Source organism: Prionailurus viverrinus, chromosome C1 (genome assembly GCF_022837055.1).
Source record: "Prionailurus viverrinus isolate Anna chromosome C1, UM_Priviv_1.0, whole genome shotgun sequence".
NCBI classification, from domain to species: Eukaryota; Metazoa; Chordata; class Mammalia; order Carnivora; family Felidae; genus Prionailurus; species Prionailurus viverrinus.
The window spans coordinates 97,891,572-97,962,734 of record NC_062568.1 but is presented as its reverse complement, the minus strand read 5'-3'; the positions used below and the strand labels follow the sequence as shown (position 1 = coordinate 97,962,734).

The 71,163-nt window shown below is 49.7% G+C and overlaps 1 protein-coding gene across 1 annotated transcript; it reads right to left on the bottom strand.

Annotated features, from left to right (window-relative positions):
• Positions 1-17,790: 17,790 nt before the first annotated feature.
• MARCO (macrophage receptor with collagenous structure) lies at positions 17,791-57,654 on the bottom strand. Its single transcript, XM_047868695.1, has 16 exons — positions 57,506-57,654; positions 43,848-43,949; positions 42,530-42,751; positions 41,167-41,202; positions 36,099-36,143; positions 35,733-35,777; positions 35,333-35,440; positions 31,831-31,929; positions 31,698-31,733; positions 31,114-31,212; positions 30,959-31,021; positions 22,592-22,636; positions 21,511-21,609; positions 20,878-20,922; positions 20,201-20,377; positions 17,791-18,051 (listed from the first exon to the last, which is right to left on the bottom strand). Exons 1-16 carry the CDS (start codon positions 57,612-57,614, stop codon positions 17,921-17,923), a joined length of 1,461 nt encoding a protein of 486 aa, XP_047724651.1. The 5' UTR covers positions 57,615-57,654; the 3' UTR covers positions 17,791-17,920.
• Between the last annotated feature and the right edge of the window lie 13,509 nt (positions 57,655-71,163).

Sequence of the window (71,163 nt, the reverse complement as noted above, 5' to 3'; positions counted from 1 at the left end):
TAATGGATGCCGCCATAAACAACGGGGTGAATGTATCTTTTCAAATTAGTATTTTTGCACGCTTTGGGTAAATACCTAGTAGTCCATTTCCTGGATCCTAGGGTAGTTCTATTTTTAACTTCTTGAGGGAACTGCATTCTGCTTTCCAGAGTGGCTGCACCAGTTTGCGTTCCCACCAGCAGTGTGAACGTGGACGGAGCTAGAGTGTATTATGCTAAGTGAAATAAATCAGTCAGAGAAAGACGAAGACCATGTGATTTCGCTCATATGTGGAATTTAAGAAACAAGACAAATGATCACGGGGCAGGGTAGGGGGAGAGAGAGGAAAACCAAGGAACAGTCTCCTAACTACAGAGGACAAACCGCTGGTTCCCAGAAGGGAGGTGGGTGGCCGGGTGGGTGCATTAGGTGATGGGGATTAGGAGGGTGCTTGCTGTGATGAGCACTGGGTATTGTATGGAAGTGATGAAACGCTAAATTCTACCCCTGAAACTAATATTACTCTGTATGCTAACTAAGTGGAATTTAAATAAAAACTTAAAAAACAAGAAGCCCTACAGTCAAGGAATGCATCTTTTTGCCTTGTCCGGCTTCTAGAGGCCCTTGTGCTCCTTCTCTGATGGCCCCCTCACCTTTATCCTGACTTTGACCTTCCTGCCTTCCTTTAACAAGGACACCGTGGTTACATTTAGGTCCCACCCGGATAATGCAGAATGCTCTCCCCAGCTCCAGATCTTTAATGTAACCGTATGTGCAGAGTCCCTTTGGTCACCTAAGGTAACATATTCACGGGTCCTGGGGAATCGGATGCGGACGTCTTTGGGGATCTTTTTTCTGCCAAACACACAGCCTCCTGGAGTTAATATTCTGGTGCTTAAACACAAAGATATTCACGGCAGCATTACTTGTAACAGCAGAGAACTTGAAAAGCTTAACCGACCATTAATAGCAGACTAGTTAAATTGGTTATGATGCCTCCATTTAGTGGAGTCCCAGGCTGTCAAAGATGTGAGCAAGGTGGGGGCTGTTTGTAGTCACAGGGATCCATCCCGCAGATGCTTCGCTGAGTGAAAAAGTGACTGCAGGGCAGGATGAAAAGTGAGCTGACAGCTGAGTGGAAAGAAAAGTGCATATGCTTTGATATGCATAGAATGTATTTGGAAAGATACACAAGAAACTGTTAATGAGACCAGAACTGGATTGAGGGTTTGAGTCAGGGCGAGACTCTTCATAATATGTCCTGTGGTATTGTTTTCCTTTTTCACCATTTGTAAAAACAACTTTTCAATTAAAAAGAAATCGAGCTAGGGAAAGGATGGAAATGAGACCGTCAGTATCTTAGCGGCAACACCTATCACTTCCCAAAAGATCTGCCCCAATTCTCCTCTGACTGATCTGCCCTCGAGGGCATCCTAGAGCAGCTCCGGTCCTGGGAGGGCTGGCTGGAGGGCCCAGGCAGCTGGCAGAACACAGAGGTGGGACCTGAAGGCAAGAGGGCAGGCAGGAGAACAGCCAGGTATGGTTCCTTCCTTCCTTCCTTCTGCATTTCCTTCCTTCCTTCCTTCCTTCCTTCCTTCCTCCCTCCCTTCCTTCCTTCCATATTTCTTCCTCCATCCCTCCCTTCCTTCCTTCCTTCTTTCCTCCCTCCCTCTTTTCTTCCCTTCCTCCCTCCCTCCCTCCCTCCCTCCCTTCCTCTCTTCCTTCCTCCCTCCCTTCCTTCCTTCTTTCCTCCCTCCCTCCCTCTCTTCCTTCCTTCCTTCCTCCCTTCCTTCTTTCCTTCCTTCCTCCTCCCTCTCTCCCTCTCTTCCCTCCTTCCTTCCATCTTCCTTCCTTCCTTCCTTCCTTCCTTCCTTCCACAAATATGTACAGAAAGCCAGTGTGCAGGGCCTGAGTCAGCATTGGGAGGGGGAGCTGGGGGGTGAGGGGCACTCCCTGGAGCCTAATCTCTTAAAGTCCCCTCTCACTTCAGACCCACGAACACTTGACAGGCGCCCTGGGTCTGGGAAGTCTGGGTACCTGGGTACTCTGCCTCACCCTTGATGAAGTCAGATGTGAATTTTAGAAAACCCCTTGGGCTGGGAGGGGGAGCGGGGCACAGAGACCAAAAGGGGCAAGAGACGAGGCAGGGCAGAAGCTGGAGGCTGGTTCGGGGGAAGCGGGACAAAGATCTGGATTAAGACAGTGGCTGCTGGGAAGAGGGAAAGGGTCTGAGGATGACCTGGTGACAGATGGAAAAGGCTGGGGGAGCTGGAGGGACCCCTTGTCTCCTTCCTGAGAAGGGGCGTGAGGGGGACAATGGTCCTACTGTGAGAACGTGCAGGCGAAGGCACTTGTGGGGAGTCCAGAGGATGGTGACGCTGCAGGGGTGGACGAGGGGCCGGCAGCAGGGTCCTCACCAGAGGGACAGAGCGGTGGCGGTGCAGGGAGGGGAGGGGCCACAGCGACCGGGCTGCATGTGCATGCGTAGCACCCCGCTCCTGCTCACCTCACTACCATAGAAATAGCAAAGTCCTCTAAGATGATTCAAGCTTTACTGAAGAATGACAACACACACACGTCACTGACTCGCATTTTCCCTCTTCCTCTTCCCCCTCCTCTTCTTCATCTGCTTTGGAGGTGGCTTTGGGAGGAAGCAGATAGAGTTGGGGTGACCACCCCCAGCCACCACGTGGCACCATTCCTACCAAAGAACGTATGGACAGTGAAGCAAGAGGGAATGAATATCAGTTTTTCAGGGCCAAACAGAAGAGAAAGAAGCTGGGGAGGAAGGCTGAAGGGGGGGCAGGGGTCAGGGAGACAGCGGGGTAAAGCTCCAAAAAAGTTTGAGAAAATGAAGGAGAGACAATGTTTTGAAAAACACATAATGCATTTTGAATTTAAAACACATTTTTTTTTGAAAGGAGGCAATGGTTAACAGTGTCAGCTATCTCCTCTCTCTCTCTCTCTCTCTCTCTCTCTCTCTCTCTCTCACCTATCTATCCATTGATCCATCTGTCTAATCCGTAGATACCTAAGGCATGTCTACCAAGCACAAGGCATTATGGAAGAATCTTTAGGCAATGCTGTTAAAGTACCTATACTCTCGTTGGGTGACAATTGAAAACTAGCCATAAAATATTGAAGTGGCAGCTTACCCCTGAAGCCACAAAGGAAAAGATGGATAAATCTGACTACACACAAAAAATGAAAAGCTTTAGTCCAAAAAAAACCCAAAAAAACAAAAAACCAAACCCTTCAGTACACACTGCAGAGGTATTTGGAATGCATGTGACGGTCGGCCCATTTCTCTAATTTACATTGAAAGAATCATTGAAAGACCCCAAATGAGCAGATGTGAACAGGAAGCTCTTGAAAACGAAAGCCAATAGGAAAAGTAGTCTCGACTTAACTCATAATTAAAAGAACGTGATTTAAAACAGCAAGGAGACTTCAATAATCGCACCTCCAGCTTGGCAAATCTTAAAATGCTCATTACTATCAAGTGTTGTCCAGGGTTGGGGGAAATAGGTACCCTCTCACTCCCGGTGGCAAGTCAACTGGGAAACCGTTTTTGGAAGCGCCTTTAGGACTATGTCAGCATTTAGAACACATACCCCATTCGACTCAGCAATTTCACCACCACGTACGCAAGGTATACCAGTAGGAACACTCAGGGCAGCACCGTTTGAAGACCGCAAACTACCTAATATCCATCGACTGGGGATGGGAGGGATGAGTCATTTTGCATTTCTATTGTGGAATATTGTGTTAGCCCTTAGGAAGGATGGGGTATAATAGAGAATAGTGTGTCTAGAATTATGCCATTATGTTGATAAAAAGCTTAGGCAGTAAGCTGTATGTGGATTACACTCAATTTGTTTTGGAAAGATACATGTGAAACTGGTAACCGTTTCTGTCTTAAAACACTGTATGAATGGTTACTCCATCAGGCCAGATGAGAAATGCAGGAGCAGGTCTTTGGATGGAAATCATGAGTCTGGCTTTTGACTGTTGAGTTTAAGGCATATTTAGGGGGAAGACAGAGAGGGGCTCAGTGCAGACAGAAAGTCACTGCTATTATCTACTTTATGTTTTCAAGTACTATTTCAACTTTCTACTGTGTGCGTGTATTACTGCTGTCTTGTAACAGATTTTAGGTACAATTACATAGTAAGGCAATTATGGAGTAGTTGGCCCAAGGCCGCATGTGAGAAACATTCAATTGCTCAGCCAACAGGGGCTGGGATGGGAGGGCTGTCTGGTCACCCCTATGTACCATGTTGTTTTTCTGTTTTGTGAAGTCCTTATGTTACTGCATATTGTTCATGGAGGCCCTCAGGAAAAGCCTCCGCAAGATGCCCGAGATGTTCCCCAACCACCATTAGCAGCCCCCGCCATCTTGCCCCAAGATACAGACATGGCAGGTTTGTTCTGAGCCACTTCCGTTGCATGGTGATCCTTACATGTCCAAGTATTGTCTTGGCCAAAGACAAAATGAGTCACTAACTTGGGTAACTGTGTGTGTGTGTGTGTATGTGTGTGTGTGTGTGTGTCCCAAGGTGGCACAGCTCGGTGAGTGGATGGAGCCCTGAACTGGGGACGAGGAAACTTGGGTTCTAATCCAACTCAGCAGTTAACCCAGCTGTGTCTCAGTGCCGATCTCCTTGCCTCTCTGGATCTCCCTCACTTGCCTATAAAATGAAAGAATCCAATTCAAGTCACGCCCTACAAAGATCCTCGTAGACCAGACATTCTGGTTTTGCCACATTTCTTTCTAGACCCCATTGCAAGCCTTGGTCATATTTTCCTCCATTTCTCTACTTTCCCATAGAGCCTCCTGTAGAGCTGAGCCAACAGAGGGCTGGAGTGGTTGGCATCCTAGGGTGGAGAGTTTGCGCCTCGAGTCAGTCACATGTCCTCGGATTGGGACTCCGTTTCTGCTTCTTACCAGCTGTGTGGCCTGGAATAAGCTGATGATCTTTTCTGAGACTTGGTTTCTCCCTGTATAGCGTACCCTCAAGGTGGTCATGGAGATTAGAGATGCTTCGTCTCGGGGGCCTGGCACACAGTAGGTGCCCAATAAAAAGGGAAATTCTTATCACCGCACCAGAAAGTAATGACAGGAGAGCACAGAATGTCTACCCCCTCACTTCCTTCAAGGCTTCTCAAATGCCCTTCCTTCAGGCATCTGTGTTGCCTCACCGTTGGCTCTATGAGTCATGCCCTATTGGAATTGTCTCTGGATACCCCCATCTTCCTCATTAGACTCTGAACTCCTGGATCACGACGTTCGCCCCCCTATCTCTAGTACTTGGCACGGTGGCTAGCACCAAGAACTGCTCTACAAACATTTGTCGAGCTAGTGTAGCCACGTGCAGGCCTGTGGGGCCTGCAGGCTTTGGACGGTGGTTTTGCCCCTGGCCCATTCTTTGGTCTGGACCACCTGTCCCAGCTCTGATTGAGCTAACCCAGGAGGGTTCCTGTACAGATGGGGGTGAGGAGGGCAAACTGATGGAAGCTAACCCAGGGAGGAGGCTCATTTTTAATTAATCGCAGCCTCTTTTGTCAATGACAGGAGGGGCCACAATCGGCATCACAGAATTGCTCTAATTACCTCTGAAAACTCCCCACACTTCGGATGCTCTGGGAGGGCTTCCGCAGCGGGCCCAGGCAGCCCTGATGACTCCCTCCTCTCTTCCCCAGTTAGTCAGCTCGTCTGGGGGGGGGGGGGGGTCCCATAGGTCAAACTCAAGCTTCTCTTTTCCACGACCTGCCCTGTTCCCGAATTCTCCATGTTGGTGACTGGCACAGCCACACCCCTGGGCACCCCAGCCAGGAATCAGCCTGGAGTCCACCTTCCATTCTGGGCATTGAGGGCCCATCCTGTGCCCAGACCCCTGTCCCAGCCCTGGTCCTCTCTTGGCTCGGCTGCTGAGCCAGGCCCCTCGCCGGCCTTGCCTGTTGAATGTCCAGCCCCTACACCCTCCTCACCCATCTCTCCCTTTCTAGAACACCTTTGCCCCGGCCTCACTCCTGCGGCCAACCTCGATCAGCCTCCCATGAGCTCCGTCACCTCGGGTTCACCATCCTGCTCCGTCCCTGGACCCCATATTGGATCATCTAGTTGTGTGTTGATGGTTCCTCTCCCCGGCTGGACCAAGAGCTCTCTGGGGTCCTGGCTGTGATGGGGCCTCTCTTTCTCCCCGCCCAGCCCCTGCTACAGGGCTCCTGGTGCTTAGAATGTGCCTGGGCAACTTTTGTTGAAATGGAATTAAATCCAACACCCTCAGAGAGAAAGAGGCTGAAGAGAGAGCTGTCTTCAAGGGAAGGGAGGACGGCTGTCAAGTGCCGGGGGCACCTCCTGATGCCAGAGAGCTCGAGACGTAACCAGCGGCTGCAGACCGGCTGAGACCATGCATGAGCACCTGCTTGGGAGCGCATTTGTTCCCCTGCCCACTTCCCAGATGGCACACCCGTGAGATTGTTGGCATGAAGGCCCCTCCTGGTTCTTTGCTGTCCTCGCTGGCCAGTCCTTGGATGAAGCCCCTACTTGGGGAGTCCTGCATGCACAGACTATTGGAGATGGTAGGGGGCTTTGCAGTGACCTAGTCTCACCCTTCCTTGTCCGCTAGAGAACCCAAGCTCTTCAGAAGCCCCTCCATCAAACCTGCTGGAGGACCCACTGCCTGCCCAAATTCTTTACCCGGGAGTGTGGGTATGAGAAGAGGATTGCCAGTGCAGGAGAAGAACATGAACTTCTAGGTCAGCTTGTGTTTAGACCATTAGCTCTGCTGCATAGCTGCTTGCTGTGTGGCCCTGGGCAAATAAGGTAACCTCTCTGAGCTTCGGTCTGTCTCCTCAGTAAAGTGGGAGTTATAGACGCTCATGGGATTGTTCCGAAGAATTAATGCATATGAAGGACTTCATGGGGCGCCTGGGTTGAGTGCCCAACTTCGGCTCAGGTCACCATCTCACGGTTGGTGAATTCGAGCCCTGCGTCCGACTCTGTGCTGACAGCTCAGGGCCTGGAGCCTGTTTCCCCCGCTCGTGTTCTGTCTCTCTCTCAAAAATAAATAAAGATTAAAAAAAAAAAAAAAGAACCTCATATGGTACCAGCACACAGTCAGTGCTTAATAAATGGAAGTTTCTCTACATCCTAAGGGAAACGTATCCAAGTACGTGCCTTTTTGAAAGCATTCTGTCCAGGGCCAGCTGTAGATTGGTTATTCCCGGGGAAGGTGAGGAAGGAAGGAGGAAGGACTTTAGTGGAGGCCCGGGCCGGGCACAGATGAAAGGCGTGTGTTTCTTCCGAGGCAGGTGGGTTGAGACCCTCCGGCCAGCCGACCTTGGCCGACCGACCGCAGCGTCTGGAGGTCTGTACACGGGCAGAACCGCGGAGACCGAGGCAGCTGCCTGGCGGGCTGGGCATGGCCTGCAGCGCCCCCTCGTGCCCACAGCGAGAAGGCAACCTCCCAAACCACCACCACCGGATCTGCTTGTCCCCAGGCCTTGTGCCCTGAAGGGAGAGCAGGGTCCCGTCAGCAGGCCCTGAAATCGGAGGCAGGATATGTTTAGAGGAAAGGAGAGGCCTGAAACCCACCCTTTTCCAGACTGCTCCTCAACAGCAGCTCTGCCATCACCTGCAATGGTCAGTCATTGCCCAGCATATACCAGATTCTTGCTCCAGGGACGGACAGCCTGTGTGCATTAAGCCCCTGTTATTCCCCTTCTTGTATTCTTCCCAGTCCCGGCCATAAGGCGCAGAGGGCCAAAGAAGAGCTTTCATCAGCTTATCAAAGGACTGCAATAAGAAATCCAGATAAAAAATGCCATTTAATGTGAACCTTAAACACATTCTTGGAAAGTTCTTGTTATCTTTTGCATGATTTTGACATGCACTTACTGGGGAGACACCATAAGTGTCTTGCATGTGTTATGAAGACTTTACTATAGAGGGGCACCTAGGGACTCAGCTGGTTAAGCGTCAGGACTCCTGGTTTTGGCTCAGGTCATGATCTTTTCGTGGGTTCGAGCCCTGCGCCCGGCTCTGCGCTGACGGTGGAGCTTGCTTGGGATCCTCTCTCTCTCCATCTGCCTCTCTCTCTGCTCCTCCCTGCCTCAATGCACACACACTCTGTCTCAAAAATAAATAGGGGCACCTGGGTGGCTCAGTCGGTTAAGCATCTGACTTCAGTTCAGGTCGTGATTTTACGGCTAATGATTTTGAGCCCCGCATCAGGCTCTGTGCTGACAACTCAGAGCCTGTAACCTGCTTCGGATTCTGTGTCTCCCTCTCTCTCTGCCCCTCCCCCACTTGTGCTCTGTCTCTCTCTCTCTCCCTCCAAAAATAAATAGACATTAATAATAAATAAATAAATAAATAAAAGATTTTACTATGTAGATTTGGGAAGCAGGGCTGAAGGAAGGAATTCCAATTGGGCCCTGGGTCTGGCTGGGGTTCAGAGCAAAGACCCCCCACATTCCTGGGCTGGCCCAGGCCATTGTTCTGTCCTGAGAATGTATTCACTTGTGGTTTCCCCCATGGGCCCTGACTGCAGGGGACAGGAACTGGGCCGTTTATCTTTGTGTCAGTGACTCCCTCGTAGAAGGCACAGGTGAATGAATGTCTGACACATTGCAGGGGAACGTGCAAATGCGAGATGGTGAGATTGGGAACAGGGTGGCTCCCAGTGGAAAGGGAAACAGAGGTGCAGCACGGTGTTAAGAGGGGCCCTCGCCAAAAACGCCTTTGAATTCTCATTAAGGCGTCGGCAGCCATCAATACATGAGACCCCCCCCCCAAATCTGTTGGGTTCCCGGGCAACAGGACTTGACCGGAAGGTGAGCAGTGGCGTGGGGTGAGGCCCAGAGGGGCAGAAAAGGAGGCCGGGGTGCGAGGCTCAGCAAAGGCATCTTCAGCAGAGTGCACGGAGGGCCACTTGACCCTGGCATCAGACATGCCTGGGTTCAATTCTGGCCTCAATTCTGTGCACGTTGTGTGTGACCTTGAACACAGACCTCCTCAGCTCTAGAACGGTTTCAGGAATCTTCACCCTGTAGGGTTTTTTTTTTTTTTTTTTTAAGTGAAGGCTAGTTGACACACAATGTCACATCATTTCGGGACGTACAGCGTAGTGATTCGACAAGTCTATTAACGTGGTGCTATGTTCACAAGTGTAACTGCCATCGGTCGCCATACAACAGAATCCCCGTTCCATCGACCATATTCCCTAGGCTGTGCCGTTCACCCCCACGACTTATTCATTCCACACCCGGAAGCCTGCGCCTCCTACTCCCTTTCACCCATTTTGCCCATCCCCCACCCCCCACCAATTATCAATTTGTTTTCTGTACTTAGGGTCTGTCTCTCGCAGGTTGTTTTGAAGATCAAATGAGAGGATGAGTGTCTGGCCCAAGGTAAGCCTCGGTGGATGGCAGCATTTCCAGTAAAGGCAGAAGTGGGCAGCACGTCCCCCCACCCCCCCGCCCCCTGCCCAAACCCCAGAGTCAGATCCTTCTCCCTTGACACTTCCAGCACCCGTCCCTCCCCACGTTCAGCCGCTGACCTTGGTTCATGCCCTTTGAGAACGCAGAAGCAATCAAATGAGAACTCCACCCGTCCCTCATCTTCCCAATACCCAACGCACGGCTTCTGCGTCTTTATTTGGATTTTCACCTTCCTTCCTCCTGCCATGGAAGAGCTCTCCTGCTCCCACCAATTGCTCTGAACCCCTCTGACCTCTAGCCCTTGTAAGGACGTAGCTGCTGAAATTCTGCCCTGTCTCCCGATTTACTACTTTCTCCCTATCTACTGGGTCCTTCCCATCAACATACAAACAGGACTTAGTATATCTTGTTGTAAAATACAAAGTCCTCCCCTGCACGCCTCGTCTCCTCCAGCTGCGGTCCCCTTCCCCGTCACAGCCCAGCGCACCCTAGGTGTTCTCTGGACCCCATGCCTCATGTCCTCCAAGGGGTTTGTGCTCCAGGACACACAGAGAGGGGGACCAGGACTGAAAGTCTGAGCCCAGGATGGGGAAGACGCTGGACCCTTTGATGATGCATCATGTGCTTTTACCGTCCACTTTAAATAACAATCTCTCTTCTGCTTACGAATATACATTCATGGTATATATTTATTGTCATGGTAGACATACACATAGAAAAATAGAAAAAATACAATAAAAACCAATGCTAAAATAAATCAAAAATAAAATGAAATCTATCAGGATCCTGCCAAAGAGAAACATTCCGGTGCGTTTCTTTCCAATTTTTTTTTCCCAAAGCGTACATATTTAAAAATTTGTTTATTACATATACATACGCCTTACATATGTACACACACATGATATATACACACTATGTGCCGGGCACTATGCTGAATAATTAGAGGACACTACTAAAAACACAGTTCCGGGGCGCCTGGGTGGCGCAGTCGGTTAAGCGTCCAACTTCAGCCAGGTCACGATCTCGCGGTCCGTGAGTTCGAGCCCCGCGTCAGGCTCTGGGCTGATGGCTCAGAGCCTGGAGCCTGTTTCCGATTCTGTGTCTCCCTCTCTCTCTGCCCCTTCCCCATTCATGCTCTGTCTCTCTCTGTCCCAAAAATAAATAAACGTTGAAAAAAAATAAAAATAAAAACACAGTTCCTGCACACACGGTAGAGAGAGGCAATGAACAGTTTTTTGCTTTTTTTTGGAGAGAGAGAGAGAGACAGAGTGTGATCAGGGGAGGGGCAGAGAGAGAAGGAGACATAGAATCTAAGGCAGACTCCAGGCTCTGAGCTGTCAGCATAGAGCCCAACATGGGGCTCGAACTCATGAACCATGAGATCATGACCTGAGCTAAAGTCAGACGCTTAACTGACTGGGCCATCCCGGCGCCCAGAACGGTTCCGAAATATGCCGAGTGCCATGTTACTGACTGGATCTGGGCATATGGGGATCAGAGGAGATGGGGCAGGAGGAAAAGTGGGGGCGAGGAGGGATGAATGGCCACGGCTGTTCTGAGGGACTGTGTGGAACTCCTCAGGCTGGAGAGTAAATTTGGGCCAAGTGACAAGAAGCGGTTCAAAGGCCGAGAGGTCAGTGGGGCCAGATGACAGAGGGCTCCTTCTACCACGGATGGGAGAGGGGACCTTCTTATAATGGCAGTGGGTGTTCTTTGAAGGGTGTGAAGCAAGGAGAGTGACCAGATGTAAGGCCACTCTGGCCGCTTGGGGAGAATGGCTAGGAAGAGGCCAGACTGAAGGGAGAGAGACCAGCTGGGAGGTGAGCATCACATAGGCCCCTGACGGGAGCTCGGGCTGTGGTAGAGGCAGGGGTGGGAGGTGGGGGGACCAGCGGACACACTCAAGAAGCATCTGAGGGAGAACTCAGACATCTGCGGCGTGTGATCGACTCTTGGTTAGGGGTGGTGAGAAGGAGAAAACCGATTTTATTAAATTGTGGTCCTTCTGTACATACTGTTTTACAGCGAGGGAGACACAGAATCCGAAGCAGGCTCCAGGCTCTGAGCTGTCAGCACAGAGCCCGACACGGGGCTCGAACCCACGAACTGCAAGATCATGACCTGAGCCGAAGTCGGACGCTTAACCGACTGAGCCACCCAGGCGCCCCTAGACTCCCATTTAAATTGCCATTTCTCTTTTGATTGTTCTGAACACCTTTAACATAAGTTAAAGGTGCATCTGCGTGGCTCTGTAGCATTATGCACAGTGCTCCACGGATACACTTCTGTGGGTTTGTAGATGCTTAATTGGCCCAGTTCCACCCCCTCTCCCATACATGCCTTTTGTCCCTTTGCCATCCTCCTACTGAAGGTGGAGGGAACATTCCTGCCCAAGGACTTTGGGCTTGGCCATGTGACTTGCTCTGGCCAGTGAAATGTGGGCAGAGGTGACAACGTGCCGGGGCTTTAAGAAGTATCCTGTATTCTTGCTTATCCTTTCACGTTGCTGCCTTTACCAGGAGACAAGTTGTGGAGGGAATACAGGTGGCACAGCTGGGCCTGATCCACAGCGAAGAGCTTAACCCAGCTGGCCCTGCAGCTTGAAGCAGCGCCCCCTCGTGGAGCCCAGCCTGGATCCGCCAATTTCCCCCGACCTGCAGGTGCACGAATCAGGATAAATAAGAATTCTAACCTACCAAATCTTGGTGTGATTTGTCGTGCAGCAATAACGAACCAATACAGGGGGCATTTCTGATTCGTTCCTTTTTCTGTTTCAAAAAGCTCAAGTCACATCTCGCCAAATTCCCCTCCCCCACACCCGGGAGATCCATCTGCATTTCTATTTGCAGTGGTTAACGGTGTTCTTTTCCTTCCTCTTTGACCAACACCAAAGATTTTTTTTTTTAATTGCCAATTTGACATTCCAATAAATGACCTCATGGGTTGTTGTTGCTGCTGCTGTTTTTTGCATTTCTTTTACTGAATGTAACGATGAACTTAAAAAAATGATTATTGGACCATGATCTCTTGTGAATTGATGGCTTATATTCTTGGGACTTGATCTGATTGGCCTCTGATTGCTCCACTACAAAGGGGAACTGAAGAGTGTTTAAGTGAAAGAATTCCTTGAGTTCTGATCCCCTCCTCAGTCCCAAAGACTTAGAACATCCCTATCAGGGGAGCGTTGTTTGCGTATTATTTTAATGCAGGCTCCCATATGGCAACAATACACATTTCCTGAATGGTTCCCGAGTCCAACATGGTGCAAAGGAAAAAGTGCAGAAGTAGAAGACCTGGGGATGAGTTTTAATGAGCAAAGAAAAGTCGCCTTTTTTTCCTCAGTTTTTCCATCTGCAAAATGGAGGTATTAATGAAACATTCCGTCCGATGTGGCCGCGAAGGATAATCGGCACAAAAATATAATGCATCCAGCATAGTGCATATCACACAGTTGGCTCTCAGAAAATCTTAGGTTCTGTGCTTTCTCTTTCCTTACATGGATGGGCCATTGGGATTGAGTGAAAGGAAAGATTTGTCTGCAGCAAGAGTCATCAGAAAAGGTTTCCTAAAGGAAGTACAACGTCAACTGGCCCATAGAGGGTGGAAAGGATTCTGGAGTGGTGGGTGGAAGAAGGTACAATATTCTAGACGTGGAGACAGGTTACAGTGGAAGCTTGGAGTCAAGCTGTTCTCATAACTGCTGTTATTCAGTTCCCAGTATGTGCCAAGAGCATGGGCAGTTAATCCATGTGAGGCACTATATTATTTTTATTTTTATCATCATCATCGTCATTTTTCCCCCTTTACAGATGGGGAAACAGAAACTCAGAGACGGTATGTGACTTCCACAAGCCACACACTCGGTCATTGGTGCTGGGATTTAAATTTGATCCCAAACCCCGCACGCTTTCCCCCAAACCACCCCCAGCGGCCACGCAGGAGAGAAGCTATCCTTCAGCTGCGGGAGCACAGGAGCCTCCGGCCTCTGGGCGGCGACTTCCGGATGCACCTCCACTTCCGGGTCAAGTCCGCGCACTTCCAGGGCAGCCTGGCCAGGGACTGAATGGGGCAGAGGACGGTGTAGGGCCTGACTATTCCTGCCCAGCAGGGGACGCCTAGAGGGGACCGAGTCATGTCTGCATGTGGGTCTCCGTCTCTAGTGCCTTTTGTCTTTCACAGGCCTGACCCCCAGTAAACGTCTCCCACTGCCAGCTCTGTCTGTGTGGGGCCCTGGAGGACCCATGGACCCCCATCTTAGTGCATCCTACCCCGCAAGCGTGGCGCGGATGGGAGGGCTCTGAGAACACCCTCTTGCCTGGGGCACAGGGCCCGGCAGGGCAGTTGGGGGGGAGGCAAGGGTCGAGGGGTGGACTGTGGAGGGTGTTGAAGGATCATAGTAAGGAGCACGGAGCATTTACCATGTGCCGGGCACCATGTGAAATGCTTTCTTTTTAGCTATCATTTTAATTAATCCTCACAAGAACTCTGAGAGGGAGGAATTCTTACTATATTTTATACCCAAGGAAACCAGGGCCCAGAGAATTTTTTTTTAATTTTTAATGTTTATATTTGAGAGAGAGAGAGAGAGAGAGAACGAGCAGAGGAGGGGCAGAAAGAGAGGGAGACGGGGCAGGCTCCATGCTGATAGCAGAGAGCTCCATGCGGGCTTGAACTCACAAACTGCGAAATCATGTCCCGAGCCAAAGTCCTACGTTTTACGGACTGAGCACCCAGGTGCTCCCCAGGGCCCAGAGAATTTCAACACCTTGATTGTCCAGGTAAAAGCCTGTTATAGGTTGCCCAGCCCAGGCAGCCTGGCTCCGGAACCTTCCCTCTTAGGTGCATCTCTATGGCTGGATGCCAGGGAGCTCTCTGGGCTTTCCCTGCTGGGCAGGGGAGTGATGGGGGCGGGGGGTGCAGATTGTGCACAGAGGGCCATCTCTGTCCTGCTGGGCCGGGGGGGGCCCGTGCTGATTTGTGACCTGCGGGCCTCAGCCAGGCCACAGCATTTCCAGGAAGAGGAAGCAGGAGGGAGGAGGATTACTGCACATGAACAGCAGCGTCTGGCAAAGGTTAGGCAGTCATGCCCAACATTCAGCAGCCCCGGCCCAGCCTAGTCTGCTCTCAGGCAGTTGAGGATGCAGTCATGCTAATTTTACCCACTTCCCCTCCTGCCCCACAACCAGCTCTCCATCAGCCTCAGAACCATCGTGCCCACGCTGCGGCCATGTGCCCCGCCCCGCCCTGCCCGGCGGAGGTTCCGGAAGGGAGGTTTTCTCAGCTTAGCTTGGTCTGAGAGCTTATGAGGGGAGCTGCCTGGCTGAGGTGCGGGCAGCAGCAACTTTCCTTGGTCTCTTAATGTTAGTGATGCCAGACAGACCTGGGTTCAAATCTCTCTGCCTCTTACTGGCTGGGTGTCCTTAGTCGAGTTAATTGTGTTAGGGGGTTACTGCTACATAGCAAACCACCCCCAAAGCCAGTGGCTTTAAGCCACAGCCATCTGTGATTGCCCATGCGTTTATGGCTTGGTTGGACAGTTAGTCCCTCCAGCGTGGGCCAGGCTTGACCAGCCTTGGCTGGACTCCCTCATGTGACTGGGGCCAGATGTAGGCTGGCTGGTGGAGGCTGGCCCCAGCCGGGGTGACTGGACCCTGCTCCACATGCTCATTCATCCCCCAGTGGGCTAACCTGGACTAGTTTTCATCACATGATGAGAATTCCCAGAGAGAGAGAGAGTGTGTGTGTGTAAGAGAAGAGACCTGGCCTCTGTTGATGAGCTGCAGGGTCACGTTGTGAAGGCCACGGATGGAAGGGCAATGAATTGGGAGCCACGTGCCGCGGGTTTATAAGATGAGAATAGTATCACTTGCATCGCATGATGCTCTAGGCTCCCTGTCCTTTTCGGGGATGTCACTCACGTGCTGCCACAAGATGGGGCACAGGAGAGGTGCAGGGAAAAGAAGTGTGCTACGCTCGCAGGTCCTAGTGAGACAGAGTCACCGCAGGCCAAGGGGCTGCCACATGGTGGGGAGTGTTCAGGTTCAGGGAACAGGTTCAGCCATGCAGGTGGGGAGCAGAGAGACCGAGGACCCACGGGCAAGGGCCTTTATGGGGGGGTTAGGGCGGTGCACAAGCAAAGGGCGTGAGGGGTCTTCACAGGTCCCCTTTGGTGTTTGACTATCACCAGGTCACAGTCGTGGGAGGTGGGAAGGGGCACCTGTGGCAGGGGGCCACCTTACCATACCGGTACACCTGGTCCCCTGGGCTGGGTGCTCACAGCGTGTTTTGTGGGGATGTTGATGCTGCAGGGAGATAGGAAGTTTTAAAATGTACAACACACCTAGTAAACCATGAGCTCCGTGAGTTTGTTTTGAAAGCTACCCTTATAAAATGGAAACGACCGAGGATTAGACTCACCTTTGGAGAAAGCCGTTCCTTCCTTTCCTTGGGAAGGGGTTTCAGTGGGGAGGTCCTCTGTCACAATAATTAGAGTACGATGCACAACATTTGAGGGAAGACGGTGACACCATCCCAGGGCAGAAAAAGCTGAGTGCTGGGTTTAGCCTGCCTTCTTCCTTCCTTCCTTCCTTCCTTCAGGGAGTCGATCAGAAAACAGATAGCAAGAGCCCGTCGTGTGATGTGTCGGAGATAGATCGATTGTCAGGGGCACTTCCTCGTAAGCCATGTGATGCGTGTGGCCCACTGCCTCGGGGGATGGGGAGCCTTTGAAGGCCTTAGGTGGGCATCAGCATGGTTTCTTTTGTCATTTCTAAAGATCTCTCGGGCTGCTGCCCGGAGAATGAAGAGGTGGCTGATGGGGTGTGGTGCAGGGAAGAGACTGATTAAGAGATGTCCCAAGCGTCTGGACTATTGGTGCTGTGGCCTGAACCGTCGTGGTTGCAGAGAAGGAGCCAGCTGGATGGGCTGGAGAGATGTTTTGGAGGCAGGGCGGTAGAATTAGTGGGACTGGGTGCCTGGTGCTTGAGGGGTAAGGGATGGGGAGGCGTGGGCTTTGGCATTCAGTTTCTGTCTTGGGCCCTGATGGAGGGAGCCATTGGCTGAGATGGGGACGCGGGAGTGGCAGACGATGAGTCAGACCTTAGCTTCCTGACCTTGAGACACCCACATGGAGGTGGCTGCTAGGCAGATCTATATGACTAGGGCTCGGGAGAGAGCTCTGCACTTGGAGTATGAGCTAGGGAGTCAATAGCTCAGGGATAGAAACCAAGGCCATGGGTGGGAAGTGACTGTGAGCCTAGGCCTTAAGGAGCATCGTGTGTGCCTGCTTACATTTTTATGCTGCTGCCTTCACCAGGAGACAAGTTCTAGATGGCACGGCTAGCCTGACCCTCAGTGAAGAGCCAAACCCAGCTGGCCCTGCAGCTTGAAGCAGCGCCCCCTCGTGGAGCCCAGCCTGGATGGGCTAGTCTCCAGCCGACCTGCAGGTGCACGAATGAGTAAAAATAAGAGTTCTAACCTACCCATACTTGGTGTGATTTGTCGTGCAGCAATAACTAACCAACACAGTGGGTGTTTCTGACTCGTTCCTTTTTCGGTTTCAGAAAGTTCAGCTCACATCTCACCAAATTCCAACTTCTCCATCCCGCAGAGATCCACCTATGTGTTTATTCGCGGTGGGTAACTCCTAGGCCCGGGCCTTCCATTGCCCCTCTGTGGGTTCTGACCTTGGCTCCCCTGTTTACAAGTGACCCTGGGCGTTTTTTCCGAATGCCCTGAGGCTGAGCTCCCCATGGGTCTGGTGCAAATGATGATACCTCAGAGTCCTATCACATATGCATCTCACTCTCCCAGATTTACCATTTACCCAAAGCATTTATAATGGAGAGAGAGAGAGAGAGAGAGAGAGAGAATACTCGTGAGAATGCACTCAGAAAATATATAACCCAGGGGAAGCCTGAAAAGGGAGTCAGAAGCCAAGTTGCGCAAAGCATGAGCCGCTCCACCCTCTTGGTTTAATTCAGTTCATTCAGTACATGTTTACTGAGCCCCTACATGGGTGAATAAAACAGACAAAAGTCCTTTTATTTATGGAGCTCACATCCCAAGGAAACTAATTTTCATGCTTAAAGGCACCGTTCCTATTTATCATGCACCATGGCGTCAACCACATGCCAACGTCCTCACTCGCTGGCGAACGGCTCCAGTGCTGGGGCTGAATGATGGTCATGCCTCACACTGACTTCGGGCACTCTTCGGTTTCCACATCGCGTTTAGATCCCCCGAGTTGAGACGCCACTGTCTCCCCGGGAGAACTCAGTGAAATGTGTGCGTGGAGTGGGCTCATCCGTAAGGGATGAGAGGTAGGAACGAGTGATTTCAGCCCCAGCCAATGACATTACCAGCTAGTGCTTTGAGCTTTATTAGTGACCCCACCCCAGAGGGACCCCTCGGAGAGCAGTGGCCCTCCCCCAGGTGAGCTGAGTGTCCATGCCTGCAAACACTTTGGGAGCGGAAGTGGAGGGGCCGTGGGGGGTCAGCTGCATTCCACGCCTGCATCCTCATTGTGGTTGCAGTTGTGAGAGCCCCAGCTATTCTTGTTGCAATTCCACAGGGTCCCTTCTGTCCCTTGACATGCAACGTTATCCAGCCAGATCTGCCCAGTGCCTGGAGATACGGAAGGCGAGGAGAGAGAGGAAAGCACAATTAGGGTCAAACTTCCATTTGGGGGTAGACTGCCAATTTCCCTCGCATCCACTCAGGCCCAGGGTGCTGACAGCTGGTCTATTCTCTCTCTCTCTCTCTCTCTCTTTTTTTTTTTACTTTTTAAAAAATGTTTATTTATTTTTGAGAAAGAGACACAGTGTGAGTGGGGGAGGGACAGAAAGAGAGAGAGAGGGAGACACAGAATCCGAAACAGGCTCCGGGTTCTGAGCTGTCAGCACACAGACCAATGCGGGGCTCGAACTCACGAACCGTGAGATCATGACCAGAGCCGAAGTGGGACGCTTAACCGACTAAGCCACCCAGGCACCTCTCGTCCACTCTCTTATGTTAACTCCGCTTCTATTCTGCTTTCTACCCTTTGGCAAAGGTCTCACCCAAAGATTAAATGAGATAGATTAAGATACATTATGATATTCAATCTATTATTAATTATTATTACTTAAGCTATGCACTGTTTGAAATTTCCTCCTAGGGGCTCCCGGTGTTTACCGCTTTCCTGCTGATTCACAGCAGCCATACCTACCTTCTTCAAATGGCCTTTTATTACCAGGCCATTCTCTGGCTGGAAAGTATCATTCTTCAAAAACCCCTAACTTCTGATATAATTGATTTCAGATCAATAGCACAGGGAAAAACAGCAGGATGACCGTCCCCACTTACGATGGTCTGATTTATGACTTTTCAACTTCACGATGGTTCAAGAGTGACCCACGTTCAGTAGAAATCATACTCGAGAATTGTGAATTGTGATCTTTTCCTAGGCTAGAGACATGCGGGACGGTGCTCTTGTGGTGTGGGCCAGCACGAGCTCTCAGTCAGCTAGGCGACCACGAGAGTCAACAACTGATACACTTAGAGCCCTTCAGTACCCAGACGGCCATTCCGTTCGTCACTTTCAGTATGGTAGTCAATCAATTACAGGGGCAAGTTGACAACATTATAAGTAGGTTTCGTGTTAAATAATTCTGCCCAACTGTGGGCTCCTGTAAGTGTTCTGAGTATGCGTAAGGTAGATGAGGCTAGGCTATGATGTGTAGGTGAGGTGTATTAGTTGCATTTTCTGCACAATGTTTTCAAATTAGGATGAGTGTGTTGAGATGTAACCCCATCGTAAATCGGAGAAGATGTGTATTCAGTTACAGTAATTTATACTACAGTGTGGCCATCTATATAAGGGTAATCTATATGAGGAAAATATATCCTTTAAAGTAGTGTCACAATCCAACTGGAACTCAGATTAAAAAGCAGGTGGGTGCTGGGGCGCCTGGGGATCTCAGTCGGTTGAGCGTCCGACTCCGGCTCAGGTCATGATCTCACGTCTCGTGGGTTCGAGCCCCGCGTCGGGCTCTGTGCTGACAGCTCAGAAACTAAAGCCTGCTTCAGATTCTGTGTCTCGCTCTCTCTCTGCTCCTCCCCCATTCACGATCCCTCTCTCTCTCAAAAAATGAATAAACATTAAAAAAAAAAGAGGAGGCATTTTGGAGTAGAGTAAGGGCAGAGAGTATTTGGAAGTGTGGGCAGGAGAAGCCAGCCTAGTGTCCCTGCCAGGTCAGCTCTTGTGGCCAAAGAAATGATCTCAGCCTGGATTCTTCACTCCTTTGTTGAAAGTTTGGACCTTTTGCTGAAAGACACAGGACATCTTTCCAAAACGAACTTTAGGAAGTCCCTGACCCAATTTATTTTCTCTTCCTTTTGCACCTTCTCCTTAAAGACGGTCACAATATGGAATGTTCTGGTGTCTAGTTCCCAGAAGACTGAGAGGAACCCCTGTGTTTGCCCGTCCTGCAACTTCTCTGTCCTTCCGGGGCCAGCGCCTCAGCTGTCCTTCAGAGAGCCATGCCTCGGCCACGGAGCGACCTGGCTTCAGGGAGGCGCGGACCGCGATCCACGCCAGGTCAGCCAGAGCCCCGACCAAGCCTTTGCCATCACCGTTGTGGAAGACAAGTCCTCTCTCTCCTGGGGCCGCCAACCTGGAAGGCTGGCAGCCAGGGGGCACTTTTCAGATGCTTAAACCAATCTTTCTCTTTTAACCCAAATTCGCTGAGTCACTTGCAACCGAAGGGAAGGCCTCAAGGAAAGACGCACTCACCAGGTGTCACATTGACAAGGGCCCTTCCCCTGGAGTAGCCCAGCATGCGGCAGAAGACAGTGGCATCTGAATGGTCCCAGTCGTCGTCACAAATTGTCCCCCAGATGCCGTTATAGTAAACTTCAGCCCGGCCTCGGCTGCTAGTGCCGATAATCCTGACGGACACCAGGGATTCACCTGGGTGAAAGACATACGTGGGAGAGGTGAGGAGAGCAGTCTAGGGCTTTGCAGGGATGTGCGCTCTGCCTTTCCGTTCTTGGAAGTTCTGTCGTTAGGGAAGAGCCAGCCCCCCGCTTGGCCGTCACCAGAGCCGGGAAGATCCCACATACGGCACAGGTACGACCCGGCCGGCAGCCTCCATGCACCTGCAGCTGGCCTGGCCTGGCCTTGTGGGGAGAAGAAATGGAAAAGTTGAGGGGGTAACGGGAGGGAGGGAGAGAAGGGAGGGGGAGACAAAGGGAAGGGGGGAAGAAGAGAGAAAGAGAAGGAGTCGGGGGGAGAGGACGGGAGCTGTGGCTCTCCGCCATGGGCAGGCCTAGCTGAGGGATAAGCCTGTTAGCTTTTCCCAAACCGAGGGATTTCTCCGAGAACCAGGGCCTCTCCCCACCGCACCTGCAGTTTTCAAGTACAGAGTTTCCCCTAAACCACAAATTAAAGAGACTAGAAATAGTGATTACCTTTTTGACCTTTTTGTCCCTGTATTCCTTGCTGTCCAGAGGATCCTGTCACAAGGACAAAAAAAAAAAAGCCCCCCCCCCCAACACACACAATTTGAAGGAAACCAAGAAGCCAGGATCCCCTCACGCCTCTTTGCCGGCAGTGGGAGGAGGGTGGGGAGGTCAGATGGTCTCCTCCAGGTTTGCAGGTGACCTGGCATCGTGAGGGCTGGATGGACCACGGGCACCCATGGCTGAGCCAGACGAAATAGGCTTACACTACAGCATGAGGGATTTGAGCTCGACCAGAGAGGAGCATTTAACAGGTGAGGAACATGTGACCCCATCATGTGACATGTGGGAAGTACATGTGACAGACAGGGGAGGCATCTCCTTCGTGGAAAGGTGCAGCGGCCGGGGCATTGGCTGGGCGTCACGCGAACACACGTTCACATGTTTGCCTCTCTGAAACGCCCACAACGTGCCTTCTTCACTTCTGTGTGCTCAGGGCCAAGGGCAATCCCAGCACAGAACTTGTCCGGGGTGGAGCGGGGGGAAGCCAGTAAACCTCTACACCTCTGGTTCTGGAAACTCCCAAACCCCTGACAACAGGGACCCTCCTCAGAACCCACAAATCAGAGACCGAGGCCTGACCTTTCACTCCTGGCTCTCCCTTTTGGCCTTTTAGTCCCGGTGCACCCTTGAGGCCTGCCAGGCCTGGGTTTCCCTGGCTTCCCTTCATGCCTGCAGGGCCTGGAGAGGAGAGAAACCATGTTAGTCAGATGCTTTGCTCTGCTTTCCGAGGGGGGCCAAGGGCCTTGGTCCTCAATGACTGAGTTGTCCTCGCCCACCTCCGTGAATGGGTTGCTAGGATGTTCAGCCCGTGTCTTTGGTCCACCTAGGAGGGACAGTAGGGTTCAGGGTGTTGTTCTGATCTCCCCACTGACTCCCCTACGAATGCCAGCTGGGAACACACAGGTAAAGACAGCAGACGGGGTCCTGGAGGGCCTCACCGGGTGACATAATCGTGTGGAAGGTGTGGCCATTCTGAGAGAACTTGCCATTGTGTTTCTAGGTCTCGAGTTCTCCTTTAGTAAGTTCAAACAGGAACCGAATACCCAGATCGTGAGGCAGAAAGAGGGTTCAAGAGATGTGTCTGAGAAGTTTTGCGTTGGCGCCCTTTGGGGCGGGGGCTGTGGAGAAGGCTAGAAGCGAGTGCTCTGTGGGAAGTGCCATGCGCAGTGACCGACCACGGGCTTGGGCTTGGGAGGTGATCATAATAGGCTAGCGGGCAGCAGCAGGAGGAGGGGAGGAGCTTGAGGGGCCAAAGGGAAGACAGAGATGGACCAGCGCAGGTACGGGGAAGCAGATGAGGCCTCGCAGCCCACTGGGGAGGTGGAGATGAAGGCCGCACAGCTCCATGGTGGGCGCACGGCCTGAAGCCACCAGCCGGCCCCGGCTCTCCAGGCGCTTCTTTACCCCTTCTCTACCCTCAGCTCGGCCCCTCTCCCTACCCGCCCAGGTCACTGAGTTCTGTCGCTCTCCAGGTTTTCCAGGGGCAGGAATCTGAGACTTGAAGGACAGAGCCCTGGAGTCTTAGCCTCAAACAGGCTTGGGCCCTAGCCCCTTTGGGGGAAGGTCACAGCAGCATGTTCAAAGTCAACAAAACCTGTCCTCCAAGCACGAGGTTTTCCAGACATCATTCTGAGCAATTAAAATGAAGCCGGCCCTTTACCTGGAAATCCTGATTCTCCTTTTGTTCCTTTCTGTCCTTGAAGTCCTAAGATCGAAATACAAAAAAGAGGGGAAGATAATAAAACTTAGATATTAGACACTTTTAATCTTAGACAACCTCTACCTTTTGTCTGATTAATGCAGACGGAAAGATACATTGGTTCTCCACGATTGTTTAAAGCCTCCTGAGCAGAGCATAAAAGGAGACAGACTGCAGATAAATGGGGACACGTGTTGGGGACAAATAGAGATGGAGTGGAGGAAAGTCTGCGTTAGACAGACAGACAGACTCTGGATTTACTGGCTGGCCTTCTTTGTCCGATTATAACCTGACTTGATGGCTAACTCCAATCCTGTTTCTTCCCGATGCATTTGATTGGAAAGAAGTTGAGGGATATTTTGAAAACAAAGCTCTCTTTATTTCCAAAAGCCCGTGGAGGGGACTCACTGGCCTCCAGGAGTGCTTGGGGGCTCTCACCCATAGCAGATGCTCCACAGAATTGGTGGGTTCATTTCATTGTGGCCCTAATGTGGCTAAAGATTTATGTGGCTAAAGGGTCTCGTGTCCAGAAGATGGAAGAATTGTCACTGCAATCATTGGTGATGATCGTATTTGTGGTTCTAATGTGAAAGATCCTTCCTTCCCCCCTCCTTTCCTCCCTTCCTCCTTTCCTTCCTTCCTTCCTTCCTTCCTTCCTTCCACCCACTCACCCCGTTATTCACTGACTCATGGAAGGCCCACTGTCCCCAGCACCATGCTGGGTCACAGGGAGATAATACTTTGTTGGTTTAGCAACATTGTGGTTTCCTTTTTTTTTGTATAAACTTTTTTTTAAGTGTATTTATTTTAAGAGAGAGAGAGAGAGAGCAAGCCAGCGGGGGAGAGGCAGAGAGAGAGAGGGAGAGCATGAGAATCCCAAGCAGACTCCATGCTGTCAGTGCAGAGCCGGATGAGGGGCTCAGCCCCCAAATCGTGAGATCGTGACCCGAGCTGAAATCAAGAGTCGGACGCTTAACCGACTGAGCCACCCACGCGCCCTGCAACATCGTGGTTTCTGGATTTGAAGTGCCTGTACTGATTTGATTTCAGAGAAACAAGACTCTCCAAGACCCACAAACTTGGGGAAACAAAAGCTCAGTATTGACTGTGAAGTACCAGTTACTAGAGGATAACCAGAGGAACACTGTGCTCACCACCACACCCTCGACTGGTGTCCTTCCCATGGCACAAGCCCACCGGTGACAATCCCCAGCAGCCACAGGGAACTCAGTTCCCCAGCGTGCCCACGGCCTGGGGGGAGTTCCTACCTGGGGAACTTCCTGCTTCTGACTTCAATTTCTGACTTTCCTAAGTACCTACTGTGTGCTGGTCAATGGAGGGCAGGCAACGGGCCCGGCGGGCCTCTTTGGGACCCCTTTCTGGAGTAATGAGCAAGGGAATTCCTGGCTCCCAGCAGCCCTTCAGATGATTCTCCTGAAGCCGGGAGCTGCCTGGAGGTAGATCAGAAGCCCCAGGAGCTCAGACCTTGGCACCACAGAGGCAGGAAGCCCTGGAACGATCTGAGAGGGCAACTAGTTCAGCTCTTCGTGTTAGGGATGGGACAGAACTGAGGCTCAGGAAGCTTCTTCTAAGGGCTAAAGGAACCTCAGAGACCCCAGCTCACTCCGGGGTCATTTGCTCATGCCCCAGCCCCCTTTGTAGAATGCCCCACTCCCTTCATCCCCCAGAGAACTCGGATCAAGCCTATGAAATCTGCTAAGATGTCAGATGTCCCCGACTGCAAAGCCTTCTCTGGCCTCGCCCATGGATGGCATACTTCCTTTCAAGGCGGCAAAGTGGCCAGAGTCAGAGAGCCTGGGCTTACATCCGCCTCTGTGACCTTGAGCTAGGTGCTGCCCTCTGGGAACCTCACTTTCCCCCTCTGAGTCTCCTGGCTGCCTCGGGGGCACTTGGGAGACTGAAACGGAGTCGTCTGTGTCATGTGCTGAGCCTCATGTCTGGCGTGGGCTCAGTAGACCCTGTCACAGGGACCCCACGGACCCCGTTTGCACGTGTCTGTCTCCCCTCTCGGTGGGGAGTGCCTCGGACGCTGGCCCACATGAGTTCCGGGCTCACTGCCCAACAAGTCCCATAAATGTTTGCTGGTGACCTGAGGTCACCCAGCAGAGGTGGCAGATGCTTCCTGTCCTCTCACCTACAGCTGAATTGCATGTGTCCAGATGAGAGAGGAGAAGCCACGCTCAGAAACACGTTATTAAATAGGAAAACGGGTCATACATTGACTCTTGGCTCTTTGCATCCTAGAGGGCACCGTATGGCAAAACTCTCTACCTTAAGAGTCTGTCCCTGGAAGCAAAGTTCAGGGACCCCGGGCCTTGTGATCTCCCCTAATTGTCCCCTCCTGAAGAAGTGCCCATCTCCAGCTGTCCCCAAAGCACCAAACGACAAACACCCTGTACAGACAGGAACCATAGGGAATCCCCTCTCCTCTAGACCTATGGTCCCTGCGGCCTGACCCCCACCCCGGCTCATTTCTCACACCCTCCTTCCCAGCCCGTCACCCCCCGGGGACTCTGTCTCTGCGGCTGCCTGCTCTCTGCCAGGCACCGCGCCAGGGGCTTCACAGACACCGCCTCATTCCGTCTTTCAGGTGCCCTGCAAGGTAGTGCCATTGTCCTTCTTACAGGGGAGGAAGAAGTCCACAGTCACAGACGCTAGGTGATTTATCCAAGGTCACGCAGGGAGTGAGCAGTGAACTTGAGTTGTAACCCAGGTTTGGCCTCCCACTGGGTGCCGTAGCTCCCTGTGTCCTGTTCGCAAGGCAGCTCACACCTTCCTGAAGTTTCCCTCTCGGGCTGCCTACTTGGTTCCAAAGACACTCCCGGCCCCACCGGGGGCCATCTCGTTCCCCTAAAGGAGTAGTCAAACTCGGGGTGCATCGGAATCACCAGCACAGGGCTTGCCAAACAAAGCAGCTTGTTAGGCTCTACCCTGGGATTGCTGATTCAGTGGATCGGGGGTGGGGATCTGAGACTCTGCATTTCTAGCAAGCTCCCAGGTGATTTTAATGCTGCTGGTCCAGAGGCCACACTTTGAGGAGCAAGGCCTTAAACAATCCTTAAACTCACGGCCCACCTTCTCCAAACAGCCTTCCTGTCTCTGAGGCAAATAAATGCTGGGTTTCTCCTCTTAACCACAGCTTCCTGAGTCTTCCTGGATATTGCACACATCTCAAGCTGAGGGGACCCCAAAATATTTATCTGCAAGGTGTTTATTTAGAGAAATGATTTTCTCCCAAGAAAATCGTGTAGTTAGAAAGCACACGTCGTCTTATTGGTCAGCGCTTAGCTAGTATTTTGCCTAAATGCTTAGGTTCCTGCTTTGAGGGGAAACTGCCAACTTCAAACCCAGAGTTATCAAACTAGCAGGGATCTGGATACTATTCTAGACGATTCCTCGCATTCCACGGGGGAAGAAACTCAGGCCCGGGGCGAGTTGGGGAGCAAGTCTCCCGACTCTGATTTAATGTAGAAATTTCCAGTACATTAGGAAACTTCCTTCAATACTTTCCTGACATACAGACTAAGTGCAGCCTGGCAGGTTGAGGATAAGTTTAATAACTGACAGATTGAGCTGTGTAGCAAGAAGGGCACCAAAAACTTGGATGCATGTAGAATTCTACAGATACCTCTGAGAAATTTAGAGGAAAATGAAAAAAGTTTTACAAGTGACAATTTAGTAATGTGATTTGGTAGAATTTAATAAGTTCTGGGGCTAACCCAGTCCTTAGATATGGCGGCTGGAATGAACTGAGAAATTATATTCACAATACAGGGCTTAATTGCTATTATGACGAATTCTTTGTTGCTTACCTTCAAAGTAAAATGTCCTAAAACACAGATGAGAAAATGGATTGCAGGTTATTTGCATTTTGGCTTTGCCTCAAGAGGAAAATCAAAGAACGTAGAAAATTCAGATGCTTGTTATATTTTAGACAGGAAGGCTGCTGAGATGCAGAACTTCTGATCCGATTGGTGTTTTGGAGCTTAAATGTTTTGGCTGCTTCTAACATCATTTTATGAGGTGGAATGATAGAAAGAGAAATGCCACGATCACAAGACGAAGTGAGTTCTTCCTCGTGTCCAAACAAACTTGAAAATGGCTAAGGGATTTTGAGCTAAAATTAATTTTTGTGTGGGGTTTTCATGTTTTGCAATTCTCCCCACTTCAAAGTCAAGTGATTTTGTAATCCTTTGAAAGCTCAAAGGTTAGAAAAAAACAGGGGCGCCTGGGTGGCTTAGGCGGTTAAGCGTCCAACTTCGGCTCAGGTCATGATCTGGTGATTTGTGAGTTCAAGCCCCGCATCAGGCTCTGTGCTGACATCTCAGAGCTCGCAGCCTGCTTCAGATTCCGTGTCTCCCTCTCTCTCCGACCCTTCCCTGCTCGTCCTCTGCCTCTCTCAAAAATAAATAAACATCAAAGGTTAGAAAAAAACCAAGTTTGGGGAGTTTCGTAAAATGCCGTTCGGTGAATGGGTGAAGGAAAGGACCATTAGAGAAAGTTCTGCTGAGTGATAATGCCCTACTTAATAAACTGTGCTCCTTCCCTTCCCAGCAGAAGGAAAAGAACTTCCTCCTCACTGTCTTTAATCTGAGACGGCTCCTTTCTCGCAAGAGGTGTCAATGAGGGGAAACATTTCACTTGGATGGGCTGGGGTGTGGTTAGTGGCTGTTCACAGCAGCAGGGGGATCTGGTGATGGGGCCAGGATTTACCCATCTGCTGTGGAATGGGAATACAGGCCATTCTGACTTCTCTGGAGTTCTACACTATGTTATTCTATGTGACAAAATCTGGAACAGTGTAACTTTGGAATCTGACTTTGGGATCAACTCCTGGATTCAGAATATATTAACTGTAAGCCCCCCGCCTGCCTGCCCCAGGAGAAGTTTTGCCTTCGGGGAGTCTTTGCTTCTCCTGCTGTAAGGTAGCGAAACTCAGGAGTGTGGGCAGGGGAACTAAGATGGTGGGAGTAAATCCCAAGCACAGTGCTTGGCCCAGAGGTGTTGTCAATCATAAACAGATTTATTATATATATAATATAATATATTAATATATAATAATATTATATATTATATATTATATACACATATATACATGTATGTACATGTATATATGTATATACATATATGTATATGCATGTACACATATACATGTGTATACATATGTATATATGCATGTACACATATACATGTGTATACATGTATATACGTATACATATACATATATGTATATATACATATACACATTACATATACACATATACACATTATACATATATACATTAATATAATATATTAATATATAATAATATTATATATGTATATTATATTATATATAATATTATATATTAATATATTATATTAATATATAATATATATAAATGTATATTATATATAATTAATGCATGATAATGGGATCTAGCTGTTACTTAGGTCAAGCGAAGGCACTGTAATTTCTCTCTTTTCATCTCGGGAGGCTAGATATTCTCTTGAGAGATTAATGATTTTATTTACAAAATGGGAAATGCATTGGTTTGAAAAACTGGCTTGATAGAATCAAAACTGGACAAACACCGTGGTGCCTCTGGTTTGGGGAATACTGATGTCCTCACATGGAAAAGCATGCGTTATCTTCCATGGCGAGAAGGTCTGGCCCCTGGGTGGGAGCCCAGCCTTCCTTTGCCCACTTCAGAAATCTAACTTCTCCAAGAATTCATTAACCTCTGACCCCGGGATGGTATGGAGACCTGCCTATGGGCCGCCAGACTGTGGACCTATGGCAATTCCCTCCTGAGATGTTCATGTGGGCCATTAGCTCCTAGATCAAGGCAAGCATTTGGATTTGTGTGGGAAATCTGTGCAATTTTACATAAGCTGTAATTATCACATGCTCCGCTTTGGAAACATAATCACCATGTTTACTTGGGGAGCCAGAACTAAGGAAGAACCCTTAGAATGTGCCCGGTTGGTATTCACCAGTAGGCCTGATCGATGGAAATCCCCAAAAAGGTGCTCAGCAAAAATACAGGAACTTGATAATGGGGTTAAAATGATCCCCAGGCTAAGGGCCAACCGTCTCTGTGCTGTAAGGGAGGTGGGTTTGGGGGTAAATAACGAAGAGCCGTAACAGGGCCTGAGAACTTCATGTTTCCTTCTCAGAGTAGAAGAAGCTGCTGGAGCCTCAGCTCTAATCTTCCCTGGACTGGGATGGAGAGAGAAGGTGTTGCTCATCAGAGCGCCTGATGGGGGGCAATGGGCACGTTCAGGCTGCCGGGGCAGGGAGACAGCATGATGGAGTGCAGTGGGTAAGTCCATGGGCATTGGGTCGGTAAGGCTTGGGTTCTGACCCTGGCTGTGTCTTCTCCTGGCCCCTCGAGTCTGGGCAAGTTCCTGTGAAATCACACTCACAAGATTGCCGCTCCCACTGCGTTGTCACGCAAAAGCTCATTATCAAGAGATGCTTTTACTATGTAAACCCTCCCAGGACGTGGACTACAGGGCAGAATTCCCTACCCTCAGACAGTGGGAGACACAAGTTGGGGGCTGGGGAGTGGGCACAGTGTTCCCTGTGCGTAAAACCATGCTTTACCCCTAATACCCTTGCTTAGTTAAGACCCGTTGGTCTGGCAGTGGGGGAAGGGTGTGGACAGGTGGGGACAGAGACTCATTGCTTATAGCCGAGGGATAAAAGCCATCACCACTATGAAGCCAAACAAAAACCTCAGGGATAGGGCAGCCTCAGGCCCTAAATTCAGACCCCCTAAAATCTGGGACCAGGGAAGATGAAAATATATATGATCAGGAGGAAACAGCCAACAAGTCAGGGGCATCTGACCCCCACACCCAGATGGAGCCTTTCCAGAAGGTGAAACCTTGCTGGCTGCCTTCAGGTGGCATCCTGGAGCAGGTCCCCTGCCCACACTGACACATAGTCCATAAACAAGAAATTGACTCCGGGGCTGGATGGACTGGAAGGGCAGTGGGTGCGCCATGGCTCCTAATAACCTTCAGAAAAGCCCAGATGGTTGAAGACCCAGAGTCCAGGGCCAGCCAGGAGGTGGCCCCGCTTATCCCTCTGGCCAGAGCTCCTGACCCTCTCTCACATCTCAGCCCTAAATGCCAGGGACATCAGCCTACAGAGCCCTCCCTCATTCTTCTGTGACTTCGCCTGCTCTGTTCCCGCTCTCTAGATTTCCCACCCCCTCCTCACCATGGCCAAGCTCCACTCATTCCATGAGACTCAGCTCAAGCTCTTACATCACTCCTGGACCGCGCTGCCTTTCACCACCCCTGCCAGGCAGGGGACACTGTGAGACTGAAGCAGTTAGTTGAGTGAAGTCACATTTGTTTAAGGAATCAATCCATCCATCAGTCAACCACTTGATCAGCGAGCACGGAGAGGACGTGCCCCTGGTGTGGGTCTGTGCACCACTCTGCCTGAGGGCATCGGGCTGTCCAACCCGGCAGGACCTTCTGCTCGGGCGGAGGATGGAGCCACGGAAGGCTGTCCACAGCCATAACCTTGAGCTGCTACCACATTCCAGGCTGCGCTTGGCTTTCTAAAGGGCATTTGTCACGTCTCACTTCTCCATGCAAAAGCCCACAACACAGTGTGCCTGGCACACCCTGGCAACAGTCTGTGTGCCTGTCTCCTGCCCCAGCCTGTATGTGTGAGGCCAGGAAGCAGGTCTTACGCATCACGGTGACCCAGCGCCCAACACAGTGGCCCACACTTTCTAGACCACTGTAGGCGCTCAGACTTAGGGACTCGACAAAATTGGCGTGGGGGTTCGCAAAGCAGACCACACTGGTTTGATGCTTTGTAACCTAGACGAATTTGGCATGAAGGTTCATCCTGTAGTCACTGTGAGTTTGGTTACGCGGGTCCCTCCTCCCAGCCCGAGTCCCTCTGGGACAATGTGCAGAAAGGGGTTTCTTGACACCCCCTGCCCACATTCAGAGCCCTGACCCTGGGAGCCCCCCTGCAGGACAGCAGGAGAGAATAGAAACTACGCACACAGCCGGAAGGCAGGCCAGGGGACAACGAGGGCCAGCTGCCCTTCTCTTCTCTTTAATGGTGGAGGTTTGGTCATGGCATTGAGGCCTTTCAGGGATGCTGGGCAGAGAGACGACAGCCCTAGGGCTCTGAGCTAAAAGGGCCCCGACAGAGGGAAGTGTCCTTAATCGGGGTGCCTCAGCGGCCAGAGCACAGGAGACTCTGTGCCTCCTTCTGGGGGGCCCCCTGAGGCAGTGCTCCTCTCTATGCACCCAGCACCCCGTCCACCCTCTACCCACACCCTCCGTTACCTGTGTCCCCCTTGCTTCCCTTCATGCCGTCGGCTCCTGGCATCCCGGGTATCCCTGGTGGTCCTGTACAACAGATGCCCGGAGAGCATGAGGGCTGGGCTCTGTGGCTCTTCAGACACCACTCCCCATGCCCACGGCAGGACCGAGGACCTCACCTGTCAGCCCGGGGGAGCCAGCGCTGCCGGGCTCACCCTTGGCACCTGGGGATCCCGCTGCACCCGGAGAGCCCGGAAGACCCTGCGCTCCAGGTTGTCCTGCAAGTTAAGTGACAGTTGCAAGGTTGGGGGTGGTCGGCAGAGAGCTGGCTGCCCGCCCCTCGGCTCGTCTGTCTGCTCGGCTGTGACACGTGTACCTCCTACCAGCATGCATGTTCCCTGGGCAGTTTTCCACATCTCCCTTTAGAAGCCACGAGCGAGCCCAGTTAGTAGGAGAAAAGTTACAGCCTGACCCGTGTGTTCATCGTTGCCATCACTCTGCAGTGCCTGGGGCTCGCGGACTCCCTAGGCACCCCGGTCGTGGGTGTGGGCTCCACACCCCTGCGTGGCGGACTGCGGCGAAGGTCTAAGGGGAATGCCAATCAAGCCTGTTCCTCCCAGGCGGGGCCCGGTTTTCAGAGAGCCCCCATGTGCTCTGGGTTAACGCTACAATGAATCTAAAGACAGTGGAGTCGTGTCCCGGACTTGACTTTGCCCAGGGACAGTAGCAGCTCCAATGATGTCTGGATCCCCAGAGTTCTTACCTTGGTCTCCTTTCATTCCAGGAGATCCAGCCGCACCTAAAATGGAAGAAGGACTTTTAGGGATTTTGTTCCCCTCTAGCTCAGCCTGCCAGAGAAAAAGGGAATATGGACAGGCCGGTGGACGGCCTCTTACCTGGGGGGCCTGGCTTCCCTGAGTCACCTTTGCTCCCCTGGGCTCCGGGGGGCCCCATGACCCCTGTATCTCCTTTCATGCCCATGTCTCCCTTGTTTCCTGAAAAACCAAGGAGTTGTGGTCAGGCACGGAGGAGGACGCAGCCGGCCACCAGGTCCCAATGACGCTGTCCCACCCAAAATCCAAACTCAAACTCCTTGGGCTCCGCCTACCTGGTTCCCAGAAGTGGAAGATACAGTGGTTGGCCTCAAGGAGCACACCATCTTGCCCCAGAGACCAGATGGAAACGCGTGAGAAATAGACGAGGTCATGGGGCCCGGCTGGCGTGCAGCCGAAGGCCCAGAAGCCAGGCTCTCAGGACCCTGGTCAGCACGCTGGTCCCCTTGGGAGGGACCACAGCCCAGGCTGAGCTAAGCACTGCCCGGCTCATTTTAGTGTCTGCATTTGGGGAATTTTTTTTTTTTTTCAAGCCTCCCCAACTGAAACCTGAATATTCCAGAATGCCGATCCCAAGTGCTGAGAATAGAAACGTGAAGGCATGAGTGGAGAGGAAAACATTGCAGCAGCTCGGACTCCTGCCAGTGCTCCAGCCACAGCCTTTCCTGGTGCCCAAGGTTTCAAATTTTCCACTTGTCATCAGCATTCAAGGCTTGTCCCAGCCTGTCCTCTCCTCGGTCCTCCATTGCTCCCTCCTCCTTTCTGCGGCTGCATGGCGCATATCAATTGAGGGAGGCTCCTCGCATGGGGGCTGCCAACCTCTTCCCAGTCTGCGGGCTTGGCTCCCGAGCGGGCTGCACACCCTCGCTAGCCGTGCCAGGCTGGGTCTGTTCATCAGCGGCCCCCTGGCTTGGCTGGTGTTCCCGGAGCTAGTCAAAGTCCCATCCTGGCAGCTCCCTCAGCCCTGGGACAGGCTTATTGGGATGGAATTTGGTTAAAAGGGTCCACTCCACTATCTTCCCGATATCAGAGCTGGGAGGACTCAGAGGGATAGCAACCTCCCCTCCTGTGCGTTGGGAAAGGAGACAGGTCTGAAGCAGCGGGGGGCGGGAGGTGGGAGGGGGGAGTCACGGGTCACGCGAAGCTGGTCTAAGCGTGGGGTGACGTTAAGGGCAAGGCTCAGGAAGCAGATTCTTTCAGGTGGTTTAGATACTTGAAGGATGACTATTCCCTGATGGGAAACAAAACAATCAGAAAGAACTCGGTTCTAGCTGAGATCGCTCATGGCCTCAGGGGCAAGCCCCAAAGAAGGCAATCCTTGTTCATTCAAGGTGTGTGCTTCGGCAGAAGGGACAAATGGCATTCGGCAGATGGGACTAGGAATTACTTCCCTGGAGGAATATGTTGGTGCCCGACTGCCCCGGCCGGCCGGAACCACCGCGTTATGGGAATCCCTAGGCTGCCCGAGGATTTGGGAGCGCGCTCTGGGCCCGAGTCTGTGTGTGGCTGTGTGTGGCTATGACTGCTGTGTCTCCACCAAAGGGGGCGGGCTGGGGAAGCAGGGCGTTCTCGGTGAAAGGCCCAGAGTCTAGCCCCACCAGACGAACATCAGCTGCCGTCTGGTGTCAGAACTTTGCCATCATAGCTCAAGGCAAGGTGAGGAAAACGCACCTGTCCCCTGGCCCTTCCCCAGGGACATTACCCCTTGGCGGGGACAAAGACCACAAAGCCTCAGGACCACTGGAGCGGGGCCCCTCGTGCCAGCCCTGTCTGCCAGCAGGGGCTTAGGAAAACAGCGGGTGAAAGAGACCTTGCGATCTTGGGAGAGGAAATTTGGGAAGAGGAGGGGTGGGTCGGAGTCCTGATTTCTGAAGAATTGAAACTTTCGCATTTCCCCTCGCCAACCACAGCTTTTCCAGGCCGAGTGCGGGCGGGGGGCCCCACACTTGTGTCGGGTATCTGCAAATCTGGGGCACTGGATGAGTGTGGGAGGGAAAACAGTAGGGCGCAGACTCCACAGGCAAAAGTGCTGGCTGTCACCCCCTCCCCTGGGGCTGGCAGGGCCACCTTGAGAAAGTCTGGGCCTCCCTTTCCTGTTACATAGCGAACTACGCCGAGCAGCCTTTGGAATCGCCGTCAGAGGTCAACTGTCTAACCATCCGCCGGGTGCACAGATGCCCCCCCTCCCAACCCTCCCGGTCATCTCAGCACAACTGGCCCTCCTGAAACCTTTGATCACGGCTCCTCATTCTTCAGGATGGCTGACACTTGCCTGTAAGGGCCCTCTTCCTGAAGCATGCACCCCAGTATCTGATAACGTGAATAACTCCTATTCGCAGGTACAGTGCCACACATCTTAAGTCTTCTACTCCAGTTGTAACTCAATCCTTATTAAAGGCTGCTTTTATTATCCCCCTCTTACAGCTGAATAAGTTGTGGATCAGAGAGGTCAAGTCATTTGCCCAAGGTTGCCCAGCTAGTGAGCCATACGAGGACCCAGATGTGTCTGACCCTAGAACTGAAGTCCTTCCCTTTTTAACTTAAGGGATCCCTAACACCATTAATACGGACGGTTATCATTTGTTTAGTGTTTAACCATGTGGCAGAGAGTTTGAACACATGATCTCTAGGGACTGCCCTACAAAGTATGCATAATTTCATTATTATATATATGTTTATTTATTTCTGAGAGAGCACCAGTGGAGGAGGGGCGGGGCGGGGGAGGGGACGGAGGACCCGAAGCAGGCTTTGGGCTGACGGCAGCCAGCCCGATGAGGAGCTCGAACTCACAGACCGTGGGAGCGTGACCTGAGCTGAAGTTGGAGGCTCAACTTCAACAGTCTGGCGCCCCTGATTATTATCATTTTAATGGCCATTCTTTTCGGAAATGAAGACACTAAGCCTCCGCTGGTTAAGTCACCTGCCTAGAGGCACACGTGGACAGGTGCAGAGCAGGGGCGACGTCAAGCCTTCTAGCCGCACGGCCCTCATCCCCCCCTACTGCACCCCACAACCACCCGAGGGGGCTTCCAGAGGCCAAGCGACAAGGGGCGCGAAAAGTGCTCTGTCGTGGCCATAGCCCCTGGGGCAGCGCTTCTGAGAGCGTGCCCCCCAGACTTCCGGCGTCAGAATCACCCAGGCCTTTGAAACACAGACTCTTGCACTTTGAGCAAGGGCCCCAAATGGTTCTGATGTAGCACCTGCTTCTGGAATCAACCCCTTCCCCCTCCCTGCCAGCCGTCTCCCCTCCTGCCCTGTGCCCACCTCACGTCCCACTGCCACCCCTCGCCGTCCTCTCCTCAGAGCTTGTCGCATGGCCTGTGTCCTCACTTGTCACCGGTTGTGCCTGGCATCACGTTGTGTCTCCCCCCACCCATGCTACTCTCAGCTCTCCATTCCTGGCCTCTGCTCACCTGGACGGATGGGACCACACGTGTGCTCCTGGGGGAAGCAGAGCACAGCCCTGCCCTCAGTGGGACCAAACAGACATGCTTACAGAGGGTCGGGGCCCAGCTCCCCCTCAGCCCCTCCCCCACAAGCACCAACACCCCCACCCGGCCCTTACCTGGGAGGCCCAGGTCTCCTTTGTCTCCTTTAGCCCCAGGTTCGCCTTTCAGGCCAACGAGTCCCCCATCACCTTTGCTACCCTTCTCTCCTTGCCGTCCTGGGGTGCCTGGGCAGAGAATGACCAACAAGATGGGCCCCCGCCGCCCTCCCAAGGAGGACTCAGGAGCCGCCCACGGGCTGTTCAGCTATGGGGCAGGGGGCGTTTTGAAAAGAAAAGAAAGGGGCCTCTGGAAGAAGTCCGGGGGATGTTAGGTCATAAGACTCCAGAGCAGAGGACTGTGGGAGGGCACCAACCCCCTGGGGCTATGGGTGGGGATGTGGGGAGGGGGGACCTGGGCAACTGGCTCAGCACCTCAGCCAAGGCAGGGCTGAGCCCAGGCAGGGGAAACACGCGTTACCAGGGGCTCCTTGTTTCCCTGGAGCGCCGCTGGGTCCTTGGAGGCCTGCGGAGAAGGAAAGAAGAATTAGTCACAGTGTTCCAGGCTCTTCCGTCAGCTGACGTTCTAGAACCTGTAGGAAGGGACAAGGGCCCAGCACGAGGGGACGGGCTTCAGTCTGTCTCATTCTCTGTCTCTCACACACACACAGACACCCCAACGGTATCAACATTCACCCTTCACAACAGCAAGAAAAAGAGAGATAGAGAGAGAGAGAGAGAGAGAGAGGAAAGAAAAGGCTGAGTTGTTAGACACAAGGGTATAAACGAGCCAGGCCCCTGCCTCCTGACTCCCCCCCACCCGCGCACTCACCCAGCCCCTGCCCACCTGCCTCTCCCTTGATTCCAGGCGGGCCTTGGAGTCCCGGGAGGCCTGGAAAGGAAAAGGAATTCAGAACGTGGCCTGGACAAGGAGGAGAAAAAGGATTACGGGGCCAGTAGACAGACGCCCATATCTGTGGCTCCCTGGCATGCCTCAGTCCCCTCAGTCCCCCTCTCAGCCGGTGGCCTTGGCAGGCCGGGGATGCCAGACGTGCCCTGGGCCCCTTTTGACCTGGAAGACCTGAAGAAGAGGGGCACAGACACCAAGGGGCCAACCCACGAGGTGGGGTGACAAGGCCACTTATCACACCTTTATGTATTCAACGAACTGTCGCTGAGCACTGAGAACGGGCCAAACAGTGTGGGCAAGAAGAGGAAAGGAAGGGCTCCTTCCTACAAGAAGCTCAGGGCCTAACAGGCGAAACACAGGCGTATCGATGACATCACCCGAGGGAGGCTGCGTCACACAGACCTCGCGCGAATCTCTCCCTCATTTTGAGCCTCAGCTTGCTCGTCAGTGAAATGGGGCTGATATGCCAGCTTTGCGGGGCTGTCCCGGAGGCAGGCTCTGGATAAACGGAACCTGCTTTTGCTGCACCTTGCGCGCGGTTCTGTCCCTTTCCCAGGGCTGTGTTGCAGGCTCGAGACGCACAGCACCCCGGGAGCGCGGGACATCCTGTCCTAGACCGTTCCGGCTGCTATAGCAAAACACCGCAGGGCGGGTGGCTTTGAAACGACAGACATTCATTTCTCCCTGTCCTGCAGGCGGGAAGCGCAAGGTCCTAGATCCAAGAGCTGGTGTGGTCGGGTTCTGGAGAGGATCCTCTTCTGGGTTGCAGACCACTAACTTCTCGCTGTGTCCTCACGCGACGGTGGGGAGCTGAGGGAGCTCGTTGGGGTCCCTTTGATAAGGGCACGAATCCCATTCAGGCGGGCCCCGCCTTCAGGACTGAATCCCCTTCTAAAGACCCCACCTCCTAACACTGTCGCTTCGGATGTTAGGTTTTCAACATATGAATTTTCATGAGAGAAAAACACTCAGGCCGTGGCTCGTCCCCCACATCTCCACGAGGGGGGTGACTTTCTGAGAGGCGTGGCTTTGCCTGAGCTCACACATGTGGAGAGAGGCCGGCAGATTCCAGGTCTCCCGAGGGCAAAGCCTATCCCCGTGTCAGGGCACCACGATGACAAGGCCTCTGACATGCTTTCTACTTCAGGGTAGAGCCCCAGTCTGATTGGTGGGACCCACGATGCCATATCTCTCCTGCGTGCACAAGACGGGGGGTGGGGCGGGCAGAAGCAAGGAAGCAGAGCAGGGGACTAGGGTCCCTCTCACACAAATCTCAGGGAAGAACACTGAAGAATCAGCTCAGGCTCTGACCGCTGGCCTCCACTGACCAGCCTTTCACATGGCCTAGCCCGTTTTCCCGTGTCACATGGGAATGCCACCACCTGCCTCACAGGGTCCTCAGGGGACCACATGGGGTCATGGGACACGGTAAAAACCCAGGGAAAGTGAGCTTTGCTACACTTACCAGCCAAAGGAAAGAGGCAAGAAGTCCAGAGACCCTGCGAGTACAGGGCTCAAGGCCAGAGGCTCCGGCCCCTGGCCCTTTAGGAGTAGTGCCCCACTTGTTGATAGGACAGGTCCAGTCCCTCAGGGGAATTTTCGAGGCGAGTCCCTAGGATCCTATGCCCGCCACTATGGCTCCTTCCCACCACAGGCTACACAAGCTGTACCAGCTCTGCTGCGGTGGCCTGGCCCCCGGGGCGGGAACGGGACTCAGGCTGCGGAGTCCGACTGTGCCCCTCCAACTTTGCCTGAGTTAGCTTGAGTAAGTCAACGTCCCTCTGAGCCTGCTTCCTCATCTGTGAAACGGGGGTAATAGCAGCAGCCACTTGGGGTTAGCGTGAGGAGTCAACAAAAATACGTAGCTAGGGGTGCCCCCTTCACCTCCCCTGACCCAGGCCGGCCTAGTCCCCGCCGCTCCCATCCTGTCTTCCAACTCTGCTCCTCTCTTGCACTCCAGCACGTGGGTCTGCCTTCCTTGCCTTCCTACGCTCACCAAACCCCCTTCCTACCTCAGGGCCTTTGCACATGTGGGTCTCTGTCTGGAACCCATATTTCCTGACACCTTCTGCTCATACTTAGGTCAAGGCCACTAGGTGTCTCTGGGAAACCCCTTCACGTGCCGGGGTTAGGCCCTTTCTGTGCCCTCCTTACCTAGGGAGTTGTCCCAGTCTATCAGGGCAGAAGGGGCTGGAACCAAATCATGCTTCCCTGGGGGCAGGGGTTCTGTCTGTCTTTTTATGTCTGCGTTCCCAGTGGCTGGACGTTGCCTGGTCCTTAAGAGGCTTTCAGTAAATATTTGTTGGAAAGTCCAGAACACACAGGGGAGGGAAAGAGGTGTGGGTGGGTTCCACATCACCCTTTCCCCAAACTTGACTTAGGTGCAGCTCCCCTCTCCATCCCCGCTGTTCTGGAAGCTTGGGCCAGAGTGCGTTTTCTCGGCAGGCTGCCTCAGGGCCAAACCGGTCATCCTGAGCCCTGCACCCAAACGTCCTCTGGGATCCACCTATTGGTCACCAGGGGCCTTTGTAGGAAAATGTGCCTTTGGGGAGCCCTAGCCAGGCGAGGCAGGCCATGGGGGAGGGGAGAGAGATTGCAGCCTCCCCTGGGTGGGCCAGGGTGGTGGGGGACTCTGGGAAGGTACTGGTGGTGGGGGCATTGCTGAGCTCCAGCTGCTAGAATCAGTTTCCAGCCTCTGGTTTCTGGGCTCCAGAAGAGAGAGAAAGGGGCAAAGAGGTAGTCAGAGACAGAGAGAGGCTTCGAGAGACACGGAGAGAGAGTACTGGAGATTATATACATACATACACGTACAGAATCTTCCTTGACTCGCAATGGGCTTACGTCCCGATATACACAACATAAACTGCAAATATGCTAAGTCGAAAATGCATTTACTGCGCCTAAACTACGGCCCGTGACAGCTCAGCCTCACCCACCGTAAACATGCTCGGAACACTGACATCAGCCTACAGTTGGGCAAAGTCATCTCACGCAAGCCCACTTTATAACACGGTGTCGGCCCTGTCATGTAACTTCCTGACTAGGGTACTGAAAGGGAGGGTCAGGATGGCTGTCTGGGGACAGAGTGGTTGTCAGCGGCGTGGTTGTTTGCGACCAGGAGCTGCCCCGCCCAGCTTCGCGAGAGAGCGTCGTCCTGCCTGTCCCTAGCCCGGAAAAGATCCAAATTCAAAATTCAAAGTACAGCACCTGCTGAATGTGTATCACTTTGGCACCGTGGTAAAGTCAAGAAATCGTAACTGGAGCCACTGTATGTCAGCGACTGTGTGTACGTTCACACAGAGAGAGAGACGGAGACAGAGGGACAGAAGGGAGGCCGCTCTCCACCCTGAGGGTGAGCTGGGCTCTGTGTCTTGTTCCTGGAGCACTGGGCCTGGGGCGGGTGATGGAGCAGATTTTAAACGTCAGACTAAACCCGCTGGGTTGACAAGAGGTGTAAGCCCCCATCATGTTGGCTACGGCAGTAGAAGCTGTTGGAACAGCATCTCCTTGGAGGGGAGGAGACGACGTTCAATCAGGCCGGGACTGCCCCGGAATTAGCGCATTCAATCTGCCCCAGAAAATAACAAAGCAAATAGTAACAACAGATAACAGCAGTGACACTATCGAATGCTTCCTCTGAGCTGGGCGTTGGGCTAAGCATGTTTACCTTCATCATTTTAATTCTCGCACCAATCCCGGGAGGTCCTGGGATTATCCCCTGCTGCGAGGGGAGAACACAGAACTCGGAAATGTTTAGTGACTGGTTCAAGGCCACCCAGCTCCAGAGGGAGGCACTGTTTGTCCCGGTGCGATAGTCACACAATGCACACTCGTGCTGCTGCCTCAAAACTCTTCCTGGCCAGCTGGGGCGCCCAGGTGGCTCAAATAGTTAAGTGTCCGACTCTTGGTTTCGGCTCAAGTCATGATCTCACGGTTCGTGGGTTCAAGCCCTGCATCCGGCTCTGCACTGGTGGTACAGAGCCTGCTTGGGATTCCCTCTCTCCCTTTCTCCCCTGTGCGCACGCGCGAGCTCTCTCTCTCTCTCTCTCTCTCTCTCAATATCTCTATCAAAAATAAATAAACACTAAAAAATAAACAACACAACTCTTCCTGGCCAGCAGCGTGATCTGGGCCATTATGTGAAAAATTCTGAAGCCAAGGAGTTCTGTCCCAAGAAGACCGTGTACCCTTATCTTCCGGGTGGAATTTCAACCGCTCAGGTGACAGAAAGGAGTAAGACGTGAATGAAGCGTGTGCGCACGTGTGCGACGAAACCCGCGTGTGTTCAAGGAGAAAGAGAAAGCAGCCGAGGGGGTTGTCCTCAGAGAGCACTTGCCATTGTCAGACATTCGTGGCCCGCCCCTTCCCGTGAATCTTCCAGCATCCCTGTGGAGTAGCCCAATTGTCTCCCTTAGTTTTGACACCGGTGAGCGGCTGAGGGTCCAGAAAAGTTAAGTACCTGGCCCCAAGTCACACAACTGGTAAGCAGCAGACCTGGGATTAGAGGCTGCCCCTCCCGTTACGGTCCACCCCTTCCCCCATGTCATTACGGTGCTCTAGGAGACGCGAGTTGTGCGGCCCTGTCAACAATCACGGCAAGGTGGGGAGACAAGCTAGGTGTTGGGTAATCAGCCCTGGAAACAGTGCTTATGGGAGACAGAGGGGGAGTCCTGCATGGGCAGCAGGGACACCAGTAGGAGAGGGAGCAGGGGGGATGCACGTGGGCTGGCCTTGGAAGGTGGCTTAGAATCGGCTCGGCTCGGTGGATGGAGAGGTCACTTCTCATTTCAGGCAAGGAGCAGGGTAGAGGCCCAGAGGCTGGGAGTCCCAGCACGGTCAGGGAACAGAGAGCAGACCTGACTGAGGACCAGTGAGTTTGTAGGGGGGCTCTGGAGACCGGTGGGAGGTAAGCTGGGGTTGAGGCCCAGAAAGGCACAGGCCCAGGAGCCCCTGGGGGAAGGCTGTGGGGAGCGGGCGACGTGGGTCAGAGCGAAAACGAACGTACCTGGAGCGCCTCGTTCCCCTTTGATCCCGAACAGCTCTGCAAGGGGAGAAGAGAGGGTTGTAGGCTGGGCCGGGCGGGCGCACCCAGCTCAGAGCTGGAAGGTTGTGTGCCCTCGGGGCTGAGGAGCAGGGGCTTCGGGGAAATGGGGGATTTGGACAACAGGGGCCCAACGCTCGGGTATTTTCCAGGAATGAATGTTTTCGAGAAAGCTGGATGTTTGGTTGCAGGTAGTGGTCTGCACCGGAGAGCTGTAGATCCCTGGGAGCTGCAGAGGTGTGGAGAGAAGGTTGAGACCCCCGGAGTCTCCCCTGTGTGGTCAGAAGACCTTGGAGCCAAACCCATGAAGGAAGAGCCTCAGGTTAAAGGCAGAGACCCTCGTGCGGATCACCACCTTCGTATGTCACGTAGAGAGGACTGGTCCTGGTGTCTGAGCGGCTAAGCCTGGACTCCGCCCATCTACCACGGCCATCACCTCTCCTCACGTCAGGGCTCGGCCTCTGTCTGCACTCACGATGCCGCCTCGGAGGGATTTGCCCACCTGGACCCTGAGTCCTTTCAGCATGTGCTCCCCTGGGCACAGAGCAACTGTCATGGAACCAGCCCCCAAGGCCGAGCCCGTCCCAGAGACAGAAGAGCCGGAGCTCCGGGCCACAGTGTGAACCCTGCAAACAGTCAGATCACACCTAGGAGCCGGTTTGGCCCAGATCAGCTCTTCCTGTGCGGGCACAGCCAGAGGGTGGCAGGTGCAATGGCGGACAGCCTCGCCTGGCCCAGGGAAGACCGAGGGAAGGCGGAGGGCACTGGCATTTCCACCGTCCATTCTGTTTTCTCCCGTGTGCAGCCCTATCTTCCAAGCCACCACACTTCCCCAGCAGGCCCACTGCCCCCTCCCTCCAGGGTTCCCACGTGACCTGGACCAGCTTGGTGCCTTCTGTGATGCTCTCTCCAGCCACGTGCCAGTATTAGTTGGCTGCACGGGAGTGGTCTTGGGAATCGTCCCAGGCTGTGTTTTACCCACCTTCCCAAACATTCTAGATCCATCTGTGGGCTTTGTGACTAAGACCCGGCCTTGGGCTGATTGCTCTGGTCCCTGGCTCTCGGAGGTCATGCTCTGCTTGGATAGGGCACTTGCATCCTAGGTTCTTGACCCACCTGTCTGCAGCCCCCGATGGGGCTGTAACCTCATGCCCGTCCATTTGGCTCTCACCCCTTGTCTTGGGCCCCAGGGTCTCATACTCTGGGTTCTGGAATGCTCTTTTTGCCAGGGAAGGACTTTCAGGCCCAAAGACCCCCTGGCCCATGAACCAGCAGCCCCTACTTTCCATCCTCTGAAGGGTCCCGGTGCAAGGGGAGGGGGCCAAACCTGGGTTTCGAGTGAAGTTGTCCACCTTCCGAAGCAGATGCTCCTGCCTGGTGCGGACCTGGGTGATCTGGGCCTGTAAGACGTGCAGCCCCAGCGCGCCCCCAGGGAGGTGCGGGATGGGCATTGACTGGAGCAGAGAGAAGGACGGGCTGTCCTCGGCGGCCAGCGTTCCATTGGTGAAGTGCATCTCCAGGGCCCAGAGCCGCTCCTGAAGATTCAGAACTGGACACCCCACCCCCACCCCACAACACTCTCTTAGGGACCTCATTAAAGCCCCGGGCATGTGAGCATGTCCCTGACATTCCTGTGTCATATGTGCATGGCTTCTGTGGGTCCTGAATACTAAACACACATGTCATGTGCTGTGAGGACCTAACGTGAGCACAGAGCTCTTTCCATATCTTGCACATGTGTGCTTTATCCCGGGCATGACGTTACATGTCATAGAATATTCCTGCGTGGCCTAGGGATGTACCCACAGCATTACGATCAACCTTCAGCCTTCCTGGATACTCTGGGTGTGAACGTATGATGACTAATGTACTGGTGTGATCTAATCATGTGTGACCTTAATATGCGAGTGACGCATGTTTATGACAGCTGAGCACACGATGTTCTTGCGTGACTTCAGTGTCTGCGGGTGGAATTGCTTCATGACCTTAACATTTGGACTGGGGACCCCTTGAAAGTAAGATCATGTTAAAATGAACAATCGGGGGTCCCCCGGGGGGCTCAGTCGATGAAGCGTCTGACTTCCGCTCAGGCCACGATCTTGCGGTTCACGAGTTTGAGCCCCGCATGGGGCTCTGTGCTGACAGCTTGGAGTCTGGAGCCTGTTTCGGATTCTGTCTCTCTCTCTCTCTCTCTGCCCCTCCCAACTCACGCTCTGTCTCTCTCTCTCTCTCTCAAAAATAAATAAAAACATTTAAAAATTTTAAAAAATAATAAAAATAAAATGAACAATCCGCTCAATAGAGCCTTTTCACGCCCAGACGCTGGGGATCCTTGATGAAAGATGCACTTGACATCCTGGGTGAAGTTATCGCACTGTTCACCGCTCTAGACACACACAGGTTCACATGTGCTTTCTCTCTCTCTCTCTCTCAATCTGTCTCCGTCTCTGTCTCTTTCTCTCATACACACACACACACACACACACACACACACACACTCTTCCCTGGCCACTCCCCACCCCCTCCATCAATGTAGCTGCCCAGGGACTAAGAACTCTCTCTCCACAGGTGACCCCAGGGCTCTTCGCTCAAACCTGAGCCCTTTGTCAGCCCAGGAAGCACCAGACAGCACCAGATCTCTTTACCTTTTACCACCAGCAGCCCGGCACCTGCGGTGAGGAGAACCAGGTAGATGGCCACCATGACCGTGAAGCAGTTAACCGCCTTTCTCTTCCTGGACTTCGGATCTGAAACACAACCCCGGTTGAAGGTGGCTATTATAGAAGGCAGAGAACAGGGAGCCCCAAACTGTGTCCGATTCCCCTCTGTGTGATCAGAGGGCTCCCCGTGAGGTCGAGGGTAAAGACACAATGTCTCACTACCCCCAAGTCTTCCCCCGATCCTCCTCTTCCCACAAGCCAGGAGATGCCATCATCGGTCACTCACTGGTGTGCTGGGCACACAAACACCCATGCCACACGTCATCAGTTGGAAGAGTACAGTCCTTAAACCAGGCTCACTGCCAAAGCCCCTTCCAGTGCCTGGAAGTAGAGGGCTCTCAAGAAACGTTCGGCGGATGAATTAATGAGTGAACATACTTAAATTTCAAAACTTTGGGAGGAGGATGCTTGTTGCCTCTTTATAAACTGTGGGTGAGGTTCGGAGAAGTTGAAAAACCTATCAGGTCGTGAGATGCAGATCTGGAAATCAGGTTCAGGCTTTGGCTTTCCTTGTCTTTAGATTATGTAATTATAAAAACACAACCTGCTTAATATAATTTATCAAACAATATAGAGAGCATTGCAAAGGTTAATGATCTTGTCATCGGGGACTTCAGGGGACCTGAGTTCCTTGGCGTCCTAACCCGCTGACATAAGCTTTTCTGGCGTTCTGGGGTATGGCCTTCGCCCTGCTTATTAGTGGAAACTGACAAACCCGTACCCTGCTGAATGGACTTGTTTTTTCTTTCGATTTTACGCAGATGATGTCATATTACATATAATACAGCACGTTGCTTTCTGCAATGAGTGATTTTCTACAGACATTCCTCCAGTCTTTTGTTTGTTTGTCTTTTGTCTTTTTCTAGAGAGAGATTGGGCCATTCTTTTAACAGCTGCCTGATATTCCTTAAAGAGCCACAATTCTTGCAGATAATGTCCCCGTTGACAAACTGTTTCCAGTTGGGGTGTTACAAAAAGAGGCCACGGTGGTTCTAACTCCAGTGTTTTCCCCATTCCAGCTGTCTCCCCACTTTGGGGCATCCAAAAGTGGGGAGCTGGCCAACTCGGTGCCAGGCACTGTCCTCTATTATCTCTAATGCTTCCTGCAATCCTGCAAGGTAGGTGTGATTATCCCTTTGTACAGACCTGGTGTTCAGAGAAGTCAGGGCAACACAACAGGCATGTGTCCCTGGGTCCGTCTAACCCCAAAGCCTGAGCTTCCCTCATCAACCTACACTGACAGTCGCCCTTGGAAAACTGCATTTGCAATGAACTCCAAGGGCAGGTGTGAAGGCAAAAGGGATCATAGGTGAGCCTCCCAGGGGAGGGAGGCAGGGGTGGTGAACACGTTTTTTTTTTTTTTTTTGCTTTGTGGTAGGTGACGGCGTAGAGGAACCTCGCGTCTAGTTTCCATCACCTGTGGAAGCGTTACTATTCTGCTGATGATCCTTCCAGCCACCTGCAGAGCACATGCCTCTGCGTTGGCATCGTCTAATGCATGGTGGTCTCAAGATGGCTCTGGCAGAGGCAAGAGGAGTGGTTATTTGATTGGGTGGTTTTTGAGTTAGTGGCACCTGGTTACGCTTCGTCTAGCACAGAGTGTCCCCCGCACTGCCCCTCCCAAAAGGGGGGCCCACACGGCGGCCTCGGTGAGCACTCTAACACACAACTTGGCCAAGTCGCTTCCCTATCTTCAGCCCTCCAGTGGCTGTTCACTGCCCACTGTCCTGTTCACCTCCTGCCAGCCAGTCGTCCCGTGGCTACACCTCCACACCACACCCCACGTGGACCCTGACCAAGAGTCAGGCCGGACCACTCGTGGTGACACCCTTCTGATTCCAGGCCATGTATCTCCTCTGAGTACATGGCCCTGCCTCCTCCCTTCTGCGTGACTAATTCCCCCTCATCTTTGGGGAGCACGGCGGAGCTCCTCCTGCTCCAGGACGCGTTCTCTGACTCCCCTGGGTTAGGTGGGATCCCACTCTGCCTCCCCACATCGCCCTGGGTTTCCGCTTGATGAGGCATCCATCTCCCTGAACCGTGTCTTGGTTATGTCTCAGTTTCCCCCCAATAGCCCGGAAGCTTCTGGGGCTGTCTTCTGGCACCAATGTGGTGTAGACCACATGCGACGTGCTGGAAGATGAATATTCAACGGATGAATGAGTGGCCGCAGAGGTTGGGCGCTGAGCACGTGCAGAGTGGAGCACTGCCAGGTTAGAAGTGTTGGGAAAGCATCAGGAACGCAACTGCAGACCTCAGGTAAGCGTGTCATTGTGGCAAGGATGGGCAACGCACAAGGGGGGCCTTGCGTTCAACCGAAGATGGCGGACGATGAATACAATCTTGTAGACAGCACTGCACCTTGTAAAAAAAGGTTTGTTTTAAGATATATATAGAGAGAGAGGCAGAGAGAAAGAGAAAGAGAGAGAGAGAGAGAGAGAGAATCCCAAGTAACCCCATACTGTTAGCGCAGAGCCCGATGCGGGGCTTGAACTCACAAACCAGACAGCACTAAAGCCAAGGAAACAATGGGAATAGAAAGATAGCGTGCTTCAGAGACACGGTGTTAGAGAGGTCAGAGGTGGCAATGAGGGCCAGCATGGAAAATACAGATATTTTCTTTTTTTTTAATTCACATTTTAGTATAATTAAATTGGCAAGGGGACACATAGCTTTCTTTAACGGCTTTAAAACATATTTAGATTCAAGTTAGTTAACATATGAAAATACGAGTATGTTCAAACCAGGTGGTCGGAGGGGTGGAAGGCATTTGAGTAAGGATGATGAAAGGAAACCCAGACATGATAGTATGATGGGAGTAGTTCAGGGGTGTTCACTCAGGCCCAGGATGCTTTTTTTTTTCTTTTTATGTTTACTTATTTTTGAGAGAGAGAGAGAGAGAAAGAGAGAGACAGAGCATGAGTGGGGGAGGGGCGGAGAGAGGGAGACAGAATCCGAAGCAGGCTCCAGGCTCTGAGCTGTCCACACAGAGCCTGACGTGGGGTTCGAACCCACAAGCTGTGAGATCACGACCGGAGCCGAAGTCGGACACTTAATCGCTTAACGAACTGAGATACCCAGATGCCCCAACAAGGGTGCTTTTTTAAGCCAGAGCTATCATGTAACACAGAGGCAAGGCATTTTAGAAACTGGGAATGGCATTTCTCTAACTGACTTTGTACAGAGCTGATAATCTGATAAAGTTTTCTTTTTTTTAAATAAGATTCGGGATGAATCTTCTTAAAGTTTTCATTTGTTTATTGTGAGAGAGAGAGTTACGGGAGGGGCGGGGGGGGGGAGGGAGAGAGAGAGAGAGAGAGAGAGAGAATCCCAAGCAGGCTCCGCGCTGTCAATGCCGAGCCCAAGGTGGGGCTCGAACTCATGAACGGTGGGATCATGATCTGAGCTGAAATCAAGAGACGGACACTTACCCGACTGAGCCACCCAAGCGCCCCAATCTGATAAATTCTTTACCGTCTATGCCGATCATTTAAGCTCTAAGGGAGTAGAAGAAACTGCGAAAGACTTTCTCCTCCAGACTGGATCTCCCCAACGAGGAAGAGCTGTTTGAGACGAGAGAATGAAAGAAGCCGCTGGCAAACTAGAAAGAGCTTCCCCGGAGCAAACCGTGGTGAGTCTGGCTGAAGAGTTTAGGGAAACAGTTTTCAGAAAAGTGGCAGCTCTATTGTTTGACTCCCAATGAAAATGTGGCTCCAGAGGCAAATAAAATTTCAATTCTATACAAGATCTCCACGAAGAAAAAAAATAAAATCCGTACACAGACTCTAGGGTTCCCAGGCTTGCCCTCTCCCAGCTCCTTGTGCTGTGGCAGATTTGGCTTTAGTGGGTGCAGAAGCACCCCCCCCCCCCCCCCCCGCCTTGAACCCAGCACTAGGCTGCTGGTGGGCAGGCCCAGGAAAGTGGCTTCTGCCCTATTGGCTTGATGTCTCCACCCCCCACCTAGCATCACTGGACAGTCTGAGGAAGTACCTTCTGCCCCTGCAGGAGGCACCAGAAAGGAACCAGCAAGGATACCCATAGCATCAGGGGAGCAAAGTAGACCGGAGCAGCGTAGTGAGGGCTCCGAAAACTAAGTTGATATTGGAACCGCAGCCCACAACATGGGCCAGAATGCATTTGATACCGGCGATGTGATTTTCTACCAAAACAGAAGATTTAAAAGGATCCAGCGTCTCCTAACATACTACACAACATGTCCACGATACAATGGAAAACCACTCATCATACCAAGAACAGAGAAAATGGCAACCTGAATGAGAGAAGATAATTGGCAGGTGTCAAAAACACTGGACTTATTTGATAAGGACTTGAGGGCGGGTAAAACAAAAAGGCTTTAATGCTCAATTACAAATACTCTTGAAACAATAAAATAAAGAAAAATCTTAGCGTTTATTTCTTTTTGAGAGAGAAAGAGAGACAGAGAGAGAGAAAGGTAGCATGAGCAGAGGAGGGGCAGAGAGAGAGGGAGACACAGAATCCGAAGCAGGCTCCAGGCGCTGAGCTGTCAGCACAGAGCCCGACGTGGGGCTCGAACCCATGAGCCGTGAGATCATGACCTGAGCCAAAGTCGGACGCTTAACCGATGCTTAACCCAGGCGCCCCAAACATATTTTTTAATATACGAAAAAATAGAGAATATAAAAAAAACCAAATGGAAATTGTAGAACTTCAAACTACCAATCAAAAAAAGAATCTCACTGGATGGGCTCAACCGTGCAATAAATGTGATAAAGGAAAGAATCAATGAACTAAATGACAGAACAATAGAAATTACCCTTTCTGGAAAACAGAGTAAATTGACTAAAAGAATAAATAAAGAGACTTAGAGACCTATGTATCAATAACAAAACACATAACATTCATATCATTAAAGTCCCAGAGTGTGAAGCCGAAAAAAATATTTAGAGAAATAACGGTGGCTGAAAACTTCTCAAATCTGGCGAAAGTCACAAACCTACCAATTCAAGAAGCTGAGCAAACCCCAAACATGATAAATTCAAAGCACTCAATAACAAGACACATCAGGAAAAAACAGCCCTACGTACCAAGAAAATTAAAAATCTAAAGAAAAAGAAAAAATCTTGAAGGGAGCCAAGAAAAAATGACTCATGACCTATAGACATACCGATTTGAATGATAGCAGATTTCTCATCTGAAAGCGGAAGTGACATGACATTTTTCATGTGCTCAAAAAACGAATTATCAACTGTATCCAGTGAAAATATCCCTTAAGAATGAACAGGAAATAAAGATATTCTCAGATGAAGGAAAACTACACGAAGTTATTGCTGCTAGATCTACCTTTACAGAATGGCTAACAGAGGGCGCCTGTCTGGCTGTCAGTGGAGCTTGTGACTCTTAATCTCAGGGTTATGGGTTGGGTGTAGAGATTACTTAAAAATAAAATCTTGGGGCGCCTGGGTGGTTCAGTTGCTTAAGCGTCCAACTTCGGCTCAGATCATGATCTCATGGTTAGTGAGTTCGAGCCCCGTGTCGGGCTCTGTGCTGACCGCTCAGAGCCTGGACCCTGCTTCGGATTCTGTGTCTCCCTCTCTCTCTGCCCCTCCCCTGCTCATGCTACCTCTCTCTCTCTCTCTCTCTCTCTCAAAAATAAACATTAAAAAAAATTTTTTTAATAAAAATAAAATCTTAAAAAAAAAAAAAAAGAAAGGAAGAATGGCCGAAGGAAGTTCTTCAGACAGAAGAGCAATGATAACAGCAGAAAGCATAGCACTTGCAAAAGGAAAGAAGAAGAAAAAAGAGTGAGTAAATATGGAGATGTGTTTAGGCCATCTCTCTCATGATTTTTAAATTTTTTTTTAACATTTATTTATTTTTGAGACAGAGAGAGACAGAGCATGAACGGGGGAGGGGCAGAGAGAGAGGGAGACCCAGAATCTGAAACAGGCTCCAGGCTCCGAGCTGTCAGCACAGAGCCCGACGCGGGGCTCGAACTCACGGACCGTGAGATCATGACCTGAGCCGAAGTCGGACGCTTAACCGACTGAGCCACCCAGGCGCCCCTCTCATGATTTTTTAAAATCACATTTTTTTTATCGATTTCTTAACAATTTTTTTAATGTTTATTTATTTTTGACAGAGAGATTGAGACAGAGCGTGAGCACTGGAGGGGCAGAGAGAGAGAGGGAGACACAGAACTGGAAGCAGGCTCCAGGCTCCAGGCTGTCAGCTCAGAGCCCAATGTGGGGCTCGAACTCACGAACTATGAGATTATGACCTGAGCCGAAGTCGGAGGCTTCACTGACTGAGCCACCCGGGCGCCCCTTTAAAATCACATTTGAGGGGCGCCTGGGTGGCGCAGTCGGTTGAGCTTCCGACTTCAGCCAGGTCACGATCTCGCGGTCCGTGAGTTTGAGCCCCGCGTCGGGCTCTGGGCTGATGGCTCGGAGCCTGGAGCCTGTTTCCGATTCTGTGTCTCCCTCTCTCTCTGCCCCTCGCCCGTTCATGCTCTGTCTCTCTCTGTCCCCCCCAAAAATAAATAAACGTTGAAAAAAAAATTAAAAAATAATAAATAAGTCAAAATGGAATTCTAAAACATGTTCAAGCAACTCATAGGAAAGTAAGATAAGAAAAACTGGTAATGGGAAACAGAGGAACAAAGAGAAAATGCATAATAACATGGCAGATTTAAGCCCTAACACATCAATAATTACTTTAATGTAAATGGTTTAAAGATGTCAGTTAGGAGGCACCTGGGTGGCTTAGTCAGTTGGGCGTCTGACTCTTGATTTTGGCTCAGGTCTTGGTCTCACCGTCGTGGGATCGAGCCCCATGTCAGGCTCAGCATGGAGCATGGAGCCTGCTTGTGATTCTTTCTCTCTCTCCCTCTGTCCCTCTCCTGATTGTGTGCACACGCTCTCTCTCTCTCTCAAAATAAATAAATAAACTTTAAAAAACAAACAAACCAATGAGAAGGCAGATAATGACAAAGTGGATTAAAAAGCATGACTCAAACATATGCTATCTCCAAGAAAGTAAACAACAGAGCTCCCTTTTCTATGAAGCAAAAATTGATATAACTAAAGGAGAAATCAATATATCCACGATAATACTGGGGATATTAGCATCCCATTCTCAGAAACTGATAAAAAATCAGCAAAGCTATAGAAGAAATGAACAACAGCATAAACCAATAGAATCTAAAGAACAGTTATAGAATATTTCATGCAACAATAGCAGAATACACATTCTTTCCATGCACACATGAGATATTCACCAAGATAGACTATCTCATGGGTCCTAAAACAAACCCCAACAAAAGGGAAAAGAAATGAAGTTGCACACAGTATGGTTCCTGACAATCGAATCAAAACAGAAATCAATAACAGACAGACAAGGAAAACCTCTAAACACTTGGACATTTTTTAAAAAATTAAATAATGTATGAGCTATAAGGTCATAAATATATATATATATTTTTTTTGAGAGAGAGAAGGAGATCAGAGGAAGGACAGAGAGAAGGGAAGACATAGAACCCCATGCAGGCACCGTGCTGTCAGTGCAGAGCCTGACATGGGGCTTGAACCGATGATCTGTGAAATCATGCCATGAACCAAAATCAGGAGTTGGATGCTTAACTGACTGAGCCACCCAGGTACCCCTTAAATAAAAATTTTAAAAAATACAATTGATTGAAAGTGAGAATACAACATATCAAATTATTGGATTCAGCTACAGTAGCACTGAGAAGGAAATTCATAGCAGCACTAAAGGCTGACATTACAAATAAGGAATGGTCTCAATCCAATAAGCTAAGGTCCTAGCTCAAGAAATTGGAAGAGAGCAGCAAAATAAACCCTAAGCAACCAGAAACAAACAAACAAACAAAATAACAGAGATCAGAGCAGAAATCAATGAGATTTAAAATAGGAAAACGAAAGAGAGCATCAAAAGAACAAAACACTGGTTCCATGAATCAAATCAATAAAACCGATAAAGCTCTGGCAAGACTCACAAAGTTAAAAGAGGAAAAGACACAAATCATCAATATAAGGACTCAAATAGGAGTTATCACCACAGTTCCTGCAGCCCGGAACAAGAAAATAAGAAAATCCTGTCACTGACTTTATGCTCACAACTTGGAAGAAATGAATCAATTTCTCAAAAACTACAAACTACCAAAGCTCAGCCAATAGGAAATACATAATATGAATGTCGGTATATATTAAATAAACTTAATTCGTACTGAAAAAGCGCCTGAAAAAGAAATGTCAAGGCCCAGATAATTTTATTGGAACATCCTATCAAACCTTTAAGAGAATTAACACTAGCTTTACGTACTCTCTTACAAGATAATGGAAGAGTAGAGAACAGTTCCTAACTCATTTTAGGAGGTCAGGATTATCTTGAAAATGCAAACCAAAGATAACATAAAAAAAGAGAACTGAAGATCAGTACCTTTCATGAAATGTGACATAAGAATCCTCCACAAAATATTAGTAAACCATGTTAAACAATGTATAAAAAGAATTTATATACCATGACTAAATGGGATTTCTAGGTATATAACTCTGATTCAATATCCAGAAATCAATCAGTATGATCCACCATATCAATGAGCTAAAGAAGAAAAATCAGATAACCATATAATGGACACAGAAAAAGCACTTGACAAAATCAAATTCATACTGAAACTCTCATAATTATAATTCATAATTCTAACTCTATAAATAATAAATTCATAAGTAAAAACTCTCAACAAACTAGAAATAAAATAGAATTTTCTGAACTTAAAAAAAAAAGGAGCATCTAATGGGGTGCCTGGGTGGCTCAGTCAGTTAAGCGTTCAACTCTTGATTAGGGCTCAGGTCATCGTCTCACAGTTTGTGAGTTCAAGCCTCGCTTTGGGCTCCACTCTGACAGTGCAAAGCCTGCTTGGGATTCTCTCTCTTCCTGTCTCTCTGCCCTGCCTGTGTGCACGCGTGTGCTTCTTTTCTCTCTCTCTCAAAAATAAATAAATAAAACTTGAAAAAAAAAAAAGGAGCATCTAAAAATATCTAAAGCCACCATGATACATAATAATGAAACAGGATCATTTGCTCTGAAGATTGGGAAGAAGGCACGGATGTCTGTTCTCACTCTCTTATTCAGTCACATGCTGATATACTCGTGACAAATAGGTGGAAATCGCAATTAAAACATAATGACATTTACAGTCGCTCCAAAGGAAAGGAACTCTTTTGATATGAAGGCGACAAAATGTACACAGGAGGTGTAGGCTGAAAATTTGAATACCCTGATTAAAAAACAAAACCAAAAAAACAAAAACAGAGACCTAAATAAATGTGGAGATGCACTGTGTTCACGGATTGTAAGACTAAACATAGTAAGATGTCAATTCTCCAAAACTGATCTGGAAGTGTAACACAATTCCGATAAAATCCCAGAAAGGTGTTTTTTTTTTGTAGGTATCAGTAAGCTTATGCTAAAATTTACATGGAAAGGTACAAACTGCAGAATAGCTAAAATCACCTTGAAAAAGAATAAAATGTGAGGAATAGCTACTTGATGTTTCGACATCGACAAGTATGGTGTAGTATTGGTTACAGGAGTAGAATTTAGTGATTCATCACTTACACATAACACCCAGTGCCCATCCCCAAAAGTGCCCTCTTTAATACTTATCACCCGTGGAGCCCATCCCCTCACCCACCTCCGCTATAAAACTTTTAGAATTAAACATAAGAGAAAACTTGTGGGCCCTCAGGCCAGGTGAAGAAGGCTTAGACTGTAAATCTGTAAATCTGTAAATCTATAAATCTGTAAATCTGCAAAAGGGGAAATTAGACTGTAAATCTGTAAAAGGGAAAATTGCTAGGTAGGGCCTCCCCCATAGAATTAAATACTTTTGCTTTGTAAAAGACTGTTAAGAGGATGAAAAGACGCGTTACAGATTGGGAGAGAATATTTACAGACATTAGCAGCCTTTAGGAAAATGCAAATCAAAATTACAATAGGATATCGCGATCAGGCACCCATCGGAATGGCTAAAATAAAAATAGTAAAAATACCAATTGCCAGCAAGGACTCAGAGAAACTGAGTCAGCTGTACGTCACTGGTGGGAACGTAACATGACACAGCCACGCTGGAAGAATGGATCAGCCGCTTCTTAAAAAACCAAACCCACACTTAGAATGCAGCCGCTGCACTTGGAGGCGTTTATCCCGGAGAAATGAAAACTTAGGCTTACACAAAAACTTTTTCGTAAATGATCATAGCAGCTGTATTCGTAGTAGCTCCACGCTGGCAACAGTGTGTTATGTCTTTCAAGGGGTGCGTGGTGAGACACGCTGCGGTACATTCATATCATGGAGTAATACTCACGAGAAACACCCCTTAATAAAAAGAGCTGTTGATACATACACCAACTTGGATGGATCTCGAGGGAATCGTGCTAGGTGGAAAAAAAGCCAGTCTTAAAAAAGTTACATGCTGTGTGATTCCGTTTATACACCATTCTTTAAACGGCAAAACTGTAGAATTGGGGAACTGATTGATGATTGCCTGGGGACGCGGATCGCCGGTGGGGGGCGGTGAGGGGTATGCATGTGTGGCTATAAAGATAACATGACACAGAGTCTTGTGATGCAACAGTTCGGTATTCTGATGCTGGTGATCGTTACACAAATATGCACATAGGATAAACTCGTAGAGAACTATTCACACACACACACACACACACACACACACACACACACACATGAATGCCTGAGCTCTATAAGTTGTACCAATATCCATTTCCCGGTTGTGATACTGTAGCCACACAAGATGTTCTCACCGGGAGAAACCGGGTGGGGGGGGGTCACAGAGACTTCCCTACACATGTTTTTGCAACTTTCTGTGAGTCTGTAATGGTTTCATAATAAAAAGCTAGGAAAAAAAGAACTCAAGGGTGGAGCTGGATGTCTAAAAGATGCTGAGAAATAGTGACGTGACAAAAACCAAAGTCAGAACAAGGACCCGGAGTGACAGCAATCTCATCAGCAGGGCTGACCCCGAATAGAGCCCAGTGTTCAGGTCTATTTGGAGAATATTTAAAATCATCTTTAGAGCAGGAAGAAGAGACAGCTAAACCCACCACTGGGGGCGGGGGGCGGTGCTTCCTGTTAAGCAGAACAAACAACTTTTCCACCCGTGTGTTGGGGGTTTTCTCTGTCAAGAAGTATGTTCTGAAATTGGTGGGAAGGCATACGAGAAGCAAGACGTGAGGCCCGAAATAGTGGAGGGCTCCGGGTGAGAGGTCCAGACAGATTCCATCCCACGGACCGCAAGAGCTTCCTGATGTGCTAACAGAGCTCCTTCTTGAGAAGCCAGACACGCTGGGGGAAAGACAGGAAGCTCAATAAAGAAAAATGTCCGTAATTTTCCAAAAGGTGCACAGGAGTGCATCCCAGAAGGATACTGACACAGGGGACAAGGGGAGAGTTTCTTGTTCAAGGCCAGACGCTCCGCCGTTGAGGGGGAGGGTGAAGCTCGTACTGGTCCCCGAGGAAACACCGGGGGTTTTGGTGGGCCTTCTGCGCAGCAAGACCAGCGGTAGGTTGAGTCTCTTCAGAAAACGAAAGCCATCTTCAGGAGACATAAGGAAAGGGAGGGAGCGAGGGAGGAAGAAAGAAAGGAAGATGCTTGGAGCCATGTAGTGCTGAAGCAAGGAATTTTATTCATTTCAGTAAGCCCTGAGGGGGACCCTACGTTACAGAGCCTCACAGTGATTACTGTTCATAACGGCATTCATCTGGAAAGTTCCATATGGCCCGCGATCTTTGTATGAGAAGACAGGAAGTTGTCAATGCATTTCGAAAAATGTTCCTTCCAACGAAGCTGGAGGGTTTTGTTTGTTCGTTCGGTTTTTGGTCAGAATTTTAGTTAGCGGCCTCCGTAAACCAAGTCAGAAAGCTGGAATCCCTCCTTGAAGCTGGCCTCCCCCCTCACTTGCGTTGCCCCGCCATTAGAGTCCTACTGATGCGACTTCTAATATCTTTCCAGAGCATTCTCCCTTTCCCTTCCTCATAACCATCGCCTCTTATCGTCTCTTATTGCCATGCTTCTCTCTGTCCTCAGAGTTACTCTTTGTAGCTCGTCCTGTGTTTACATCCGGTAATCTCAAATGCAAACCAATGCCTCTTTGCCCAATGTCAAACGTTCAACGCTCCCCATTGCCTTCAGGACAAAGTCGAAATTAATTGGTCCTAGTCTCAGTCCCCTCTGAACTTCCCCACTCAGTGTTGACCCCACCTCATGGAACCATTTGTGTTTCTCTAAATATCCCCTGTGAATAGATCATAAACGTGTGGTCCTCTATTCCTGCTCCAGCCAGCATCTTCTGTCTCTAATTCCCTTTATTCTTTAAACTTCAGAAGAGTTCCCACCTCTGACCTTCACGCGAGACCAGGTTGGATCTGTCCATAGATCTGTCCTGTGCTGGCGACAAATTGTTCAGAAAATAGTTCACGGGTGGCCTCATCCTGCCACCACCAGCGTGACTGAAGGCTCCCCATTTACTCTTGCTTGTTCCCTCGGTGCCGAGAACAGTGCCCAGCAGGTGCTGAATGTGTTTGATCAGCTGACTTAGCTTGCACATTTTCAGTACCTTAAAAGGCACTTATCGGCAATGCTGCGTTCCCCCAAGTTCTGAATAGCCGACGATTACTAAAGGCATTTGCGTGCATGCGTTCTCTGTTACCACACTGTAGATTCCTAAAGGCAGAACACCCAACCCCTCATCTTTGTGCCCCCTTACATCCCAGCCGGTGACCGCACGAACAAATGCTGGAGGGGAGAGACGAATCAGGCCAGGGGACAGAAGTTCGCTTGCTCTGAACATACAACTTCCAGAAAAGACTGGGAGCGGGAATGACTCATTAGTTCAGAAGGCAATTCCGAAAGGATATTCTGCAATGGAAAACCAGAGATCCCCTGCGGAAAACACTCCCTGGTGACTTTAAAGTCTAGAAGATTTAAAAAATGCACCACCTGTATAACAATGAGGGGGAAAATAAAGACGACAGAGTTGCCTGAATTTTTAAAACCTGAAGCGAATCTAAGACAAACTAATTATGAAGCTACAAACATAGCCTAGCCCACACGAATTGGAGAAAGCACTCCCTGATCAACACATCAGTTATTATGGAAGTCACCTTAAAGAATTTTCAAGGAATTACATTAAATAGCGACGTGGCACTGGCTTTAGTTTTGTGGAAACTTTTCATCCCTCTTGTTTTGTTTTGCCATTTCATCGCACAATCTGTGTGTCCACATAAGACACTAATAAAAAGGAGGAGCGTATGGTAACTGCATTAATCTGGGGAAATTATTTGAATACAATTTATTGCGAAGCTAAAAAAAGCAACCCCAACTATATGCTAACGATACAGCATCTATTACTAGCATTCTACGAATTCCAGATTGAAGCATTCCAGAAATGGATTAGTGAGAGTCGATGGTACAAACCTAGGCTTCCTATCACCTTGTCCATTCTCATGTTGCCAACAGAAAAAGTACATCACCAGGCAAGGTCATTAACTGGGAAGGAGTACTTTACCGTTGATTTCAAAGGTCTCCATTGCAGGGAACATGGTTTGGTTGATAGTTTCTCTTTCTCCAGTGCTAGCCAAGAACTCGTCCTCCTTGAGAATTTCTTTATTTTCCATTGTGAAGCTTTATAGATGGTCAAAAAGTCCTGGAGCCAGCAGAAACGTTTCCCTCAAGAGGAACCACTTGGGGGAAAGATTGTTCCTATTTAACTACTGCAGCTAATTGTAGGACACATGGCACTTCCCTTTGGCTCTGACTTCTGAATCTGCAAAATGTTTCCTGACATGATCAGAATGGGACATTTCTCAAAAACAGGCTATTCACACATGGAGCTCCTGCTCCGTGCAGCTGCTCGTTAAGGGGGGGTGGGGTGTCAAGGTGGCTTTAGGGCATAAATCACAGGTCCTTGGAACCACCCCTCGCTCCAGGCTCCTGAGAGCAGGGTGGTGGATGACCCCAAGGAGGATGTTTCCCTCCCTTCCCTCCGCCCAGAGCCCCGCCATCATCGCAGACCCAGGACACTGTCCCAGACCTCCGCAGCTTACACTGAAATCTCCCTCTTTTGAAGGCCTACTTTGGCCTCAGCGTTCATCTTTGCTCCTTAAAGTGTGGACCCGGGACCAGCAGCATCAGCATCACCTGGGAACTTGTTAGAAATGCAGTCTTAGGTCCCGTCCCCATGTGAATCCACATCTACAGTTTCACTAGATTTCCGGGTGAGGTACATACACGCTGGAGAAGCACTTCTCTGTAGCACGCATTGTGGTTTTTGATTCTGCTTCCCCTCGTATCTTCCCATGCTCTGTGTGGGTCTGCCCATGTGCTTGCTCTGGCCCCAGTAAGACCTGGACTCCTGGAAGGGAGAAACCCCTTCCCTAGCTCCCTCTTGTCAGGCATTCCCCATCCTTCCTGGATGGATAGCCGGGTGGTGAAGCCACAGACCCTACAAGTTCAAGTGTTTGGGTTCGAATTCCACCTGCTCCTCAGAGGAGCTGTATGATCACGGGGACATTATGCGGGCTCCGAGCGCCTCGCTTTCCTTGATCGTAAACTACGTAGGATGGTGATATTCGTTTGGCTGTTGGCTAAAAGGATGAGACCGTGAATAATGGCCAGGATGGCACCTGGCAGGCAGTGGGTGCTCAGGGGGCATGGCTCTGATCGCTAGAGACGTGAGCTTCCTGGTTTCCGGGGAGATGAAGGGAACGGCTTTTGCCTCAAAAGGAGCTCACAGTCCGGTATGCGGGGAGAAAGTGGATACAACCGAATTCTAGAAAACTGCTGTGAAAGGAGGCAGTCACTGAAGCCCCTGACAGAATGGCCTGGAGGCAGCGGGGCCACCAGAGAGCTTGCTGATCAGCTCCGGATTCGAAGGCTGACCGGGGCTTTGCCTGGAGAGCGAGATGGGTGGGGGGGTTCCCAGGTCAGAAGGGTGGCGAGTACAGAGCACAGGCAGGGCGGCCTCAGGGCCGAGGCGCCACGAGACTTTGGGGCTGCTTGGAACCCGAGAGGTGAGGAGGAGAGGTGTCCAGAGATGAGGCTGGGCCCCGCCGAGTCACTTTCTTTGGCCTGTGGAGTGTGACAGAAAGCCAAACGGGAAAGGAACTCGGGAAAGTGAGTTACTGGCAGTGCCCGCAAGGCAGAGGTCCCCAGTGCTGCCTGTGGTTTCAGTAATCAGGAAGTCCCTGGCTGGGGCTGAGGTGAGGGGAGCCGAAGCCAGCACAGGAAAGGTTAAAGGCGAGGAAAAGGAAGCAGCCGTCAGCTCTAGTCAGAAGTCTGGGCCACGGAAGATAGTAGAGGCTGCGGGGGGTTGGGGGGGGGTTCCCCTGCAGGAGGGCAATCCTCCAGGGACAGGAACCTGCTCATTTCGGCTCCCCCTGCCTGGTCAGCTCCTCTCTGGCCAGGAGTAACCTTCATTCCCGGTGGGCTAGTTGCCAAGTGCATCATCCTTAGAGGGAGCATTTAGTGGATCTCAAACGTGGTTCTTTTGGCTCTAGATACGGGGCCAGAAAGACCTGGCCCACAAACCCAACCCTTTCATGAACTTGCCGGGTGACCTTGGGTGACTTTCACTTCTCTGGGCCTCAGCACCAAGTAATAGTGCATCGAACCATTAACGGGTGTCCAGGGTTTCTCAGGGCCCAGCACTGCGCTAAACACATGTGTTACTCAACACTCTCTACGACGTGCAACTAGCCTCAACTCTTGTGGTTAGAAAGTGAGGCCACCAGAATTGGAATCCAGGGTATTTTCTCTCCCTCTAGCCTGGTCTAGACTGAGTTTGATCCAGAAGCTGTAATCCAGTAGTCCACGCTGGAGGAGTTTTTTGGGAACACATATACCGTTTCTCCCCACCCACCCCCCACCCCCCCAGCCTGAGATTCTGGTTATAACACAAGCCCCATGGCTGGATCTATGTGCAGCCAGGCTGAGGACCTTTGCACGCCCAAAAATAAAACAGTCACACGTAGCACAGAGACGCGTAGGACTCCTTCCTGGAAGCATCCATTAGGGGGACCCATACAAAATTATTGCTATTCAGCCCTTTCTGACACGTAGTAAACGGATACTTCATAGGATTCAAGCTAATCCTCTCGGCCTGCAGGGCGGGGCCTAGAATAAGGTCATTGAGGCACCAGCTTAGGGTGCAAAGAGATTCAGTAATCATGGTCGTTAACATTTTAACACGATATTTTAAAAGTCACTTAAATGCAAAAAGCCCGTGATGAACAAAACGTCAGCATCTTAAAAAAAAAGACAGGATCCCACGCTGCATTTGCAATGATCCATCGCTTACTCTCCCTGGTCCCAGCACTGCTCTTTACTAAGTTTCGGCGACCTCATTTGCAAAAGGAGACGCCGGTAGTTGCCCTGTTTGCCCACAGGGTGGGCATGAGGGTCCGACAAAACAATAATAGCGTAAGCCTGTTTATCAATGGAAGGGCCCTCAGGAGAGTGGCATCTCCGGTCAAGCCAGCATGTGATGTGAAACTCCTGCACTGTTAATAGGACCCTTAAAAATCCCTTATATCTCCCATAAAGTACAAAACACGCAATTTGGGAAATACTGTACAGTCTCTTCTTAAGTGTCTTCCACTCAGACCCTTTTATCTTTGGGAACAAGGATCGGGCTGTTTTTTTCTCTCGAGCACCGGATGAAATGGTTAACTTGCCTCTGGGACCGTGTTGTTCAAGAAATGCGGGGTTTGGCTTTATTTTTCCAGTGCGTATAATTGGATCGGAGAATTTTTTTTTTTTTTACATTTATTTATTTTTGGGAGACAGAGTGAGACAAAGTGAGAGCAGGGGAGGGGCAGAGAGAGAGGGAGACACAGGATCGGAAGCAGGCTCCAGGCCCTCAGCTGTCAGCACAGAGCCGGATGCGGGGCTCGAACTCACAGACCGTGAGGTCATGACTTGAGCCGAAGTCGGACGCTCAACCGACTGAGCCACCCAGGCGCCCCCCCCTTTTTTTTTTTTTACAAGGATTGGAGAATTTAAATGGGTGTTCAGAGTGGCTCTGATGTAGTTACCTCAAGTTCTGTTGCTCTCCAAAGTGACAGCCAAGTGGCTCACGGTGCTCTTATCAGACAGGGGTAATGCGGCTGGAGTCCCAGGCAAGTGGGACTCCATGCCTGGTGGTCTCTGTACAGCTGGGCTTTCTATGAACTAGTGTATCCCCAACTAGTTTAGCTGGTGGGTCAGCCAGCAGATCAAGAACTCCTGAGCAGCCTCGTTCCAGCTGAACACTGGGGCAACCATGTTAATGCATGATGTAAAAATCGCCAGCACAAACACAAGTGTTCAAAACAGGCAGACAAAACCCCACAGCAAGCAGGCAAGCCCAGTCTCCAGTGGTGGTCCCAGAGTTTCTGTCGTACCTCCCTGGCTGTTTGACCACTTGTTCTGTCGTCTGCCTGAGCTCATCAGCAGAGACAATGGAAAGGGGGATCCAGGCAATGTATAAAGCATACCAAATTAAAAATGTTAAAAGTTCTTTGACTTTATGTTTCTTTCTAGCTGTGCGGGATGGTGGTGGTCGGGGTCCCCCCCGCCGCCTAGCTCATCGCCTGGTGCTTAGTGAAGCTTGGTGACTGCTGATTGCAAATCGGGCTCCTGGGTGGCTCAAATGGGTGAGCATCCGAGTCTTGATTTCGGCTCAGGTCATGATCTCATGGTTTATGAGTTTGAGCCCCGTGTCGGTCTCTGCACGGCTGGCATGGAGCCTGCTTGGGATTCTCTGTCTCTCTCTCTTCTCCTGCACGCACACTCTCTTTCTCTTTCTCTCTCTCTCAAAAAAAAAAAAAAAACATTAAAAAAAACATTTTAAAATAACTGCTGATTAATTAAAAAAAAAAACAAAAACCCAGCAACACAAACAGCCATGATTGGGTGAATAGGTACATAGATTGTGGTATGCCCATTCAATGGGATATTAATCAGCAGTGGAAAATAATAAGCAAAAGTATGAGCAAAAGAAGCCAGACCTGAAAGAGGACATCTTGTAGGACTGCATTTATATTAGGCTTCATAACAAGCAACATTCATCTGTGGTGTCAAAAAACAGAACCGTGGTTTCCTGGGTAGGGGCTAGGGGGCAACTGATTGCATAGGAGCACAGAAGAATTTCTGGGGTGATAGCAATATTCTGTATCTTGATTGGCACATTACTTCCAAAACATACTGAACTTCATGCTTGAAAGGTGTATACAGTTTCCAAAATGTACCTCAATAAAGCTAATTGGATATAGTATATAAATTATACCTCCGTAAAGTTAATTAAAATAGCAATTAAAGGCCTCACTGAGCCACCCACACCCTCTCCTCCCTGAGTGGGGAAACTTACCCACGCTTTGGGACTGCCATGTCAGGACTGCAGCCTGTGCTTTCAGAACAAAGAAAAAAAAAGTGAAGTAAACAGGTCTATGGTGAGATTTTCCCACTGACCCAATGCTACTCCCCCCACCCACAGCCCACCCAGGGCAAAGGTCTGATTTCAAGAACATGAGTTCTCCTGACCCCAGACCCCGTGGTCTACTTTCCTGACATCTGCAAAGTTTTCACAGAGGCCAAATCTTTTATTCCCTTGCCCCATTAAAATGTGTCCTTCCAGGGGCGCCTGGGTGGCTAGTCGGTTAAGCGTCCAACTTCGGCTCAGGTCATGATCTCACAGCTCGTGGGTTCGAGCCCCGCGTCGGGCTCTGTGCTGACAGCTCAGAGCCTGAAGCCTGCTTCCGATTCTGTGTCTCCCTCTCTCTCTGCCCCTCCCCTCCTTACACTGTCTCTGTCTCTCTCTCAAAAATAAACAAACATTAAAAAAAAATTTTTTTAATGTGTCCTTCCAGGGGTGCCTGGGTGGCTCAGTCGATTAAGTGTCTGACTCTTGATTTCAGCTCGGGTCATGATCTCACAGTTCATGAGATCGAGACCCACGTTGGACTCTGTCCTGATGCATAAAGCTTATTTGGGATTCTCTCTCTCCCTCTATCTCTGCCCTCCCTGCCCATGCTCTCTCTCTCTCTCTCTCTCTCTCTCTCTCTCTCTCAAAATAAATAAATTAACATTAAAAATAACTTCAATGTGTCCTCCCAAGAGAGGAAACATTTACTTATCCATTCTGAGGTATAAACAGGCAATATTATTCTGTTCCCAGAGCAGGTTTCGGGGGTTGGAAGTGATGCAGCAACGGGAAACAGTGGGACCACCCAGGTCCCTCGAAGTCTCTGAATAAGAAGATGTTAAATATGCACTGAAAGAGAAGCAAGAGCCACTATTAGGAATTTTGGTGTCATAGTTGTGCCAAGGGTCACCTGTGCTAATTCTCATCGATCTGAGACAAATTGTGCCCGAGCAATCCGGGACTAAGAGCAAATGGGATGGAACAGAGAAGGTAGGAAACACATCAGAACTGCTGTGGAAGCCAGTTGGTAGTCACCCCCCATTCGTTCAACTGATGATTATTCAATGCCTACTTGTCCCAAGCTCTATGCTGGTGGGAAAAGAAAAGAGAGCCCTATCTTCCCTGATGAGCTCGGTCTTCACCCTCCCAGGGTCACATGCTCCTGGGGGCATCTCTACCTTGTCATTTTTCATGATTGTAAATCCTTCATAATCCCTCCTGTCTTTGTAGCTCATTCCTCTAAGAGAGTACTTCCAATAATCCTTTGCCTCAAGTACTTCTGCTCTGTTGTTCTGCCATCTTCCACTGTCCCTTACCCCTTTCCTGTCCTCTCTCTCCTACTCAACTTAAATTTATGTTCCTTATAAGCACCCCTCTCGCCCACATGCTCAATCCCCAACCCACTCTTGCTTCACTGGACTCACTTGACAAAAACCCCAATGTGGATTGGATCCAACCCTTCGCACAACCAAACGTGACTGGAGAAAAGGATGCTTACGGTCTTTTTTTAAATCTTTTAACCCACACTGAAAATGAACCTTAATCCCATCTGGCCATTGTAGTACGGTTCGTTTGTTTGTTTGTCTGCAGTATACTTTTCAACCTCCTCTCCCATTCAACCCCCATTCCAACCTTATTCAACCTCCTCTCCCATTCCCCAGTCTCCCAACCAACTCTTCCACGCTTGTCTTCACTCACCTTGGCTTTGTCTCCATCATCACTCTCAGCTCATGACTTTGCTCCCCTCTTTAGTAAGAAAACGTGAGCAACCTGGAGAGAAATTCTCCAGACTTCCATCACTAGCATCTGCTCCCAAGATCCAGCCTGTGTTCCTGTGACATAAATGAACTTTCCAAGCTCCTGTCAAGAGCCAAGCCTTCAACCTGTGCACTGAATCCGGTCGCCACTCACCTGCTCAAGGGTACCTTCCCCAGGGTCATTCTTCCTTCTCTCTTTATAGCATCGATTGTATTGTGTCTCCTGGATTATCCTCAACTGCTGAACCTACGTAACCATTGTTTCTCCCATAAACTGTTACTTTTCCCCTTCAAAAACACTGGCACTTGACCCACTTCCCTACAACCTACTGCCCAATTTTTTGCTTTCTTTTGTAGCAAAGTTCCTCCAAATTATTGTCTGTACCCTCTGTCTGTAATCCTTCTTCTCCCACGTTCTTGTAAATCCACTCCAGTGAGGCTTTTATTCCCGGTGCTCAACCAAAACTACCCTTGTTAACCTCACCAACAGACTCTACATGGTGCCATCCTACGGTCAAGTTTTTGTCCTTATCATACTAATCAGAAGCACTTCAGAGGGATGCTCACTGTCTTCTCCATGAAAAATATCTTCAGGTTTTTCTTTTTAAGACATGACACTCTCGGGGCGCCTGGGTGGCGCAGTCGGTTAGGCGTCCGACTTCAGCCAGGTCACGATCTCGCGGTCCGTGAGTTCGAGCCCCGCGTCGGGCTCTGGGCTGATGGCTCAGAGCCTGGAGCCTGTTTCAGATTCTGTGTCTCCCTCTCTCTCTGCCCCTCCCCCGTTCATGCTCTGTCTCTCTCTGTCCCCCCCCAAAAAAATAAAATAAAATAAACGTTGAAAAAAAAAAAGACATGACACTCTCCTGATAGTTTTTCTGCCTCACTGGTCACTCTTGGCTTATTTTAGTGATTCCTTCTCTTTCCCCCACCTCTCAATGTTGAGCACCTCAGGGCTCTATCCTTTGTTGGCTTTTCCACTTACAGTCACTTCCTTGGTGATGCTGTCTCATCTCATGGTTTTAAATTCCACCTATGTGTGATTACTGACAAATTTATATTTCTAGCTCAGACTTCTCTCTTGAACTTCAGGCTCATATCTCTGCGTATACGTCATATAGACATCTCAGGCTGGCTGCTGAAACTGCCCTCCATCTTAGTTGATGGCAGCTTCGTCTCTCCAATTGTTTCAGTAAAAAATCTTGAAGTCAACCTTCACCCCGTTGTCTCCCTCTTTCTCTTGCCACATTCAACCTATTTGGAAATCTTTTGCCTTTACCTTCAAAATACACCCAGACTATGAAACTTCTGAGTGTCTCCCTTTTACCACTCTCGTTCAAGTCACCATGATCTCTCACCTGAATTACTTCAGTCAATTTAAATGGTGTCTGTACTTCTGTCCTCGGTACCACAGAGCCCACATTCAATATGGTAGCCAGAGTTATCCTTTAAAAATATAAATCATGAGGGGTGTCTGGGTGGTTCAGTCAGTTAGGCATCTGACTCTTGATTTGGGCTCAGGTCATGATCTCACAGTTATGAGATCAAAGCCTGCCTTGGGCTCTGTGCTGACAGCAAGGCCTACTGCAGGGCCTCTCTCTCTCTCTGTCCCCCTCAAAACAAATAAATAAACTTTACAATATAAATCATGAGTGATGTTAGGGAAAATAGTGGAGAAGAAAGTAGCAGGAATGGCTCTCTCCAGCTGGACAACAATTATACTGGTAGAAACCATCTGAAGTGACTATGTTGTGACTGTGGAGTTCATTTGAATATTTGTCGTTTCTAGGAAACAGCTTAGCTGATAAATGGCAGTTAATTTCTATTGATTTCAGCCATCAGTATGGTGGCAACTACTCATTTCCCACCCACTCTCGGCCCCATGGCAGACAAATGTGGGGACAGCAGCCCACATTTCTGACATGACTTGCTAGAGCCAGAGTGGGCAAGAAGGACCTTGTCTTTCAAATAACATTGGAGTTCTGTGTTCTGAGTATGCATTGCTGCTTCAGGCTACTGAGGGGAAGGCATGGAGGCTATGCCATTTTTTTCATTCCCCACCAACTGATTCAGCTCCCAAGAGACTTAAAGGAGTATCACTTGTTTTGGGCATTCAAAATTCCCCTACATATGGTGGAATTTAGAAGGTAAACCCAGGCATAAAGGGAAACATTCAGTTTTCCACCTCTGGAGTAGGGGAAATCCCCATTCTTTCTAATTGTCATTCTCTTCCCCGTGTTTCGCTTTTACTACTTACACAAAAACCTTCGCTTATGACGTTTCTGGCCACCAAATGTATGGAGGTTATTCACCACATTGAACAATTTGACACCAGCTGGGTATCCGGCAATTTAACTCATTCCAAGACTATCTGCCTGCAGATGACATCAGATCCCACAGGTTTAGGACTCAGCCTCACAAGACTGTCCCCTGTCCCCACACAGACACTTCAGATCCCATTCGCAAGGCCAGGCTCTCACTTATGCTTCTGACCAAGTGGTGGCAGATCAGAGGGCCCAATGATCCCTTCCTTGGGTTTAATTAATTTGCGAGAGTAACTCACAGAACCCAGGGAAATGATTACTTATATTCACCAGCTTATTAAAGGAAAAGACAAAGGTTACAGATGAACAGCCAGATGAAGAGATACATAGGGTGGGGTATGAGAAAGTCCCAAGCACAGGAGCTCCCATCCCTGGGGGATCGGGGTGCATTATTCTTCTGCTGTGGATGTGTTCGCCAACCTAGAAGCTCTCTGAACTCCATACTTTTGGTATTTTATGGAGACTTCCTCACATGGGCTTGTCAGTTATTAAGCCTGTTTCTAGCACTCCTCTCTCTGAAGGATGAGGGCTGTGGCTGAAAATTCCAAGCTTCTAATCATGGCTTGGTCTTTCTGGTTACCAGTCCCCATCCAGGAGTCATACAAGAGCACTTTCAGAATCACTTCAATAAGACAAAAGATGCTCCTAGTATTCTCATCACTTGGAAATTTACAAAGGTTTGGGGTGCCTGGGTGGCTCAATTGGTTGAGCATCCAATTCTTGGCTTCAGCTCAGATCATCATCTCATGATTTGTGGGTTCAAGCCCTATGTCGGGCTCTGCACTGATGGCGTGGAGCCTGTTTGGGATTCTCTCCTCCCTCTCTCTCTGCCCCTCCCCTGCTTGCACCCCCCTCTCTCTTTCTACTAAAACAAATAAATAAAACTTAAAAAAAGAGAAATTTACAAAGGTTTCAGGAGTCTTGTGTCAAAGATGGGATCAAATACGAATATTAGAACAAAAGATGTTCTTAGCATTCTCATCACTTAGGAAATTACAAGGATTTGGGGGGCTCTGTGCCAGGAACCAGGGACAAAGACCATTTTATATCTATCTATCTATCTATCTATCTACCTATCATCTATCTCCTATTAACTCACACTAAGGGACTAAGGGGAAAAGGCAGGTTCAGAAAAGAATTGAGAAAACATTAGCTTTTACCTTAGGCTGATTTCCAGCACAGAGACACTCTACAACAATAACAAACAAACAAATAAACAAAAACTCAGAAAATTTTGTGGAAGATGGAGAATTTGATTTACAGATTGCCCACTTATAAGATTCAAATATCTATCTTTCAACAACAAAAAATCACAAGGCATATGACGAAATAGGAAAGAATGGTCCTTCAAAGAAACAAATTAAATGGACATAAAATGTATTTGAGGAAGTTCAGATGTTGAATTTAGTATAGAAAGACTATAAAACAATTGTCTCAAAGAGCTGAAGGAAGACAGAAATAAATATAGGAGAGAAATGTATGGACAAAATGTGAATATCAGTAGATAGAAAATATAAAAACAGACCAAAAATAAATTCTGGAGTGGAAGAGTACAACAAATGAAGTAAAAAATACACTATAAGGGTTCAAAAGCAGATTTGAACAAGCTGAAGAAAGAATCCGAACACTTGAAGATCTGATCATTGAGATGAGTGAATCTCAACAGAAAGAAAAACAGAAGGAAGAAAATAAACAGCATTTTAGGAATCTGTGGGGTACCATCAAGTGGATGAATATACACACTGTGGAAATCCCCAGAAGGAGGAGAGGAACAACAGAAAGAATATTTGAAGAAATAATGGCTGAAAACTTCCCAAATTTGGTGAAATTCATGAATCTGCAAATCCAAGAAGGTCAACAAACAAGTAGGATAAACTCAAAAGAGACCCATAGTGATTAACATTATAATCAAATTGTCAAATGACAGAGAATCTTAAGGGCAACAAGGCAGAAGTGACTTGTCACATACAAGGGACCCTCAATAAGATTTCACCTGATTTCTCATCAGAAACCTTGGATGCTAGAAGGCAGTGGGTTGGTATATTCAAAGTACTGTCAACTGGGTATTCAACATCCAGCAAAACTGAACTGCAGAAATGAGGGAGGAATCAAGACATTCACAGATAGACAGACAAACAAAAGCTGGAGGATGTTTTTGTTTTTGTTTTTGCCACTAGACCTGTCCTACAAGAAACGTTAAAGGGAGTTAGTTCTTCAGGTTGAAATGAAGCTAGACAGTAACTTGAAGCCATATGAAGAGATGAAGATCTCCAATACAGTAAATACAGGGGCTATTATAAAAATTAGTATTGTTGTAGTTTTACTTTATATCTCCACTTTACATTTTCTATGTAATGACAAAGGCATAAAATTGAGTAAACTCTGTTGTTGAGCACACAACGTGAGAGACGTAATCTGTGACACTGATAACAGAAAGAGGGGACAGAGCATCACAGGAATAGAGCTTTTGTGTGCTATTGAAGTGAAGTTAGTGTAAATTCAAATTACGTTGTTATAACTTTAGGATGTTAAATGTAATCCCCACAGTAACCACGAAAGAAATATCGATAAAATTTACACAGTAAGAAATAATGAAAGAATCAAAATGTTTCACTACAAAAAATCAACTAAGTGCAAAGCAAGCAGTAATGGAGGAAATGAGGGGCAACCAAAGGCTATAACTCATGTAGAAAACAAATAGCAAATTGGCAGCCATCAATTCCTCCTTATCAGTAATAACTTTAAATGCCAACGGATTGAAGTCTCCATTCAGAAGACAGAGTTTGGCAGGATGGAGTTTAAAAACCCACAATTCCACTATATGCTGTCTACAAGAGACTTATTTTAGATTCAAAGACCCAAACAGATTGAAAGTGAAAGGCTGGAAGAAGACATTTGATGTAAATAGTAACCAGGAGAGAAGTGCCGTGGGCATACCAATATTAGACAAAATAGACCATAAATTCAAAAAGATTATAAGAGGGGTGTCTGGCTGGCTCTGTCAGTGGACCATTTGACTCTCGATCTTGGGTTGTGAGTTCAAGCCCCACGTTGCGTGTAGAGAATGCTTAAAAATAAAATCTTTTGAAAAAATTACAAGAGACAGGGAAGGACGTTATATATTAATAAGAGTTTCAATCCAACAAAAACATATAACAATAACAGACATTTACAGACCTAATAACAGACTTGCCAAGTGTATGAAACAAAAAGTGGCAGAATTGAAGGGAGAAATAGTTCTACAAGATGTAGTGGTTGGAGATTTCAACGCCCCACTTTCCACAATGGAGAGACCATATGGAAGAAAGATAAGTAAGGGCTTGGACAACATGGTCACCAATTAGATTGAAGAGATATGCAGAGACTATATCCAACAGCAGCACCCAACGATCATCTCAAGTGCATGTGGGACCTTCTTGAGGATGCATCGTATACTAGGCCATTAAACAAGTCTCGATAGATAGAAAATGGATAGGAAAAATATATATCATACAAAGCATTTTCTCCAACCATGGTGAAATGAAGTTAGAAACCAATGACAGGGGGGTGGGAGGGAGGGGAAAGTGGGTGATGGGCACTGAGGAGGGCACATGTTGGGATGAGCACTGGGTGTTGTATGGAAACCAGCTTGAAAATAAATTTCATATTAAAAAAGAAAAAAAGAAAAAAAGAAATCAATGACAGAAGGAATACTGGAAAATTCATAAGTACAAAGAAATTAAATTTTTTTTAACTTTTTATTTATTTTTGAGACACAGAGAGACAGAGCATGAACAGGGGAGGGGCAGAGAGAGAGGGAGACACAGAATCTGAAACAGGCTACAGACTCTGAGCTGTCAGCACAGAGCCTGATGTGGGCCTCGAACTCACGGACCGTGAGATCATGACCTGAGCCGAAGTCGGACGCTTAACTGACCAAGCCACCCAGGTGCCCCAGTATAAAGAAATTAAACAACATACCGTTAAATAACCAATGGGTCAAAGAAGAAATCAGAAGAGAAATTAGAAAGCCCTTAGAGGTGAATGAAACCAAAAGCAAAGCATACTAAAACTTATGTACACTTATGAATGGTTAAAAGAAATGTTATATTATGTATATTTTTACCACAATAAAAAAAAATGTAAGCCATATTGGTTATAATGGCCTAATTCCACCCCTGCTGGATAACAGGCCTTCCACACAGTAAACCTGAAGGATGGGCATCTATTTTCCCCTCCTCTCCAGCGTCAAGCCTTGTTCCTGCCCCACTGTCCCCAAGAAGTCTGGGTTCAGAGGGACACCGCCTTTGGGGAGAATCACGATTTATTCGCTAGCTATTCAGTGTCATATGACTGCAGGAATGAATGAAGTGATCTGAACTTAAAAACAGAAGTGGGTGCTTGTGAAAGAAGCTCCAGGGCTGGGATTATTGCTTAGGTTTCTCTTCTTCTGACTTTCAGTTCTGGACATCACTAGCATTGAACCTCTGACATTTAGAGGGGCTGAATGGTCATGTGGTCTGGAAACGCAGGGTGAAGAATGTTTCGTGGTAACCTCATGGCATTCCGCAGAGCACATCAGGAGCTTTGGGAAAGAGGGGAGTAGTGAGTTGCAGTTTGAGGTAACTGACACCATCTCCATGCTGGCTGCAGCCGGGGCCCAGGTGCCCCCGGGGGACAGGGTAACACAGTCAGGAGGGGTGAAATC

What these genes read in the sequence shown, in the direction of transcription:
- MARCO (XM_047868695.1), bottom strand. Translation starts at nt 57,614, where the DNA reads ATGGAAAATAAAGAAATTCTCAAGGAGGACGAGTTCTTGGCTAGCACT. An exon ending in AGGGAAACAAGGAGCCCCTG is followed by an intron (nt 35,441 to 35,732) that starts GTAACGCGTGTT and finishes TTCTCTGCCCAG; the next exon opens with GCACCCCAGGACGGCAAGGA. An exon ending in AGGAGAATCAGGATTTCCAG is followed by an intron (nt 21,610 to 22,591) that starts GTAAAGGGCCGG and finishes TCTCCTCTCCAG; the next exon opens with GCCCTGCAGGCATGAAGGGA.